Source organism: Rhincodon typus, chromosome 18 (assembly GCF_021869965.1).
Source record: "Rhincodon typus isolate 14 chromosome 18, sRhiTyp1.1, whole genome shotgun sequence".
NCBI lineage: Eukaryota > Metazoa > Chordata > Chondrichthyes > Orectolobiformes > Rhincodontidae > Rhincodon > Rhincodon typus.
This window is the reverse complement of record NC_063349.1, coordinates 32022094-32093084: the sequence shown is the minus strand read 5'-3', so window position 1 is coordinate 32093084 and position 70991 is coordinate 32022094. Positions and strand designations below refer to the sequence as shown.

Below are 70991 nucleotides of genomic sequence, written 5' to 3'. Positions count from 1 at the left end.
CTGCTTGATGTGGAAAGTCTTCTTGGGGCCTGGGATGGGGGTGAGGGAGGAGGTATGGGGGCAGGTGTAGCACTTCCTGTGGTTGCAGGGAAAAGTGCCAGGTGTGGAGGAGCTGGAGGGGAGTGTGCTTTGGTTGAGGAATAAACTCTGGACAAACAGTATCTTGTGTGATTGTGATGAGTGTATATGTCACTCCTTATCTTTATTGACCTGTCCGCACCCTTCGATAGTGCTGATCACACCATTCTCCTCCAATAGCTGTTTCTGGTCATCCAGATAGACAAGAAAGCATCTAACTGGTTTCATTACCTCTCCAATCTTAGCCAGCATATCACTTGAAGTGGCTTCTTTTAGAGTGTCAATACAGCACAGACTGGTGGGCTAAAGGGCTTGTTTCTACATTGACCAACAAACACCACGCTGCACAAATCCCATTTACCTGCACTTGGTTCATAGCCTACGTACTGGCATTTTAAGAACTCATCTAGATGCTTCTTACATGTGGAGTGTACTTGCCTCCTCCATCCTCAGGCAACACATTCCATATCTCTAATATTCTGTGAGCGGAAAAAAAAAATCGCCCCGCTCTCCTCACCTTAAAAACTTATTGTCCTCTGGTCTTTGACACGTTTGCCCTGGGGAAGAGATTCTTCAGCTACTCTATCTACACCTCAATTAGATAACCCCTCAGTCTCTAGCATTCCAAGGAAAACAAATCCAACCTATCCTGTCTCTCCTTCATATCAGACTTCTTATCCCAGGCAACATCCTGGTGAATCTGCTCTGCACCCTCTCCAGTGCAATCACATCCTTCTGATAGTGTGTTGACCAGAACTGCACACAATATGCCATTTGTAGCCTACCCAACATTTCATAAAGTTGTAACAAACAGTTCTTTGCTCTTTTATTCTATGCCCTGGCTAATGAAGGCAAAGATCCTGTAGGTCTTCTAAGGTTCTAGAGTCGACTTGTAGCTTGGGTTATGGATGTTGTGGTTGGTTGGCTCACCGAGCTGGTTTGTTCTGCAGACGTTTCATTAGCCTGGTGGGTAACATCATCAGTGCAGCCTCTAATGAAGTGCTGTGGTGTTTTCCCACCTGGTATTTAAACTCGAGTCCGTTGAGCTGGATTACCTCACTTCCGATTTTTCTTCGCAATGGAGTGTATATGGGGTCGAGCTCTATGTGTTTGTTGATGTATGTCTTCTTCACCAATCTACTTGTGCTGGTACCTTCGAGGGTCTATGGACTTGTACGCCAAGATCCATTTGTTCCTCAGTAATCCCTGAGGACCTACATATGTGTGTATATTCTTCCCCTATTAGGCCTCCTAAAATGCATCACTTCACACTTATCTGGTTTAAATTCCATCTGCCATTGTTCTGGCCAATTTACCACCTGATCAATATCAGACTGTAGCCTTAGACTATCTTCCTCACTATTAACACCAATGTGTGTCAATTTTCTTACCATTACCAATACCTTTTTGTTTTGTCTCCCAAAGATCAGTTCTTTCCTATCCACACCCAACTAATTTCTCTCTTACATGTTGCCCCTTAATGACAGGATTCACAAGAAGAATTAGTTTTCATAAGTACTTGGACAATACACAACCATTTCTCAACTTCTCTACTGCCATCAAATGGTTTGTCTAATATTGTGTACTGGATTAGCAGAAATTTCCTCCAACTGAATATTGGGTAAGGTCAAAGCCATAGTCTTTGGTCCCAGTTGCAAACAATGCACAACACACCCAAGGAAGTTGTTGCTCGTTAAAAGGTCTTCATTGCAAGGGGATGTGTATAGAGGAATAAAGAGGTCTTGGTGCAATTGTATAGAGCTTTGGTGAGATCTCACCTGACGTACACAATACTATTACTGTAATATTGTGTACAGCTCAGCCTTCTTGGAATGTGAGATATTTTATGGCCACAGTGTATATGGGATCTCAGTTTGACATCTAACCTAAAAGACAGTATTCCTGTAGTATTGCCATGAACTGTTAGCCTAGATTACAGTTCAAGTGTATGAAGTAGACTTGAATTCAAACTTCTGATTTAAGGCTGAGTACTACCATTGAGCCAAGTCACACCTTATGATATATATAAGTAATAAGTATTTTGTGCACATATACTGTCTTTAGAAAGTACTAAAGAAAAAGTGACTGTCAGCTATCAAAGCCCCATTAAAAAAAAAGGTTAATTTCATGATTTGAGACAAAAAGTTTTGATCCTTAAGTACCAATTGTTTCATGTTAAATTCTAGTTTAAGCATTGCAATGTTGACCAGAAAATGACTCATGATAATGGGTTCCTTATAGGTATCTATTCACATGTATAAATCAAACTGATACTTTTATTGTTCCATCACATGTTCTATTAGAGTTGTTCCAGAAAAGTAAAAATACATTATGAATAAAAAATATACTTCCCCTTCATCAATAACTTCAATTTTGAAGCCATCCAACATTGTTATTCTCTTTCTCCCCATTCCACCTTGAACTATTCCCTCCATAACATCTCACCATTGCTTGGTCTCTGGTTTTCCTAATTATTCAGCAAAGTACTGTGCATTCCCCCTTATGTTCTCAGTTCCTACATCTAATATTTTATTCCTCAGCTGTTCAGCTTTGTGTGCTTAACTTGTTGTTGGAAACTTTGTAAATTGGGTATAGAAGATAAGCCAATTTAAGTAGTGAATTTTTGGTCTACCAATTGGCTTGCATCCAAAATTTGGTCACAAATCTAGTAGCAGCAGTGACAACTTGGTGCAATAGAGGCACCATCAGGATGCAGTCGGTTTGCAGATGGCACTATGCTCCAAGAAACAATGTGCCAGTTCAGAAAGAGGGTTCAGGGTGATTAACAGTCTGTCTTTCTCAGGGTTTCACATGCCGGTTACTGGTGTGGAAACCTCTGCAGGCCCCACTAGTCTAGCTAACTTAAGCATAGCATATATTGACATCGATCATATTCTCAATGAGACCTGAATCAGGTCCTTAATTCATCCAGGGAGTAAATCGCTTTGGCACGCAGCACTCTAATCACTGCAGACAGCCTGTAAATCTCAGACCACCCTTCAGTACTTCTGACAGAAATAGGTATTACGTAATTGAATTTATTTGGCATTTCAACTTTGTAAAACCTGTAGCGCTCACAATTGTTCTATGCTGTCTTAATAGGAGAAAAAAATCAACTTGAATTGCTACATTTAAATTGGGCACAATCACATTTAACAGCCAGTTTTATTTAGAGAAATTATTTTTAATGTTACAGACATGTACAGCATGGAAACAGACCCTTTGGTCCAACTTGTCCATGCCGGCCAGATATCCTAAATAAATCTAGTCCTGTTTGCCAGCATTTGGCTATATCCCTCTAAAGCCTTCTTCTTCATATACTCATCCAGATACCTTTTAAATGCTGTAATTATACCACTTCCTCTGGCAGCACATTCTATCACATACCAGTGTGTGAAAAAGTTGCCTCTTAGGTCCCTTTTAAGATTTAAGCTGAGAGGGGAAATATATGTCCTCTAGTATTGGACTACCCCAACCTGGGGAACAGCCCTTGTCTACTTAATCTATCCATGCCCTTTATGATTTTATAAACCTCTAAGGTCACCCCTCACCCTCCGACACTCCAACAAAAATAGCTCAAGTTGATTCAGTCTCTTCCTATAGCTCAAACCCTCCAACCCTCGCAACATTCTTGTAAATCTTTTCTGAACCTTTTCTTCAAGTTTCACAACATCCTGACCTAATCAATGTCCTGTACAGCTGCAGTAGGACCTCCCAACTCCTATACTCACTCAATACACTGACCAATAAGGGCAAGTTCACTATCCTATCTACCAGTGACTCTACTTCCAAGGAATTATGAACCTGCACTGCAAGGTTTCTTTGTTCAGCAACACTCCCCAGGACCTTACCATTAAGTGTATAGTCCTGCCCGGATTTACTTTTCCAAAATGCAGCACCTCACATTTATCTGAATTAAACTCCATCTACCACTCCTCAGCCCATCTGATCAAGATCCTGTTGTACTCTGGAGGTAACCTTCTTCGCCGTCCACTACACCCCCAATTTTGGTGTCATCTGCAAACTTACTAACCATACCTCTTATGTTCACTTCCAAATCATTTCTATAAGTGACAAAAAGCAACGGACCCAGCACCGATCTTTGTGGCACACCAATGGTCACACCAGTCTGAAAAGCAACCCTCCTTCACCTTGTCTTCTACCTTGGAGCCAGTTCTGTATCCAAATAGCTAGCTCTCCCTCTATTTTGTGTGATCTGACCTTGCTATCCAAATCTACCATTAGGAACCTGGCCAAACACCTTACCAAAGTCCATACAGATCATGTCAACCACTCTGCCCTCATCAATCCTCAGTTACTTCTTCAAAAAAAAAAAAAAAAAAACTTGGACGTTTTCCCCACACAGAAAGCCATGTTGACTATCCAAATCAGTCCTTACCTTTCTAAATACATGCAAATCCTGTCCTTCAGGATTCCTCCAAACAACTTTCCCACCACTGATGTCAGGCACACCAATCTACAGTTCCCTGGCTTTTCCTTAGCATCTTTCTTAAGTGGCACCTTGTTATTTATGAACCTGCACTGCAAGGTTTCTTTGTTCAGCAACACTCCCCAGGACCTTACCATTAAGTGTATAGTCCTGCCCGGATTTACTTTTCCAAAATGCAGATCATACATAAAGGCTAATCCAATAACACAACCTGGACACTATGGGACAACTTAGCATGGCCAATCCACCTAACCTGCACATCTTTAGACTGTGGAAGGAAGGAGCACATAGTGGAGACCCACACAGACATAGCGAGACATGGTGTGCAAAGCTATACAGTCACCCAAGGGTGGAAACGAATCCAGGTCCCTCGTGCTCTGAGACAGCAGTGTTAACCACTGCACCATCATTTCCAGTATATTGATTGTCAAATAGGCTTAAGTCAGGCTCATTATTTCCCAGATCATTCGGTGCCGAAGTATCAGGCTTCCATCCAGACGAAGCTATGTTTTGTAAACCATATTGAGAGGCCTGATGGTCGCAATTCAATGGAGAAACTCACATTTGAGATTTCAATCCTTTAGACATTTTTCCATTAAAACAAGGAATGATTCAAACGTAACTGAATGAATTAAAGACTAAAAATGATTCCATGTCAATTTCTGTGGGGGATATTTGAAGTGTTACATTCCTAGAAAAACTATTTGGCCCTTGATTTAGTGAACACTTTTGATCAACGCCATGAATGCAAGGAGCATTTGTACATTATAGAAACAAAACCTTAGCAGATTAATTTCCTTACTTGGTTTCACTTATACAAGTTTAATGCAACCTGGACAGCAATAAGAAACCAGCAGTTGAACATCAGGAAAAAAAGTAAAACCTTCAATTTTTCCAAACACTAGATAGCTGCATTGAAAGATTTTGGCTTTTAAAACACATCTGTAACTCTGTAAATGAACTGCCAAGATCTAGTAAAAATGAAGATTGAATGCAATAATGTGGGAATAAATATTAGAAAATTGCTGTAATTAAAAGGGAAATAACTCTCCTTATAGAGAGTGTTAATTTATTTAGTCAGGTTTAATTAACTTATACATTTCCTTTTCAAACCATAGGGTGGAGCTGTGCCCTCAGGAGGAACATAATACTCCAAACCTGCTCTATTAGTCCTCATCTAATTTGTACCTCGACTCCATTTGCCACCATTACTCTATGTCCACCAATAATTCCATTACCAGAAGTATCTCAAATAATTGAATTTTGAAAATTTCAATTATCTCAGCCTTGTCTTTTGTGAAACGTAGTTTCAAATTTCTACATGTAGTATTTCTTTGCCTCAAAATAAAAAGTTACCATGATCCCAGGGGATCGTAGAGCTACAAGCACACAACTGCTGGTGAGATTGACCTGAGCGTCAACACACTTCAGGCAAAGGGGAAGGTTGAGAAGGTAGAACCTTCACAGTAACATCAGTCAGTGCAGAAACTGAACCTATGCTATTAACATCGTTCACCAGCCGCCCAGCCAATTGAGCTAACAGCCAACCTCTAATTATAAGATTAAGCTCTCTTGAACCAGATTCCCTAGACATGTCAATTCATTTTCATCATGATTAAATTTGAAATCCATATTGCTAGTAACAAAGAACTGAGGTATCGCAACTCCCGAGAATAGCCTGACCTCCCAATCTGAGTAGACTATTCTAGCGTAAAAAGGTGGTGCTGGCAACCCACATTCTTCCAGTGATACGAATGCCACAACATTTTCAAAGACAGAATAAATACATGGGGCAACCTAATTAACTGGTACACCTGCTTGACTCAGAAGTGGTTGCTATTTCCTAGTTAACTTTCTTAGTCATCTGACCTACAAAGTTAAGCAGACTACTTGAACATAGAGGTGTTGGTGGCAGCAGCAATGTATCTGAACTAGCAATCCAGAACCCCATGTTAATATTCTAGTGACACTGGTTTGCATCCCATCATGGCAGATAGTGACATTTGAAATGACTTAAAACAGAAATACAACCATAGTCAATTGTCATTAAAACAAAAATCTGGTTTGCTAATGCTCTTTAGGGTAAGAAATCTGCTGTCGTTCTCTGGCATACATCTGACTTCAGACCCACAGCATGTGGTTAACCCTAAACTACCTACTTGGCAATTAGGGATGGGCAATAAATGCTGGCTTAGCCAGCAAAGCCTGCATTCCATTAAAATATATATGGGAATTAGATTGTTTATGTTCTCCCTCATCTGCTTTGATACAAGTTTGCAATAAACTGTGCCTTGACTTATGGCATCCACATGCTACTAGGTCCAGTTATTACATTACCATCTAAGTTAAAGCAAACACAGCAAAATTTAGAATTTATAACTTCCATCTTAATTGCCCATTTATTTTAGTTAAACCAGATTTCAATATCAGTATCTTTCTGGGTTTTCTGGTTAGTAAAACATATAATCCATTTCTATGGATTTTATAACAATCAATCACAAATTTAATTGTAGCATTGATCTTTCACTTAAATTTAGAACATAATTCGGGAAATAAATGGAGAGATGTTACGCCTTATTTGGATAGCCAAGTAGTACAATCCAGAATACAATAGGACTCTGAATTACACTGAAGATTTACTTCAACTGTCAGAGAAGGCTCCATATCAACCACCAATAGCAATAGACAATATAGAGTAGAATAGAAAACTGCTGACGGGCAATTGTAAATAGGAACTTCGCAGGCTGGAAATGGAAAGGTGGTTATAAAATAAAATCCAAGTTTTAGACTCAAAACATTTCAGATTATATGCATATTAACATGCACACAAAATAAGCAAAATTCTATAAATACGCAAGAAATACAAAACTACGACAGTATAAATAAGCAGCAGGGCAAATAACAAGATACATTGTCATCATTAGGGAAGATGGTTCTGTTGAGAATGGCACTGGACTAGTAATCCAGAGGTCCAAGCTAATCTTCTGGGAGCAGGAGTTCAAATCATACCACAGCAGCTGGTGAAACTTAAGTACAACAGAATCTGAAAACTAGGCATAATGATCATGAACATATCATTGAATTTCATGAAAAGCCATCTGGTTTACTAATGTTCTTTAGGATAGGAACTCTGCCATACTTACCTGGTCTGGTCTACAAGTCTAGACAGTGTAGTGGACTCTAAATTGGTCTGGCCAATCAGGGACAGGCAACAAATGCTGGCCTTCCAGCAACATCCACTTCCCATAAAAGAACTTAATGAGGATTGAGACTTTAGATAACTACATTGGTAAGTACAGAATGCAATTCAGTACAGAATAAAAATGGATTTGCAGTTATGTACGGCTGTTTATGTTGAAATTTCCCAAAATCCTTAAAAATCAAAAGGATGACTTTCAATGTGTTATGACCAAATGCTTCTCTGCATTTACGCACTGCAAAATCCAGTGATGAGACAAAAGACCAGTCTATTTTGTGTTAGAGATAAATCTCGTCAAGGACTCTACTTATTTCTGAAGTGTGATGGTATCTTTCATATTCACGCACAAAAGACTGACCACATGACCGACGAGGCTCCCCAAGCAGGTGCTCTATTCCCAGTTTTGAAATGGCAGGCAAGCCCCAGGTGGGCAGAAGCGCATAAGTGATACACTTAAGGCTTCACTGGCAAAGTGTGGCATTCCCACAGACATTTGGGAAACACAGACCCAAGAGCAATGGAGGAGCATCAGGGAAGGAGTCGAGCACCTTGTGACTTGCTGTCAGGAAAACGCAGAAGGCAGATGAAAACAGCTGGAGGAGAGCACTGCCACACCAATGCCCTATCCCCCCCTTCTCATGACCACCCTCTGCCCCAAGTGTAACAGACCTGCAGCCCCACCAATCGTCTGTACAGCCACCTACAGATTGACCCTGTGTGAAACAGTGTAATCCTCGTTTGCGAGGGGCCACCAATGACGACTTGCTACAGAATTCCCAGTTTTTGGCCTGCTCTTGACAGCACAGAATTTACACGACTGGTTTAGTTCCATTTCAGGTCAATGGTAACCTCCATGATACTGATAATGATGAATTCAGCCATGGTAATACCATTGAATATCAAGGGGAAAAACATGTGAATTCTCTCTTGTTGGAGACAGCCACTGTGGTGTAAATGTTGCTTGCACTGATCAGACCAAGCTATGCTGCATACGGACATGGATCATATCATTATTGGAATTGCAAATGGAACGCTGTGCAATAATCTCCACTGAATTGAGTTTGGGTTAGAATGGTTCAAATAAAAGGGAACATTTCTGCATAAAATTGTAAGCCACAATCTATTTTTGGTTTAACACAGACTGGAACTTAGCCAGTCTCAGAGGGACAATGAAATATTCCAAATTACACTGGTGAGAAGTGGCTCATCCCTACCCTCTGGGACACAGTCCGATTCTCAGTTTCTCTTGACAAAAATTATTTCCACGGTCTCCTACTGAGATGAGAATGAGATCCAATCTCTGTGATATGGTACCTCTCTGTTCTGGTCACCCTGCATCCACTCCAGACCTTGGCTGGAGCTACCACTAGACATGTCAAGGTTAGTCTTCGTGAGGCCCAATCGCAGACAAAGTGCAAGGGACGTGGACAATCTGGGCTACAGTTAGAACAGTACAACACAGTACAGGCCCTTCGGCCCATGAGTTCACTCATCACATTCTCTGCATTCATGATGCCACCAGCCAGCAACCTATTACTATCTGGTCTGTCTTTCCATCAGCCCCAGCAATATCATTACTAGATGTAGAGTGGGAAATGGCAATCAGACAGCAAAATCCCCATGTCAGCCCACTCATACCTTAATCTAAAAGTTACAGGATAAGAATGTAACCCACTCTTAATACATGGTTTATGGGAAAAATGATTTTCATTTAGGACACCATTTTAAATGGAACACCAGCATGAACACAGGATAGTTGTACAGCAAAGAGATATCACTAACTTACAGATTTCAAAGCAGCTTGCAACGTGTGTTTTTATTTCCAAACTGTTCATTGCAACCAGATGAGGCAAATATCCCAGAGTTAGCTGTAGCTCTTGCCAGTTGTCCTTTCTCCACACTTTGCAGATCAAGATTTCTCTGGGACTATGGGTTCTGTATAAAGTGATCCCCATCTCACTAAAAGTTTAGCTGCTACTTTATACTTAAAATATGGGACATAATTAAATGGACTTAGTGCATTGAAAGCTGTTCAGATTATAATTTGCAAGAGTTCACGATTTAGATGTGCAGGCACCTCATTAACAGTGCAAGTTCTTCGAAACAGTCAATAAGTATGGGTTTGTTAGAAATTTGTACAGGTTTCATAATGATCAAATGCCAGTGCTCACAAGGTCAATACATAAGCCCATAGATAATAATACCCTTATGTCTGTATTGTTTGGCATGGTAAGGGTTTAATCAAAAAACTTGCATCTATGCAGTGCTTTTCACGATCACTAATGTTTTAACATTTTACAGCCAATTAAATCCTATACTTTGCAGTAGCCACTCTTTTAGGAAAAATAATTATCACATTACAACATTAATTGAATTCATTATGGTTGTATATATTAAAAGCACAAGTTGAAATCAGAACTTCTCAAATACACTGTGGGCTGTGCTAAGTGTCTGCCAGAAGAGCACACTGCATGTGGGTGTTCTATGTGCAAAGCTGTACTAGTGTACTTCAACATAATTGGCAGAGTGCATTAACATGACTCAACACCAAGATAAAAAGGTACCCATAGGATCCAACAGATCAATCAAGCTCTTGAGGTCTATCATTTTGTGCTATGCAATATTTCATCCAGTCCAAACACCAAGCTCAATGATAAAACCTCTCCAATAAGGGGTTTCTGTTTGCAATGATGTCAAGTTATTCAGTTCAGATTGTGATCAGATATATTTAGTTTCTCGTAAAACTTACGAAACCAAATCTTTTCACAACATGAGAATTTAAATAAAGCCTTACATCCTACATTGCTAAAATATTTACATCAAGTTACAAAGTTGGGGAGTACTTGTCACTGTAACAAATACCACGTCCAAGCATTTCCTTAATCTGACCTAGATTTATCAAAGGACAATTTCAGCTTTCGTTTACAAATCATTTACATAAAAAGGAATTAAATGCTGAAATATTCACCACTGAAGGGAAGAAATAAACAGGCTGGCACACAAATTAATGAATACAGGTTTATATTACAATGTGTCTTGTTCTGGTACAGTTGTGTCTGCTTCATAAAAAATAACTCATGGGTAACTTTTAATACACAGCTCATTGAAGGAGGAGTTTATGTGGGCACAAAGCAGTAACTGTATTTTATGTATATTTTTGCAGGAAATAACTACATCTGAGACAGTGCCATGTCAGTAAAGCATAAACATTACTAACCACATTGAATTATTTACTCATTAACTCAGTATCTGCTGTCCCATACCATTTACCCCTGAACAGAATACTTCTTTATAGAGAAGAAAGGCAAGTTCAAAAATTAATGTGGAAGTGACTGCTACTTATGAAGGGATATATTTCAGATATAAATGATTAGTAACTGTCAACCGTTCATCTAATTAAAGGTACTGGGAAGAAACAGGCCCATTCCGATATTTAAAATTTGCTTGGATCCTCAGCAACTTAATTGTACTAAGCAGGAACCAAAAAACCTAAAAAGGCATGGTCTCACCATGGTACTGTAAACACAAGTATGGCAACTAAACATGATGGCTACATTGGGCTGCTTCAGAAAGTGACAAGACAGTAAAATGAAAACAATCACATTAATGAGTAAACCAAGAAGGTAAACTGTTTTAACATTGTTAGAAAGGGAAATGCTGCATTGAAAGCCATGTGCTTTGTGCACAGTGAATCTATCATGAGCGCTAATGGTATCCAACTTAAAGTGTATTAAAAAAGATTATGAGGCAATTTCCCAAATTATTTATAAATGTAGTTCAACAATTTCACACTTGTGAGACCAGACCTTTTTAAAACAGACACGAAAATTATCCAGTCATGCAAAACTTCCTCTTAAAGATTTTGCATCTCTTTGCCAATCTTGTAGCTCAGGATTTTGTTCCAATCGATCTTGGTGCGAGTGACTGGCAGCTGCCGACGCAAGGCTTTAAACGTAGTGTCCGACATGGTCTGATAGTTTTCATTGATAGCAGTCTGGAAAATACATAAGATTTTTGAGAAAGCATAGTAATACAAACAAAAAATAAGTCTACAAATTTCAAAAGAAGGAAGACAAGTACAAAAAATAATTAGTTAGTGCTCACGTAAAAGCTCCTCAATTTGATAAATTAACCCAAGATTTTTGGTTACTTTATTTTTGCAGATGCAGTGGCTGGTAGAAAGGACTGAACCTAGAACAGTTTACTGGACCAAGACAAATTCATCTTCATTTGGAAGAAACTTCCACCAGCACCACTACCTTTAAGCTTAATTATTAAATTCTATCCAAAATAAAACTGAAGAAAATCAATATGCTTAGGTAACAAATGGTAATATTACCTCCACAGTTAACTTTATTTGCTGTTAAAACCAGATGGATGTAATTTCATACTTCAATGCTATTTTAACTGACTGCTGAGGTCAGTCAGAAGCTAATATAGTCTACCGCTGGATGTATTTTTTTTTCCTGTAAATAACCATCTATTTGCTTTCTAAGCATGTTTTGTGAAAGTGATGGCAATGTACTAATCTGGTTCATGTGGTCCTAGCTTGAAACCTAACAATTGGGACAGATACTTTATGCACTGTACAAAATAATTTGACAATCCTTTTTAAAAAGCAAAATACATAAAAAAGGATAAAAATACTACAAACAGAATGCTCAGCCAAACAAATCCCTGAATAGCTGTACAAAGTGAATTTCTCTGCTTCAACTGACAGAATACACTGTTAAAGGCGATCTCAGACAAGTGGTAATTGCACAAGATGACAAAAATCTTGGAATATCAGAAATCAGTTTAAGTGAGATAATGAATTTTTCATTTATTACCTGGTATTCATTTTCTACTGCTTCGACAAGTTTTGTGAATTCTTTTGCCATTTGGGCTTCATTCTGGAAAAGAAAGCAGAATAATCCAGATAATATAAAAGGAGTCCTTTTCAGATAACAGGCTCTCCCCAGACACGTTATGTGCATAGAGTAAAAATAATTTACTTGAGGTTCATTACAGTTTTAATTACAGTTATAAAGACTCTCCAAATAGCTAAGATAGGAGAGATACCATCCATAAGCACTATTAAGTAAAACAAACTTGGTGGTCTCTGCTCAGTTAGGATTTAAGTAATGTTCAGACTCTTAAAGGGCAGGGAGGGAAGAGAGGAGAGAGAAAAGTGAATAATTTGCTCCAATTTCTTTTTGCTATACAGAAAAATTAGGCATGGATAGGATCCATGGGTCTTAATGCCTTTTCAGTCGTTAAGCAATGATCCACAAGGGTTCACAAAAGAAAAAAAAAAATCAGCCACCCAGTGCTGCTGCTCTCAAGCTGGGCATCAGCAGTGCTTTCAACAGAGGTACTAGGTGGAAAAGAGAAGGCAGGAGGGGTTAGTTCAAAAAAGTACAAATTAATATATAAAAGTCATATAAGCAAGATTTGATACTTCAAAAGATTGTCATGGAGAAAATGTAATAGTTCTCAGAATGTGAACAGTTTTACTCACAGTGACAGACAAAGTTTCCTGTACATCTTTATGGCTGACCAGTTGAACATTGCCATCTTCATAATAATGAACCTAAGAAAATACACAAGAAGGTTTGGATTTGCAAATCTCACTACATGGATTCAAGTCTAGTTTAACCTGGTATGTTTTTATACTTAAAATTACTATACTCCAGCAATCCAGACTAACTTACAAACAGATTTGCAGCCAGCTGTTCATTTACAAAAAAGTATACAGTACTTTCAAACAAGTAATTGTAACTACAGTACATGTGGAAATAACCTTTTGGTAATGCAGAATTGAGTTTTGCTAAAAACAATATTTTGTCAAAGCTTTTCATCTTGCCCTCATCAGGACTGTTTACAACATCAATTCAAGGGGAAGATCAAACAGCATGAGAGGAGAGTGCTGATTGGTTGGCAAATACAGATTGGTACAGGTGCTGCCATGGAAAATACATTAGTTAATGATGTTTATCTGACAGACTGTATAATTTTAAACTAGGCAAGATGACTGATTTCTTAGGGCATGCTCTGACCACTGAACCAACAAATGGGTGTCACCCGTGTTATTGATTTGAAGTAGGTGAGGTGCATGTTGTCTGTCTAGAAAGGACAGGTCCCGTGTAATACATGTAGCTTCCAGCACACAATCCTGAACGGCTTGTCAACATTTTGCCAACATACACAGGATCATCCAGCAAATACAGCCCAATTCCAGAACTACACCTAAATGTTGGACACTGTTGGAAGTGAAAAATATCGATGGCTGATGAATCGGTAATTATATTAAAGCTCATTTCAATTTAGAACAGAATTTAAATCTCAACCTCTCATTCAATCTCTTGCTAAGTTTAGTGTTACAATTACTATGCAACACTTCTGCTCCTGACATGCAGAGCCCATCACAACTCTGGAAGGACCAAAGAAAGCAGTTTGGTGCCCTTGAAATGTGACGCAAAATGGCTAAACCAGTGGGTCTCAAAAATGGATCAGGAGGCCAGTCTCAAAAGTGTTTAATTAGTTTAATTGTTTTGTAGGGACTGGATAAGCACTATTGCTCCATCTAGCCCCATGGAAATCTACTAGCTCAATACCATGATTTTTGTGGCAACCTCCCAATACAGGCAACTCTTCTTTTTAAAAGATAATCACTCACGGGACGTGGGCTTCTCTGGTTAGACTAGCATTTATTGCCTTGTTAAGATTCAACCACCACGTAAGAATGACAGATTTCCTTCAGTAAAGAGTATTAGTGAACAACTGGCAATGGTTTCATGGTCATCAGTAGACCCTAAATACCAGATTAATTATTGAATTCAAATTCCAGCATCTGCCATGGCAGGATTTCAATCCAGGTGCCCAGAACACTTGCCAAGTTTCTGAATTAATAGTCTAGCGATAATACCACTAGCCCATTGCCTCCCCGGGTCTGTCCTTTAGGACAAAGCTGGCGTGGTTTCGTGAAGGAATTGTCAGATTTTCCAAGTGAGTAGGCAATAACCGTTCATCAGATGAGAAGTTGGCATATAACCCATATGAATAAACAGTTAAGAAAATCAACACATAGCTGAAAGTGTAGACGTATGAAAAACAGACTCAAAATTAGACAAGTCCTGTAGCAATGAACAATGTTGGATTACTATTTGAGAAAAGAAGGATATTAAATGAAGATTCAGATAATGTGACATTGTGAATAATGATCTGGACCTGAAAGACCATGGAAATGTCACTTAGGAAAGTTAGTCTAGAGTACTGATGCCAAATTAGATAATATTTTTGCTCTATATCTCTACATACAGTGTAGACAGGAAAAGTTCAGCAAAACCTTACTTTAGACGCTTACCCGATTTTATTTATTAAAACAACATGTGGCAGAGTTTTATGATGAAAGATTATATATGATGGGGAAGGGCAAGATTTACAGAATAAGTAATTTTCAATTATTGTTTTATTTTGTTATGTTGAGAGAATAAAGAAACCAGGCCTTTAAAAATTTGTCGGTTGAAACATGTCACAATTGTAAGAATCGCAATCATATTAGTGATTACAAACCTGAATCTTCAAAATGCCCTCCACCTGAGTTGATGAAGAGGTGATAGTAAACTTCCACTCCGATCTCCAACGCCCATTCCTACATTCAATTAACAAAAATGAAGATGGTCAAATAATGTTACATATATGCGATTTATTACAAGTGGTATTTTTCTCTAGCTAATAAGTAGGTACCATGGATTTTTTGACGTCCTATAAGTCACATTGATATACATTGACATTTCATTTAGCATTAACCACTTGAATCCTATTACAGCTTAGCTTAGTGAATAATGAATATTAAAATCCCAAGTAGCTGCAGAAGTCTTGTTCGTCAAGTTTTCATCAAAACGTAGCTAAGAAATAAAATACATAGAAATTATTGGGAATATATTGTTTGTATACCTGAGGGGAAACAAAGACAACAACAATTTGGTCTTTTGAGCTTCAACTATTAGGACAAATTCTAGGTTGAAAAGTTTTTTTTTTTAAAAACCCATACAATTTCTTGGAAAGGATGCCAACTATGCCACATGTTGTGGTTTACCTGCTGTTCACTGGAGATTAAACTGGACTTTGGAGAAAACAGCCAAGTAAAGCTTTCGAGGAGAAAGTTGGATTATTGCCTGAATTATTGAGAATCCTGGTTTTGAAAGAACTAAGGGTCTCTTTGCCAAATGCTTTCTAGCCACAGAATTCTGCTTTTACAGGTCCAGGAGTCAGTCTTACGAAAAACACCACAGAAGCTTAGTGGCTCCTGAAACCCTTAGTTTAAAAAAAAAATCTGTAGAAATTTAGCAGGAACCTGATTGAGAATTGGTCCAGTCCACTTTAAGATTCGAATCCAAGTTGGTCAGAAACAGAACTTGACATCTACCATTAATGACTGCAGCCTGAAGTTGACTGGGAACCTAATGGATACGAGAAATCAAAGATAATCTTTATAAAGGCTTTTCTTTTTGGGAGTGTGCGCACATTTGGGGATTAAGGCAATATAGTTTTAATTTTGTATTATTACTTAGCTGCTAACCAATGTTTGCTTTAAGAATACAATTTGTTCATAACTTTTTTTAGTTAAAACCTGATGAATACATACTTTAATTCTGATAGTAGCGCAAAGGAGAAACAATTGGTCATTTTATAACAGAATCACCATATTTGTACTAACTTTATAACAATTGAGACTGGGGGGATGATGGTAGCAGAGAGAGAGATCAGCTTCACTCTCTGCAACTTCCTTGATTAGCCTCAGATTTTTTTTTTCATTTTAACACAGCTCACTTGAATTAAAATAGTCAACTAGTTCATCGGAAACAATAAGGAGCCAATTTTAAGATTTTCTTGGATGAAAGGAGAGTAATTTTATTCCTTGCCAGTCTAGAGAAAACCTGTCCAACAACGAATACAAAAAACACAGGTATAAAGTTTAAAAAGTGGGTAGGACCCGGTACAAAGTTAAAAAAAGCATATTCAGTTTAAAGTCCTGGGGTGCTCAGGAGACGTTGACTACAGTCTGAGGCCAGAGGCCACTGTCAGTTAGGGGTATCTGGGGTCAACAGCAGCTGTGCATAGCGCTGATATCCTTGAGTTCAGGTATTTGGATGTTTCTTGGATTTGCTTTGTCATCAAGTTTCCAGTGAGTGTGACAGACTGCTCCAGTTCATCTCCACTCTTCCAAAAGCAACTCCCTGAAATACGCCTGGTTTGCGAATCCAAGTGGCTGACTTCCTGGTTTTCCAGCTGGATAATAGCAGGTAATGTCTTTCACAAACTTAGAAATGTAAATGAAAACAAATGATACAGGCTTCTTCATATACAGATGGCTGTCTCTTTTGATAAAGTTGGTAATTTCAGTTCATTCTGGTTATTGGTTGTTAGTTTCACAAAGCTTGTCTCAACTTGTAGTCAGATGATTGTGGCCATTTTCAAGATTTTTTTCTTAACCATTTTGGTACAACTGCCCAGTCGTAAAATCACAGTGAAAGTCAAAAATGACACCACCTACCACAAGAAAGCAATACAAAATATTTTCTTGCTTACAGTAAGCAATTACAAGGTTGTCATAAAACAATATAAAAATTGGGATGACAAACATTCTGCATTAATTCTATTAATCCAAACTTAGGTTCAAAACCTGTTTCCAGAAAGACTTGTATCTCCAAACCATGTTACCTTTCCAACTTTAATCCTTGCTCAGTTTTTACAGACCAAGTACTGGATTCAAGCACTTTTCCCAAATTTTATTTCAAGGGCATTAGTATTTGGTAAACTGATATTTGCCACCTGTTTTGGCTTGCAATCTGCAAGCCCATTCACTAAACTTTAAGTCAACTCAACTGGACTGGTTGAGGTTTGAAATTTAGCTCTGTTCCTTCGAGCGCCTAGTGAATGACTGCTTTTATCTGACTGACATGCCTTCTGGGGTTTCATGCAATAGGCTATCTTCCTATCCCTTCATATTGGGAATAGGTACTAATAACCTGATCCACTTTCTCTGGAACACTAGCTGAACTTTCACCTTCTACTACACTCCCCTATGGCTCTTCTGCCCAATGGATCATTTTAGCCTGGCCTGTCCTGTCCTGGAACCTCTATGCACCTCATCTTTAAATTTATCATGAAGGCATCCACTAACTAGGTCTCCAGCTCTGCAGTGTCATTTGTCATTCTTTTCCAGTTACCGACCTAACTCCGGCCCTTTTGACCTCTTTGGCTTTTATCTCCAAATGATTCCGTTCCTGGACACACTGCTGTTTTTTCCAGTCTCCGAGCTATATTTGAGGAGTAGGTTTTTGCTACTGGCCGAGAAGCTCCCCAATAAAATATCTAACCCTGGTAGTGGAAAACAGAAATATCTCACTGTTACCCAGCATACAAATTCATTCTAAGCAACATTTAACCAATGGCACCTCCACACTACATAATCATAAGCCTTTTTATCAAAACACTGAAATGTAACTTATTTAGGAGGTGGAAAAAAGTTTAAATTACCCCTCAAGAAAGATCCGAGAGCATTCCAATGTTTCAGACAATGCCAATTTCTCTGGCTGTTTAAACTGTTGTTACCATCCTGTTCTGGTCAACAGTAATGACAAAGCAGACAGTAGACACTTAATGCTGCAGATAATCCTGAGGCGAGTTTGTGGGACACGAGAACTAAATTATCTTTAATGGGGCACAGCTTCTTGCACTAGAGATGGATTCCCACTCGACTCTCATCCAGATCCAGCTTTAAATGGTTGAGGGCAGATCTGCTTTTTCTTTCAAGTTTTCGTTTTCAGTTCAGCTTGTCTCAGGGGCTCACCTTTGTCTCCATTTGTGTCTCCTTTGTTTCCCCTTCCTGGAATTCTCCTCTCCACACCTACCATTTTACCTCTTTCTGGTAAAGTTTCCATATTTTTTCAACTGGAATTCCAGTTCTAATCTGAGCTGCTTCAACTTAATTGATCTGTTTTGGTATCTCGTATTTTCACCTCCAGATGGTTCAATTTGAATTTATAATCTGTAGCAAGTTGGTTGATCTTAGTTTGGAAGAAGGTACTGTGCTATAATTAATCTCCGTGACTCCTGGATTATGATTACCAAATTTAATTGCTATCCAGCTGGAATTCAAGTATGGGTGAGAAATCGGAAATGGGTAGATTTGGGCTGGTGCAATGTTGCAAATATAATCCACGAACCTTTAATATCCACTAAACCTAATATAGGCGAGTAATGCCCATTTGGCAAGGTACTAAAGAGTGATTAGCACCTGCAAAATGATATTCCAGCGAGAAGTTTCCAGTTTGAAACTGGGGGGTAGGGACATCGCAGCTCAGTTGTGCTGATCTGATATGGCTTGAAATCCGATTTAATAACTTGTTTTCCCATGCAAGAATCTAAAAGAACTTTAATTAAATTACTGGCTTTCAGATAGTGTATAACAGTATTTTGCTCAAGGATCTCTCCCACTCCTATAAATAACTTGGACAATTTTTATTTACATAAAACATACAATTTTCTCAGTAATTCAAATCATTATTTAAAAGAACATTTATTTCTGAATCAACTTGTCAACATTAAGCACTCCAAGGCCACCAAAAAGTTAGAGTAAAGCTGCTGTACACAGCAAACAATGACTTAATGCATCGTGTGCCCAACTGCATGCTGCATCACTAACACAAGACATCTGTACTCAAATGTGCAACAGTATTAGCCTGACATGGGAGACTAGTAGCTGTGAATAGTGAAGCATGGGGATTGACTCAAGTCTGCAAAGGCTCAATTTGGTTCAGGATTATTACGACCATAAGCATATTTTATATTTGAAGTCATGAATCTGAGCTTCAGCACACTGTCAAGTGTTTCATCTTTCATTACATGACTTACTTTTGCTCACACATTTAAAAATTCAGTATAAACATTCCAGAATGCTCTAACTCAATGTCCTGCCACCTTTAACAATCTGTGGACATGCACCCCAAGATCGCTGTTTCTGAACTTCCTAGTGTCTTGCCATTCAAGGAGTAGTCCTTGGACTTGCTCCTTCTTCCATCGTGCATCACCTCATGTATCAGGGTTAAATTCCACCTGCCACTGATCCTCTCGCTTGACTAATGCGGTCATATCCTCTTGTAAACAAACACCTTCCTCCTAAATACAGGTTATCTGGTAAATCTTTGTATCACCACAAGTGTACTTATCACCCCCAAAACCCACACTCCCAACATTCTCATCCACTTCATTTGAGAATGTCACAATAATGAACCCAACACGAATCTGTGGGGAACACCACTGCACACCAGCTTCAAGTCTCACAAAGAGTCTTCTATTACCACCCTATGTCACCTGTAACCAAGCTGATTCTGAATTCAACTTGCCAAGTTACCCTGGATTTCATGAGCTTCTATCTTCCTTCAGCTTCCCATGTGGAACCCTTATCAAGGCCTTGCTGAAGTCTATACAAACTTCAAAGGCCCTACCTTCATCCAAGCATATGGTCACCTCAAAATTCCACTCAATTTAAGGCATGACCTCCCTCTGATAAAGCCTACTGACTATCCCTGATCAAACCTTCCCTCTCAAATGAGAATTATTTTTCTCCTTTACAATTTTCTGCCCCCCTCCAATGGCCCCTAGTCTATCTCTACCACTCTTATTTCCGCTAGAAGAACAAGATTAGCCATCCTCTAGTCCTCTGGCACCTCCTGTGGTCAGCGGGGATCTGAAAATTTGGGTCAGAGCCCCTGTAAATTTTCTTCGTCTCCCACAGCAGCCTTAGATACAACGCAGCTGGACCTAGGTTCTGTTGACCTTTAAATCTACCAAAACCTTCAATATCTCCTTGCTTCCTATGTCAATGTGCTCAAGAATCTGAGTCTGAGTCTATCTTCACAAATTCTGTACTTGCATCCCCCTTCTCCTGGAGAAAGTCAGATGTAAAGTACTCATTCAGCACTCCAATGTCCTCTTGGCTCAGGGACAGATTGCCCCCTCTGTCCCTAATAGGCCCTGCTCATTCCCTAGTTATTCTCACGATACACTTGTACAATATCTTGGGATTTTCTTCAAATCATGCCTACCAGCATTTTCTCACACCCCCTCCCTTTGCTCTCCTAATTACTTTTGACTTACCCCTGCATCTCCTTTACTCCTCTAGGTATTTTGTTTTGCTCCCTTTATATCTCTTTTCCTTCCTAGTCCTGAATATTCGTCAACACCCACGGTTCTCTGGGCTTGTTGCACCTAAAGGGTACATGTTGGGTCTGTCCTCCTCCATACCTTTTTGAACACTTCCCACTGATCTAGAGATTTACCCACAAGTAGCTGGTTCCCCATTTACTTTGGGCAGATCCAGCCTTATTAAAGTCTGCCTTATCCAAATCTGAAACCCATTTTTGCACATTCTTTCTTCTTTCCATAAGATTAACACATTCAGTGCTGTGGTCACTAATCACTAAAATGCTCTTCCACTGTCACCTCAAAATGCCTGTCTAACTTCATCCCTCAGAATTAGGTCCAGCACAGCACAGCACCCCTTGTAGGACCATCTACATACTGACGTCAAAACCTCTCCTGTATACACTAAGAAATTCGCCCCCCGCCAAAACCCTTTATAGCACAATTACCCCTAATAATAGTTGGGTAATTGAAATCCCCTAATATAATCCACTTATTTCTACACAGCTCAGGGAATTGACTACGTCTGTCTCTTATTTGCCCGATTGTTTGGAGGCCTATAATATTTTCCGTGTGGCTACCTCCTTTCTATTGCAATGTTCTACACACAAGCCTCATTTGACCATCATTTCCAAGATATCATCCCTCATTACTGCAGTAACTGACTCCCTGACTAATAATGCAACACCACCTCCAATTTTGCATCCTGTCCGTCCTCCCTGAAGATTCTACACCCCGGAACGCAAAGTTGCTAGTCTTATTCCTTCCTCAACCAAGTCTGTGATGGAAACAACATTGCAGTTCCATGTGTCAATCTGTTCTCTTAACTCATCTGTCTTGCCTCCAAGACTCCCAGCATTGAAGTAGAGGCAATTCAGCCTCAATTTACTCCCTTGAGACACATGGCTGAACTCACCTTGGCTTTGTTTCTTTCCTAAATCACATTGCAATGCTACTGAACTAACCCACTGTGTGCCCAACCTTGGAAGTAGTTTAAATTCCTCCTAACACCAACAAACCCTCCCAAAGATGTTAATCTCATTCTGGTTCAGGTGCAGACCATTATACCTGTAGAGGACCCATCTTCCCCAGAAACGGTCACAGGTATCCCTGCTGTACGGAATCTTGAGCTACTCACTTATTTGCTCTATGCTCTTATTTCTGTATTCGGTAGAACATTGCACCAGGAATAATCCTGAAAACAGAACTTTTAAGGTTCTGCTTCTTAATCTACTACCTAGTTCCCTAAACTCTATACAAGAACACCCATCTGTTCCCCTAACAAATCCCCTAACACTGCCGCTCCTGCTTTCATCTTCCTTCCCTCCTGTACAGCCAGGCTGCTTAAGCGCACTTGAGGTACTGGCGCCTTCCATATCTTCTAAATGAAAAAAATGATTTGAGGGGGGAGGGAACAACAGGAGACTCCTGCACTACTTGTTTCTCCTTTTCGGTCTGGTGGTCACCAATTCCTTTCTTTCCTCCAGTTCCTTCACCTTCAGGGCGACCACACCTCTAAACATGTTATCCATAAACCTATCAGCCTTGTAGATGTGTCAAAGTATCTCTAGGTGGTGGGCAGAAATTGGCAATGGTACAAGAACTGTATATTCTAACAGCTTAAATTCAAATTTCATAATCTCTTTCCAGGTAAATACCAAAAAGGTGAAATGGTTAAGCAGATGTATTAGAGTTGGTCATTGTATAACCCCTTAAAAAAGTAAAGAAAGTTCAACATACCAGAAATTTTTGGGTTGAAACTGATGGCTCTCAATGCATACTATGATGGTTTGATGCCCATCAATGGTCTTCCCATATACCTGCAGGAAGATCATAAAACATAACTTCAGATGTTCTAAATAGAATGCAAATGCTGAATGAAGCATTTTACTAAAACCAGTTACTTTGAGATTCAGGATCAAGTGTTGCATTCAAATATTCTGGAATACGCAGAATAAATTTCCAAGTTCCAGTGGTAAAAATATAATTGGATGTGTGCCAAGAAAGCTCTTAAGGACTGGATAAAATCAACCGCTGGAACACATTCCCTGAAATAACAAGATTCATACTCAAATTCAATAGTGGCAATTCAGACTGAAAGGACTTCAATATGCCAGACTTGTAGATCATTTAACAAGATGATATTTTCCAAAAAATTCCATAGAGAATGCCGCAACTCATGGCAAAAGTACTTACAAATACATACTTTGTCTGTTTCTAGAACCAATGCAAAGACACCATGAAGACTTTGCTATTACCCTTCACAGACATACTTTTCGTAACTATACTACCAGAAACACACTTGGTAGCAAAGTTATGTATAAATGTGGCAAAGCAATTGGTTAAAGGCTACAGTAATACCATCAGTAGAAAAAGGAAACAACCTGAAACATGATCTTCCCAGTATATTTGCTCCACAATGTCAGCCAGTATCAAAAAAAAGGACTGGCATTAGTTGTCTAATGAGGGACAAAACAAGCAGAATTTGAGCAGCGATAGCTTTTACCCTACTAAATGCTGAGGGAAAGAGAAGATCAGACTCAATCATGCCTCCTGGTAAAAGCTCCTGCATTTACAACAGAAAATCAAAGGCAGGCCTAGGACCATTATTTTAGCAGGTACACTATTTTCTTTCTTGGAAGATAGCCTTCTGTATAAGCATTCATTTCTAGTACAGTGCAAAAACCCCAAACATGCATAATGTATTTGAACTGTAATAACTTGTTATAATAATTGGCCATCTTTCACTCAAGGACCAAATGAATTAAAATGAAAGTTTGAATCAAGACACCCTTGTTTACAAAACAAGTGAGCAACCGACTACATTTGAACAAGAAAATTGGATAGCATATTTACAAAACTGCAGTACGGACAACTAATTTGGTAATGAGATTACAAAAATATAAGGCATGCGGCAGGGTAGTAACATGGACATTACCTGAGAATATGAAGTGCTGCAGTAGATGAAACTAAATATGAAATAAGCCATCAAGAATAAGTGTTTTTGTCATTGCATGTGAATAAAAAGGTTGAGATGAACACTAGCAAATTGATAACACTGCAGAGAACCATCTCAACTTGATGTTTCAGATGGAGACGGTATTTCAAGAGGGATCACATGAATAGATATATTGGTCACTATTAATGCAGAAAATACTTACAGTGCAGACACCATTTGCATAATGTTCTTTTACATATGCTCTCATTGCATTATCCACAGCACTTCTCCAAGATTCCAATGCATTGTCAACATCATGGGGCTTAGGATCACTTGCTTCTTTTCGTAAATGGTCAAATTTGAATGAGATCTTATTCCTGGGATCCAAAAATCTACCATTTCCAAGGTCACCATGCTCTGTTATTAAGACCTGTAATACAGTATTACCAAACAGCGCAACTGGTTAAGAGGACAAAAAAGCAACTTATTTTTCAAACATGTCAAATGGGCTTTCATTGTGAAAATAGATCCATCAGCAAGATCTTTTGTTTTAAACTCAATATTATAATCTACTTCAACACTACTCATGCTGCTGTCACTTTGAAAATTCTTGAAAAATTCTTATGAATTGCATAACCAACACCTGGTAATATAGTCAATAAAATTTTACTGAAAATAATGTAAACTGGCCATTTTATCTAGTAAAGACTGAGTTGCAACCAAACAATAAATCACCTCTGACTCAAAATAATTCAATTATTAATTTGACATGGGATTTAACTATCCCACTTCTCCATTTTATTGTAAAATAGGCAATGGAACAAATACTATGTTTTAAACAGTAATGTCACCCATTCAAGTTAAGGAATGGCAGATGGCAGCTAAATTATTTTCTGAATACAGAATCAGCAAGCCACAATTTTTTTTAAATCACCACAAAATATGTTCAATAGCTTGGTACTTAGCTTATAAACAGCATAGTTTTTTTTTGTTTTAAAAGAATTGAAACAACTATCCTATTGAAATATTTAGCTGGCTAACCAAATATTAGATAAAGAGCTCACCATCTGAGAACTGGAGGCTCAAATGTAACAAAAAGGCCATCAGTAACCGTAGCTCTAATTCAGTTGTCGACATACTGCTGAGCTTGCTCACCCACAGATCTCCTCTTCTACCCTCTTCACAAGACAGGAATTGGAAAACTTGCTTTGGAAAGTACAGCACGCAGATATGCAACATTAACCATTATATTAAGTCTGATATTACAACTACTCACGTCTACTGAGCTTCAGAAATTATTCCATACCTGATCATCATACCCATCAATTTTTGCTGGAGTAAACTGGTCCACATTATACTGTGCAAAGGCACTAAAATTAGATTAATAAAAATCAAGATATTAGATTACAAGGAACAGAACAGGAAGATTTTTCAAATGTAAAACAGTTAAAATAGTCCTCCAAATAATTTTTAAAGCACTTTGTGGAAAACCTAAGCTGAAAGCAATTTGGAGTACTTTAAAGTTTTTTTCGTTTTTGAACACTCAATTGTCATTTGTTTTGCACAATTAAACACTTTTGTAGTTAAAATAAATGCATGTAGAAATACCGCTAGAATTGTATATGTGCAAAGATTAGGTGAAAGCAGGATCAGACAGGGCTGTGAAATCCCTTGTACTGAATTGTTGATATGCAGATTCAATACCCCATATGGCACGGGATAATGTCTTAAGCACAGCAAAAGGCTAAGAAAACTACACTATTCATATTATTGCTGGCTTTCATGTACTCATGTAACATCCAAAAACAAAATGAATTGTAACTTCAGTATTCCGGGTAAGGCAATGACTTATGAGGATCTTGTTTTACGTAGAGAATTTACTGCATTGTGAAGGGTTTCCTAAAATATTTGTGGATTGTGAACAGCTTCTGGAAATTGGCCAAAAGCCTGCAAAAAAAAAAAAAAAAATGCTGTCTAAGCCACATGTCCCTTTGCAGTCAGAACTAAAAAGTGTAAAATAAAAAACTGGTGTAAAACAGTGAAAAAACTAATATTTGAAAAGTTATTTTTTGTGCAGTACATTTGTATTTTGTTTTCCATAGCAAACTTTAGTAGGTGGGGGAGGTAGTGGCATGATGGCAATAACACTATCAACCCAGGGTCGGAGACTGTTCTGAGAAAGGGTCACCGGACCTGAATCGTTAACTGATTTTTTTCTTCACAGATGTGCCAGACCTGCTGAGCTTTTTCCACCAATTTTGCTTCTGTTCTAGAATTAAAGCTAGTCTACTAGCAACTATGATGCAACCATTGTCAACTGGCATTTAAAAGAACATCTAGTTTGCTAATGTCCTTTAGGGAAGGAAGTCCACCATCCTTGTTTGGTCTGGTCTGGTCTGAATGCAACTCCAGTGTCACAGCAATATGGCTGACTTTTAACTACCTTTACAATGGCCTAGAGTGTCAACCTGTTCAAGGGTAACTAGTGATGAGCAACATGTTTTAGCCTTGCCAGCAATGCCCACATCTCAGATGAATAAAAACAAATATATTTTGAACAGTTAAGCTACAATTCTACTTACTGTGCTGTACCCTCCCTGAGAAGATTGTCCTCATTGAGCAGCAACCGCACATCTAGCAGAAAATTAAACAGAAGTGCTGAGTTAGTCATGGAAGCAGAAACCACAATTCAGGTATGATCACAAAATTCAGTTATACCAATAGTATATATACACACCAAACCTTAAAAAGGCAGCCCTGCGCGACTTTGCCCATGTGGTGGTGACTCAGTGCAGTCTATGTGCCTTAGGCTCATTCTCTGTGCTGTCAGGTAGGAACTGCCAAGATTTTTACTCGGCAACATTACAAGAACAGCCATAGAGTTTCAAGTAGAGGTAGTGAGAATGGAGCAGAGTTATTCACCACAAATTCCTTAGCTCTGACGCATTCTTGTATTTACGGTATTTGTATCCTTGATCAGCTTAAATTTGTGGTCAATGCTACCACTTAGGACGTTGATACAAAAAGCAGCAAATGGCAATACAGTTGAACATGGCAAGACAAAACAGGACAGGGATGCAGTGACCAAGCAGACAGAACTAAGTGAATGATCTTCAAGCAACCAAGTGAACATCCTGAGATACAGTTTATTCTAGTCAGAGTTGGATATCTGTTCCTGTGTGCAAAGTCTCCCAGCCTATCAAAGTTGCTGTTGTATTCCATAATCTAAAAACAGTATATTCACTAATTTACCTTTATCTACTGCAGGAAGTTATTTCTTCAAAACAACTCACAGTAAGTTAAGATAGGATTTCTTTCAGAGAAAGATGTTGAGTCTGCCTGATTAACTTCAGCTTACTTGCCCTGCCATAAAACATTGCATAACAACTGCTTCTAACAATAGGCTGGGGCGTTTCCCCCCCCTTGAATGTCGGAGGCTGAAGTGTGACCTTATAGAAGTTTAAGGTCATGAGGGGCACAGATAGAGCGAATAGCCGACGTCTTTTTCCTCGGGTTGGGGGTGGGGAGTGGTTCAAAGCTAGAGAAGGCGTGGATTTAGGCGAGAGCAGAAAGATTTGAAAATGACCCGAGTGGTAACTTTCATGCAGAGAGAGTGGTGCATGTCTGAAATGAGCGCCAGAGGAAGTGGTAGAGGAGAGTAAATTACAACATTTAAAAAGGCGTGTGCGCGCGCGCGGGATATAGGCTAAATGTGACTAGATCGGATTGGGATGTCTGGTTGGCACAAACAAGTTGGACCGAACGGTCTGTGCTGTATGACTATAATATGCAGTATCAATCACTCATCGGCAAACATTCCTATTTCTGATCTTCATGTGGTTGAAAAGTTATTAATGAAGCAACTGATGGTTGGGTCTAAGATGCTAACCCAAGGAACTCCTACAGTTTATTCCTGGGCTGAGATAACTGATGATAACCTAAGCATTGGGGTTACAACACAAAAAGCAAACAATAGATAGCGTTTCCCCCCCACCCCACTCAAAAATTCCCATTTACTCCAGTTTTTCTGGTGTGACATCAAGGGATCCTGATCAAATGTTACCTTGATATCAGGGTCAGTTACACACCTCACACTATTCAACTCTTGTGCACATTTGGACCAGGGTTGTAATGAGGTTTGAAGAGTGGTGAGTAAGTGTTGTTTGATAACACTAAGGGTACCTTACATCACTTTATTGATAATTGAAAGTAAAATTGAAAAGTCAACAACTAACCAGATTATTCTTTTACTGGACAGGACATAGTTGGGCAATTTTCCACACACACACAAACTGTCAGTACAAATTGCTCTTTGGTCAAGCTCATGGCCTTAGTCAAATTCAGCCCCTCTTTAAATCATATGAAGTATCAAGTTGGCTGAAATGTGGTACAATTGGGAGAAGGAGACATCATTCACTGGAATCTTCTGGTCAAAAGAAGTTACAAACACTTCAGCATTGTCTTCTCCACAAATCATTGAAGATGTTTGTGGATTGAAATATCCTCAGAGCGAAGGGGGAAATTAGCATAATGCTGTGAAGGCTGCAAACAATAGGGACAGATAGATGCATCAGCAACAAGTACATTGGTGAGGGAGGCACTGTCAGGTAGACATTTCCCTCATTGGTTCTCTTACCGTTTGCTGCAGATTCAGTCAAGCATATGCCCTTCAGAGTTCAGCCTATAAAGGTTTACTGAGTCATTCCGGCAGGCACTGCGTGCAGGCTAGGGATTTCAATCTGTGCCCTTGCTATTCTCAGTGGTGTTCAAAGAGAAGGAATGACTATCAGCTGAGGGGCAGAGGAAGGCTGTAAATCAGGTTTCCTTGACCATATTTGACATGCTGCCATGACCTTTCAGGAGATCCGATGTCATATGTTCGCCATCTCCCAGCTGCATTCACTGTACCAGCACCATCGATGGGTCTCACTTGCCAGTGGGAACACAGAAATCAAGGACATCGGTGTAATATATTATTTACTGAATATAACCGTCAGGTTCTCACTTGATGGGTCAGGGAATAACAATCTCTCAAGCGTTGGTGTGCTTGCAAGGAAGAATAGTCTCTCGCCTTCCAAATTTGCATGTTGCACCTGCAGCTTTCAGTGACTTATGAACAAGGACACAGAGGTCCCACTGGACATCACTACTTTCCAGTCTCTCTGTTCAAGAAACATTCTGCAAGAAATATTCCTCCTACCAAAGCAGATAAGCTCAATTACCCACATTACATTCCATCGGCCACCCTGTTGTCCACACACAGCCTCCCTAAAAACCCACCCCATTCTCTGCATTCTCAAATCTCATTCCCAGCAAATTTTGTATATGTGGACATTTGGAAATATTACAACTGATCATATCCAAATCATTGATATACATCGTAAACAGATGGGGCCCAAGCACTGATCCTTGTGACATTCCAGTCAGCGCTTGCTAACGCAAGAATCAGAATCCCTACAGTCTGGATGCAGTCCATTCGGCCCATCAAGTCCATGCTGACCCTCCAAAGAGCAGCCCACCCAGACCCACCCACCTATTCTGTCTCTGTAACCCTGCATTACCCATGGCTAATCCACCTGCGCATCCCTGAACTGTGGGAGGACACGCAGACACGCGAGAACTTGCAAACACCAGAGGGTGGAATCAAACCCGGGCTTCTGATGCTGAGAAAGCAATGTTAACCAGAGCCACCGTGCCACCCAAAGTGGACTCATTTATTACAAACCTGCTGTCAGTTAATCAATCCTCAATTCATGCGAGTATATTATTCTCAATTCCATGCAAATCCAAATTCACCACATTCATTAGATTTCCCCCATTGTGTCTGTTGGCATCACAAAAATCTTGCTTGTCATACATATTTGCCCTTCATAAATTCATGTTGAGTATATCCAAATAAGTTTTCCATTATACTTGATCCCAGTAGGTTTCCTGCTGAAAAGACGAAGTATTCTGTAGCTCCCCGTTCTTGCACACTCTTTCCTCCCCACCCCACTACAATTGTGTTACATTTGTAATCTTCCAACTTTCACAAAGGATGACCACCAATGCATCCACTATGGTTTCTTGCTACTTTACTTTTGTATTCTATTGTTCCTCCAACTTTTCTGCTCTCCTTTGCCAAATTCAAAAAATTTTCCCAATTCTCACACTTCGAACTTTTCTTTTGTAACTTCAGAAATCTCCTTTGATCAATTACCTTTCATGTGCCTTGTTAGCCATAACTCTTGATTTTCCTGTGTTTTTGCCTTGTAGGAATTTGAGAAAACCAAGCATTCATTCTTTAAATAATCAGCTCTACCAACATTTGCTGCCTCTTGGCTCCTAAACATATTCTATATCCTGTCCTTCCAATCCGCTCTTTCTAACATCCTGGTCCTATCACTTATCATCAAGAGGCTCTCACCATTTCATTGTTTGACTATCCTTCCTAAAATGTTGAATATCCTTTAATTTCAGTTCCTAGCACCATAGCGACACATCAGACCCAAAATACTTAGACATTGATATTTTAAATTGCAACCTTTTAAAGAAATGACAAACCAAACTAAATGCAGACATAAATTAAGTGACTACCTTGGGAGGAACAGCGGAATGCCATACCTGAGGATACCAATGCAACTTCAAAGAGCAACCATCCAAATCAAAGTAGCAAAGTCAAAACAAACTGGGCTGTAATCTCCTGTGGCTAGAGATAAAAGGAAGCTGACTACACTTTCTCTCAGCAGAACGCCATCTTGCGTGATTATGTCCTAAATTTCAGCCATGTTATATTGTATTCTTCCAAGATATAAAACAGGGGTTATATAAAAAGAAACACTTGCAAACCCTGACTTAAAAGGACTAGTAAGCTTTGACGGTCACAGCTTGAGGACAGCCATTGAAAACCATTGCAGATGTTAAAAAAAAAAGACAGACACTCTCAAGCAGTGCTATAGGTCAGCCAGCATCGAAAGGAATTAGGTCGGAAGAATCAGCTTAACTGCAAAGCCGAGAATCTTGAAACTGCTCAACTACAAACATCAATGCTACCAATTTTATCTAATAAAATAGCTGCAATGTTCCAGTAAACAGTCTTCACAAATTGCCCAGAAACTGATCTGCATATCTAGCTTTCTTGCTACTTTTCCTTTCTAATCGGTGCATGCATGTAGCATTACTACTCACTTTTTAAATTTAAGCCTTATTGTCATGTGTACAAGTACAGAAGTACAGTGAAACGTGTACAATGTTGCCACACAGTGCCATCTTAGGTACAAGGTACTTAAGTACAAAAAACTTAGGCACAAGTAGTAACATAGAATCAAAAGTAAAGCATTATCATTGTTCTTAATACAAGTGAAAAATAAAGTTAATATTACAGTCCTTGATAGTAATTAAGTGGAAAGATTAAAGATTAAAGTTCAACAGCCTTTCTTAATGCATTCCCTGCAGGAGTCAATCTCCTCCACTTTAGTCTGATCTCCCCAGTTCACTAACCACGTTGGGCTTAGACCCACAGCCGCTCCATATACCAGATCTCCAGCCGACACTGCCACTACCATGCTCCCCGCAATGCCATCACTGCTGCTGCCTGTCTCTTCAGAACTTCAGAAGGAAAGCAGAAAGAGATGAGGAGAAAGGAGGAAGAAATGCAGCTGGCCTAGAGCAGATGGGCTTACCATGCCAGTGCCACCATTACAAATTAACTCTTGCCTTCACTCAAGAAAGTCTGGCTTAATTGGTTCCTTTTAGACCAAACTGACTTGGCCTGAAAGAAAGACAATAGAAGGTGTCCTTTATAATTAAAATACTTGTTGCAACCATCCAAAGGGAACTGGCAAATAAAGAAGTGGAGCCAGTTTATTCCTCTTCACCTAGGAGCTCAATAATTTCAGGTCTCCAGGCTGGAGCAGTACTGATTAAGAAAAGCTGGAATAACTAATTTATTCACCCTGCAGCCACATTTTTGTAGTGACAATTAAATCATAGTTTTACTTCCACCAATTTGTGTATATTGCATGCACATAATAGAGTACTTTAAATTCTAACAACACTATTGAGATTTCACTCTTGGCCGATTCTAGAATTTGCTTCTGCAGCTTCCTACTTTCCTTTACATGACATGACTGATACAAGTTTTAAATTTCATTTATTTTAAATTTCCACACTTCTGCTTTGGGCATCTTGAAGTTTCTCATTCCTGGAACTCAATTATGACAAATTAAAGGAATTAGATCTGTTCTTCTTGGAGAGAAGATAGCTGAAGATTTGATAGAGGTTTTCAAAATCATAGCAAAACCACAGCAGATGTGGAAATAGTTTTTCCCTTATACTAGATATTCATTAAAAAGTAAAAATTGTTTCAGTATGGTTTACAAAAGTATTTAAAAATTCCCAAACCGATTGAAAAATAAAAATAAAAACAAAAGCAGTATCTGAATAAAAACGGCAGATATTTTACATCGTTAGCATTTCCATCTGATACTCATCTCGTGATTAAAACAACATAGGGTTAGGAATACAATCACGTGTCACTTCCTGCACATCCCTCCTCACTGCCATGGGCTTAAACAGAAGAAGAAAAATGCAATACGAATAAGATTTTTATTCAAGGAACATAGAGGCAAAAATGGTCCATGAATTTTTTCTTTTTTTAATAAAAAATGTACAACTTTTTCCCTTGTGACCTACGTGAAGGCCAATGCAGTAAATGGCACAAACTCACTTCAAATGGAACTCTGTCAGGGACATGTTTATCCAAATTTGACACGTGGCTCAGGTTGCATGCAAAGGTAGTCACCAAGTTTCATGCTCAAGCTTTCTATCTTCACATTTCATCTACATTTGTTCCTGATTTTTACAGGAATACAATAATAACTGCTGTACAATCAAGCAAAAGATTGAGAACGTTAGCTATTTTAAAAATTCATTCATGGGATGTGGGCACCACACTGACCAGCATATATTACCTGTCCCTAGCTACCCTTGAGAAAGTGGTGGTGAGCTGCTGCAGTCCACGTGCAGGGAGGGAATTCCAGCATTTTAACCCAGCAGTGAAAGAACTGCAATATATTTCAAAGTCAGGATGGTGAGTGGCTTGGAGGTGAACTTGCAGGTCATTGTGTTCCCACATATCTGCAACCCTTGTCCTTCAAGATGGAAGCAGTCATGCATTTAGAAGGTGCTCTGAGAAATTTGTGAATTTCTGCAGTGCATCTTGTAGGCTATATACACTGCTGCTGAGAGTTGGTAATAGAGGGAGTGGATGTGTTGCCAATCAAGCGGGCTGCTTTGTCCTGGATGTTGTGAAGCTCGAGTGTTGAATCTGCACCCACATTCAGTTGAATACAGCCTGGATGTCAAAAGGCTGCCAAGCTCATCTCACCTCTGGAATTCAGCTCTTTTGTTTATGTTTGAACCAAAGCTGTAATGACGTCAACAGCCGAGCAGCTCTGACAGAATCTAAACTGGAAGTCATTCAACAGGTGGTCGTTGAGCAGGTACTGCTTGATAACACTGCTGATGACACCTTTCATCACTTTATTGATTGGGCAGTAAATGGTCTGATTGGATTTGTCCTTTTTTGGTACAAGACATACGTGGGCAATTTCGACATTGTTGTTAGCCATGTGTTAGTATTATAACTGTACTGGAAGAAATTGGTTAGGGGACTGGTAAGTTCTGGAGCACAAGTCTGAAGTACAATTACTGGAATACCAGCAGGGCCCATGGCCTTTGCTCTATTCAATGCTTCTAACCATTTCTTTATATCACATAGGCTGAATCAAGTTGACTGAAGACCAATCCATGATGCTGGGGACCATTGGAGGATGCTGAAATGGGTCATCCACTCAGTTGAAGGTTGAAGCTTTTGCAGCAATCTTATCTTGTGCACTGTTGTGGGCTCTTTCATCATTGTGGATGGGGATATTTGGAAAGCCACCTACTCCATTGAGTTGGTTAATTGTCCATCACCCTTCCCAACTGGATGTGGCATAACTGCAGAGCTTAGATCTGATCTGTTGGTGGAGATCACTTAGTTCTGTCAATCTGCTTATGTTTTTGGCATGCAAGTCGTCCTGTTTGGTAGCTTCACTAGATTGACACCTCATTTTCAGGTATGCCTCGTGCTGCTCCTGGCATGCCCTCCTGCACTCTCCATTGAATCAATATTTACCCCTGGCTTGACGGCAATGGTTGAATGGGGATATGCCATGTCACGAGGTTGCAGATTGTGTTGGGAGTACAATTCTGCTGATGGCCAACAGCACCTCATGGATGCCCAGCCTTGGAGTCGCTAGACCTGTTCGAAGTCAGTTCCACTTAGCATGGTGATAGTGCCACACAACATGGGTGTTACTCTCAATGTGAAAGTGGGATTTAGTCTCCACAGTGACTGCAAGGTGGTCACTCTTACCGAAACTGTCAATGACAGATGCACTGCAGCCAGCAGAATGCTAAGGATGAGGTCAAATATGTTTTTCCTCCTCGTTTCCCTATCTACCACAGACCTATTCTAACAGCTATGTCTTTAGGACCCCACTAGCTGGATCAATAGTGCTACCTCCAAGCTACTTGGTGGAGGACACTGAAATCCTCTACGCAGTACATTTTGTGTCCTTGCCACCCTCACTGCGTCCTCCAAACATTGTTCAACATGGAGAGCTACCGATTCATCAGCCAAGGGACAGCGTTACGTGGTAACCAGAAGACTTCTTTGCCCGTGTTTAACCTGAAACCATGAAACTTCATGGGTCCCGAGTCAATGTTGAGGACTCCCAGGGCATTTTCCTTTCAACTGTATACCACTGTGCAGCCACATGCCAGTGGCACAGGACATATCCAGGGATGGTGGCAGCAGTGTCTGGGAACTGTAAGATTATGATTCCATGAATACACTTGTCAGGCTGTTGCATTACCAGTCCGTGAAACCACTCTCCCCATTCTGGCATTAGCCCCCAGATGCTATTAGGGAGCACCGTGCAGAGTCCATCTGGTTTCATTTCTTTGAGACTTTGTAGCGATAGGTATAGCTGGGCCAGTTCAGAGGACAGTGGAGATTCAACCTCTCTGCTGTAGGTCTAGAGTCACATGTAGGCCAGAGGCCAGGAATGGCCTGAAGGACATGAATGAGCCAGATGGGTTTTTCCAACAATTGACAATGGTTTCATTGTCATTAGTAGTTTCTTAATTCCAGAATTTTTTTTATTGAATTCAAAAATCCCACTACCTGCCCATGGCAGGGTTTGAACCCCGGTCCACAGAACTAAAAAACTGTTAGGTCATTGCCTCTCCCACGTATTTCAGATATGCACATGTGGCTAATTGGGGATTGAGATGTTAATAATTGATTCCTGATTAGCAATTCAAAAGTAGTTTGTGGACAACATTGCTGAGTTAACGATCTCAAATGGTTATTCAAGTTGGACTGGTGCGGACTTGTTGGGCCAAAGGGCCTGTTTCCACACTGTAGGGATTCTATGTTAACCATCTTACATATTTATTGGTTAAGACCAACAGAATACACAAGTGTTCTTTACTTTTAAATCCAGACGCCTGGACTAATATGCCAATGAAGAAAAGTGCAAGTTTTCAAACACCATGTTGAGATTTGAAGTCTCTTTTTTTATAGAAAGAAACTGAAATATAAAGGAACAGCAAGAATGATTAGGCCTGACAACTTCATCTGTTCACTAATGTCAGTGTTGAGATGAAACAAGTCAGCTATCACTGGACTGGCTCTTGTGTGAGCTAGTCCATGCTAATACAGTTGACCCTTAACTGCCCTAACAAAGCACTTTTGTTGTATCAAACTGCTCCAAAGACTGAACATCTTGGCAAGCCCTTCAAGAAAGAAACTACAGCAGTTCTAGAAGCAGATTCAGCCCTGAGACCCACTCCATCTTTGCCAGGTAATTAATGATCAACAATAAATGTAAATCTTAGCAGGATCCCTGGAATTAACTTTTAAAATAGTTAAGTAAACATTTGCAAAGCACACACAACTACATTATCACCAAGGTGTTTGATTAAAATTAGTTCACATGACCAACATTACGGCTTGACAGGAATTTCATTTAACACTACACTCCAATTCCAGACAGACCTTTCTAGTAGCTATCTACTTTTCTTCCCATCTGTCAGCAAGACAGTCTTTATCAAAATGGGTCAGTGGCAAAGATAATGCCCCAAATCTTGCATACATCATAAAAGTAGCTGTTATCAGTCACCATGATGATGAAGTAAATCAGACAGTAACTTTTGGAGTATGCACATGCGCCGTTAAAATGTGGAAATCTGTCATTGCAATCAGACCAACTCTACTTCACCGGGTATGTTAGAACAGAATCTACCAGATATACTTGGCACTGAAATATGCACAATGTGAAGAAGTTGGACTTATTGATGAGAGAGATCACGTCTGGTGCATTAATTGCACTTATGACTACCAGAACACTCTTCGGTCCTGAAAATTTAATTTCTCAAACTGCAGACGCTCATTCTTGCAAAAGTTGATTAGTCTTGAAGATTTAACAATATTAAAAAAAATCCTTTCCATGTCTCATTATTTTGCTTAATTCCATCCATCTTTATTTCACTTTCTCTACACGAGAATAATTGGACCTTTCTGCTTTACATCTCAGTTTAGATTCTGCAAAGCTTAGAATGGACATTGACTAGGTTTTGAAGAGTCTTGCTATTTCTTTTCTGGCTCACACAGGCAAAAGATGTCCCCAGAGGGTTTGGTTGGTTTTAAAACTTCCAACTAGCTCAAATGTGCACTCAAAAGTAAACAAAAACTTTGCTTGACAGCTATCATATGCCTGCAACCTTAATTCCTTCTATTTTGACTGCAAAACTCATACCAAATGATCAATGAGGGGAACAATCTTCCATCATTAGGAACTTGTGTTGAAGCAGTCCCTTTAGAATGTGCAAACCAGTTTTCTTCAGATATTCCTATATCAACATAGTTTCTCAGGTTACACAGATTACCAGGTATGTGAACAAAAATCAGACCAGGTGAAACATCGCCTGACCAGGAGAGGGGAAAAACACACCCCTGAACTCGTAATATTGATGAACTATGAACTAGATAAGAGTAGCACAGTTCACATTTTCTCTCTCTTGGAAAGCCTATACTTTTTCCATTTTACTCAAGATGCTTGACACAAACTTTAAAATTGCAAATACACAAGGTTTCATGCTGTATTCCTACATGCTTACATGCTAACTGTAAATACAGAAGTCATCCCATATTTTCTGCAAGCTTGTAACAATTAAATTTCAAGCAGATAAGAGTCAACAATCAAACTTTTGAATTGTAGTCTGACAAATAAAATGAAAAGGCACAGCCACCATAAGCAATTTAACAAGGCTTACCATTGAAAACTTCATTGAATTCTCCTGGTGGAGCATGAATAATGAAGTTTGCTGCTATGCGCACCTGTAATTAAAAGATTTTCTAATTAATTTTCACCCATAACTTGCATTCAAGTTTAAAATAGCTCAGGTTTTACATTCCTACAAATTTTAATCAAGGACAATTATGGTAGGAAAAAGGATAAGCAATTTGATCAAAACAAATCTTATTGGATTAAATACTTCATTTTTTAAACCTTATGTATTTCAGATCATTTGTAAAAAAGGAAATTAGACTCTATTAACTATACTCTTATGCCTTATAATAATATTCAAAATGCCTATTCGTCTACATTTGTAACATGCCGTGCACGCCTATCAGAGTCAAATGAGAGATTTTCTTTAGTCTATACCTTTAAAGTGTTTTGTTAGTTTCGGTGAGATCACCTCTCATCCTTCAAAACTCAGGAGTATGTACAATACTACCAGCATATTGCAAAGCTATCCTAATAGACTAGTTTCCTTCATTCATTTCACTTGAAAATTGCAGTGAACTGTATTAGAGTCAGCTTGAACTTCACCATTCAGGCTTAATAATCTTACAACTGCATGTAAAAAACTTCAGTGCATTGTAAACATTGCTAATTTATCCATAATTATCACTTTGGTGTTGGTTGGCATTCAAGGCAATTGTCCCAAAGCATCAGTGTATTTCTTAATATTGTCCTTCACCATGGAGTACTATCAGTGTACAGTACTGGTGACCATAGGGATAGAAGGATTTTAATGTGTTTAGTAAACACAGTCTCTGAACTGCTTCAAACTAATATTTGGAATTAGCCAATTGCCCTATTAGGAAAGGCTAGTCAGGAGAGACCCGAGTTTAGAAGAGTCTGAGGGGACTTACGCAGTGAATGTAGAAAGGATGCTTACTCTGTGGGAGAAATCCGGAACTAACATAGAAAACTGCATAGGTATATCTTTTCTACAAAAAGCAGGACAAATTCAACATGGCCAAAGACTCAACCAATCTACTTTTGGTCATTAATAAAGCGATGGAAGGAGTTGTTGACAGTGCTATCAAGTGGCAATTGCAAATAATTACCTGCTCATGAATGGCAAGCTTGAGTTCTACGAGGACCCCCTCCATTCTTGGCTTCATTACATCCTTGCTGCAAACATGAAGCACAACTCAGGAAGGCAAGGGGGTTTTCCCTTACCATCAAAGCATCATTTGACTAAGCATAGAATCAAGAAGTCCGAGCAAAATCAGAGTCAATGGGAATTTGGGGAAATTCCGACAGGAAGCATACTTGGCAAGAAGCAGCTGACCACTGCTGTTGAAGCTCAATTCTCTCAGCCACAGGACATCACTGCAAGGGTTCCACAGTACACTGGCCCAAACTCAAGCTTCAGCGACTTTTCCTCCATAATAAAGTCAGAAATGGGCATGCTCAGCACCAGTCACAATTCCTCATATACCAATACTGCTCGTACAATAAGTAAAATCTGGACAACGTTCAGGCTCAGGTTCGTAAGTGACCAGAAACTTACATGACACACAAGTATTGGGCAATAACCATCACCAAGAGGAGAATCTAACCATTGCCCTTTGATGCTCAATGCATTACCATTGCTGAATTTCCCACCAGAGGGCTACACTGGCTTAACCGAAATTGACCAGCCATATCAGTACTGTGGCTACTAGATCAATCCAGCGGGTAGGAATTTTGTGCCAAGTAATTTGCTCCCATCTCTCCAATGCTAGTCCACCATTTGCGAGGTACAAGTCTGGAACATGACAGAATAATCTTCATTTGCCTGGATAAGTACAGCTCCAAAAGCTGTCAGTTCAACACCTTCCAGGACAAAGCAGCCCACTTGATTGACACCTCACTTGCCACCTTCAACATTTGCTCCCTTTACGACCAGTGATTGCATCATGTATGATCTACAAAATGCAATACTGTAACTTACCAAGACTCCTTCAACAGAACCTTCCAAATCTGTGACATCTACCACTTAAAAGGACAGATGCAGAAGAACACATCCACCTGCATGTTCCCCTCTAAATCACACATCATCCTGACTTCGAACTGTCTCGTCATTCCTTCACCATTACTGGGTCAAAACTCCCTTAACGGCAATGCGGATATTAATATACCAGAATAAGGACTGCTGCAGGTCATGGTGGTACCAACTATCATCTTCTCAAGGGTGAAGAGGAATGTTCACTAAATGCCTGATAATGACACCCACATCCTATTAATAAAAAAAAAACTACTTTTGTAGACATGATTGCACTGTAGGAAGTGCAGCAGCTAATTTGCACACAGTCTCTCAAAAAACAGGTTTAGTTATTGGTGTAAGTAATTCTGATATCGACCAGGACACTATCTTTTTAAGAAAACTTCCTGCTCTTTAAATTATAGAATCTTATACCCAAGTGGACAGACTCAGTTGAGACGCTAAACCAAAACTCAAGGATAACACTGCACTGAAGCGTCAGTCTAAATATGCTCAAGTCTCTGGAGTGGCACTTGAACCCTTAATTTTTTGACTCCTGAACCATAACTGAAACCCCACCACTAAAAAATGTAAAACATGAATGGAAGAAAATGGAATAGTTGTCAAAAAAATTGTTCCAAAATTGAAAAAGAATCACGAATTCAGATTTTTAAAAACACATCCAACTGCAGTATACTCGTCATGAATGATGTTGCAGTTATCACAAAAACTACAATATATCCCATCAGAATTTACCTCAAGTTAAAACTATTGAGTTGGTTTAAAAATGCACGTGTAGTGTACTTCATTACTTCAAATGTTCTAAAGCACTTTCCAGATAATTTAAATACTTTGAAATGCAGTCACTGCTGTAATCAGAACAGTCAATTTGCATGTAGCAGTATTCCATAAACACCAATGAGATAATGACCAAATAATTTGCATTTGTGGTGTTTATTGAGGGATAAGTATTAACCAAGACTCCAGGAGAACACCTCTATTCCTTAAACAGTGCTATGGGATCTTTTATGTCAATGTGTTGCAAACACAATCTGTTTAACATTTATAGGGAAAGTCCAAACACAAACTTTCTATAAACAACTTACAATATTTAGACTAGACACTGATTCTGGATCTTTTAAGCATAACCAAACTATTAAAAAATTTCCAGCATAGACTTCATATTCTGGACAGAGTACCAGCCAGATAATGTCATGGATAAGCCCACAAATATTAAATGGCATTAAATGAGCCATAGTTAGTGGACCAAGTGGTAATTCCTTCCCCCTCACTGATACCTCCCTATTCCAAATTTCCATTCTCTGCCCCATGCAAATGACTTGAGCTTCAGCATCACATCACCAAAACACTTTAGATTCTTCCCCAATTTCTCTGATATGACCCATGTCCCATCTCTCCCAGTTTAAAAAAAATCCATAGACCATTGTTCCAGGGCTGATACCAACATTTTTGAAATAGTGTCTGCATGGATTTAATTCCTGATCCTTGATGACAGAAGTAGGCCATAATACATGTAAACAGGTCAATTTTTCAAAAAAGCAAACAAACAAACCTTAGCTTAGATTCGTGACGCCTGACACATGGGACACAAGTCCATCATTTGGACCAAAAGATCTTCAAGTCCAGTTTGATCCAGCACTTGTGTTAGACTTTATAATCTAAAAAATACATTTTCTTACTTGATGTCTACATAAATGATAGCTAAATCAGGGATCAAATAATCCTCACACTCTACCTCAGCTCTTAGAATGTACAACAGTGGCATTTTTCCAAACTTTCAAGGGATAGGCTATAATAGTTAAACATTCATTTCTCACCTTCCACCCTTCACAATATGAAGAGTCCACACTTAACGTGCACTTTGCACAGTTCAGAGGTCTAGCTTCTTGCCAAATGCCAAACGCCAAACATCATACCAATGACATTCTGGTGCTTCCAAACAATCTGACCCAAATAACCTTTCTAGTCAAACATCTTTTCATTTTATACATTAAAAATCTCAAAACATATCTGCATCAAAATTACAAATGCAATGAATGACATCCATCTCAGGTTGGCAGCCAAGAACCCTAATATTTTCAGTCAGGGGCATCCTTTGGGTCTTCTCTAGAAGGCTCTTTACCCAGGATACCCTACCTCCAGAATTTCTGGTTGAAATTTCAACTTTTCTACCTTTCATTTGTAACTCTTATCAAAATAACTTCACTGTTACATCTTCCTTTACAGGTAGTTCTGCTATAACGCATGTTTCATTAGCACAAATTAGCTGTAACGTGATTAAGGAATAGCGGATGCTGTTTGGATAATGCAAACTTCCTGCTGTACAGGTATAGTGATTTCTCTGTAACACGATTTTCTACAGTAGGAGGTTGCACAAGAACACAACTATCACGTTACTGGAGAACTACTTGTACTATAAATTATTGTCAGGGTTCTATTCTCCTTACTCCACTGTAAAATGTCGTGGAATAATTTGGATGTCAAAAAACTGTATATGCATACACACTATTCCACCACCACAAATAAACAAATACAAATAAAAGTACTCAAGGTGAATCTAGATACGTGAGGGAGAAAAAAGGTTGAGGAAGTTCAGTGCATAAATATTAACATGGGCCTTGAAAACAGAATGTAATATATTTCAACTAGGTAAACTGACCAATGTGTTCACAGCACAGGAAAGATCAGATACATGCTGGTGTTTTAGGTATCACACAAGCTTCCTCCCATACAATTTCAGCTAATTTTAACATATCCTTTCATTTTTTTCTCTGTGATTTATTTTTGCCACCTCTTGAATGCATCTATGCTATTTACCTCAATTACTCATTACCATAGTGAGTTCTACATTTTAACTTGCATCTCTCTGGACAGAGATCTCTCCTGAACACACCATAGGTTTCATTAGCAGCTCTCTCTGGTTCCTAGCTTTGGTCTCACCTGTAAGTGAAGATATCTTTAATATCTTTATGATCTCAGCACCATTTATGCCATTCTTTTAATTTGAGCAAGTAGTTTCAACCCCTACTCAGCTCCCTGTTTTGTAGCCAGATTACTAACCATTTCGCTACTGCCCAATCGCAACCCCCCACACCCACAAGTTTGACCTTAATTGTGAGCATACCTCAAAAACCTTTTAGAATTTCAAATATGTCACATCTACGTACAGGAATACATCAGTTCGAGGGGAGGTTTGATAATGGTTTTGAATCATGAGTAGGCTGGATAGAGTAAATAGAAAGACTACGCCCAGTCAAAAGAAAGCTCGAATGGGCATAAGAATGAAAGTGATGTACAAATGTAGGATGATGTTAAAAACACTGCAGGTAATTAGGACATGGAATGCACTACCTGGAAACATGGAGGAGGCATATTCAACTTAAGCATTCAAGAGGTTATTGGATGATTATGTGTTAGAAATGGCTTGCAGGGATGGTGGGGTGGAGGAAGGAGAGGCAGGATGTTGGCACTAAAGAATAGAACTGGTGCAGGCACAAGGGGCAAAATGTGCCATAATAATTCCAAGATTTTATATTATCCTGATGTAATCGCCTGGTCAATTCTTCAAGAATTCCATGAGGCTGGTTGAATACCACTTCCCCCTTTTGCAATCTGTGCTATAATGCTACTGCACTTTGGGTAAGGATGGCTACCGTGAGCTTGAGCTAATTTGTCTAAAATTTGCTTCAAGAGACAACAGTGTGGAGCTGGAGGAACACAGCAGGTCAGGCAGCATTAGAATAGAAAAGTTGACGTTTCGGGTCAGGACCCTTCTTCAGAATTTTTGATTTGTTCACGTTCCTCTTTCTGCATAGGATTCACGATAGATAACCTCCCCATCTTCTAGCATTACTCCCTTTGAATTGCTTTTTGATCACCCACTGCCTCTATCTGTTCCCTACTTTCCAATAGGTGCAGAGATACAATCCATCTTGATCAGGGATTTTATAAACATCCCCTTTTATAAATAAATCAGCTTGATTCATTTTAGTTACCTTATGAAGGGTGTGGTCAGCATACTACAATATCTAGAGTTTTGAGGAAATTGGGGAAGAAAAGATTGCAGTCATTATTTTTTAATGATCAGTCAAGTGTTCATCTATCAACATTAGAGTGTGCAACAAAAACTGAACACATTATTACATAATGACTCAACTGGTTTTCTCAAAATCTTGATAGTCTGTATATGTTGTGAAACGATCACTCCAGCCTTAAATACAGACATCTTAAGTTTGGAAAGATTACATACATATCATTTGCCTTAAATGTTCAGTGTTTTTACCAACTACACACTTAATAGCAGTAAAATTTAGACTACTGTACCAGTTTTCCACCTTCCATTATCTGACTTTCATACCAGAGACCTTCATGGACTGGTAAAAAAAAGAAGAGACGTTGATCTAAAATGGTTCCGTGATCACCTGGCCACAGTTTGAGGCATATTCAGGCAAACAAATGTGGAATAAACAAAGTTTTCTAAAGGCATTAAAAGTAGCAACTGAGCCAAATGTCAAGAAACCCATTTTGTATTTTAGCTTAGACTTATATGAGAAGTTACACATATTGTTATGAAAGGGCTGTCTGTAACTATTTAGTTTGGAAAGACAATGGAGCCAGACTGGAGCCAAAAATATCCTTTTATCAAGAACTGAAGGGTGCTGCAAATTTCACTATTGCTGAGGATACAAGACATCAACTGAATAGTGGTAATCTCAGTTTCAACTGAAACAACTTAAATATTCTTTAACTTTTTAAACTGCTGATTCTTCATGTACTTGATACTTTCACTTTTCAAAACTTTATCCTTGTGTGAATGTGTGTGCTTGATATCAATTGATTTTTCTCTTCACGAAATTCCCCTATTTCACTCAAGAAAATTTGGTTAATTGTTAATTTTGAACAGTAACATGTTTTAATTGACATGATAGTGCTCCTAGCTAAAAAGAATTAAAACTGTTTGCAACCAAGAGGAGAGCCGATTCACCCCCCTCACCTAGCTGTAACTCAAACATTGACAGCCTAAATCCTTAAGTTCAACACTTCCCAACCTCTTGCCACTTAAGCAGCACATTAAAAGGGCTTGACACCAAATGCTGAGAGGATGTTTCCCTCATGGGAGTGTTTAGGATGAGAGGGCATTGTCTCAGAACAAAGGGACATGAATTTAACTCAGATGAGTAGAAATTTGAGGGTTGCAAGCATTTGAATTCATTGCTATTGAGACCTGTGAGGGCAGAGTCCTTGTACATATTTAAGGCTGAAATATACAGATTCTTAATCAGTAGGAGCATCAAATGTTACAGGGAAAAGGGCTGGAAAATGGATGAGGAATATCAGCCACAATCCTACCAAACAGCACAGCAGGCTCGAGGGTCCGAATGCCCCATCCTATTCCTTTCAGAATTTGTTTTTTCTGCCAAAATGAACAATCTCATTTCTTCCTTGTCAGAAGATTTTCTGAAGTTCATGCATAGTTAAACCCACTGCAATCCTTCCCCCATGGCATGATAGATAAAAATGTCTCGAGAAGTATCATTATCGCTTTATGTTGACTTTACTTCCTCCACCTAAATGATTTCTTTTACTTTTAAATTTAAAGACTAATTTACCAAAAATCTCAGGCTAACCAGTCCACAAATAACCATGTTACATCTACTTTCCTTCAAAATACTGACGACATTGTCTGTCAGAGAATGAGCAGGCAGCCAATCACTTAGTCCTGAAACAGTTTCTACAGTATTACAATTTTCAATCTCCAGATCCTCAGATGTATCCCATGGAAACTTGGTGTTTTGTCTTCCTTTAGCTTAAGTATTGTCATTTTCTCTCAATATTATTCATCTCACTCAACTACCTTAGAATTCACTTCACCAATATCCTTTTAGACCCAAGACACACTTAAATACATTTGCAAATTTCTCACTGACGTGTCAATCTTCTCGACAAATCACACCTGACATTCATAAAATACTTCATTGTTCTACTAAAATGTTTTCAAAAATTCTTCCTACTCCCTCAACTTTCCTTATCTTCTCAACAAATTCTTTTCCTCTCTCCCCTTTCATTATTTTCATTCTTAAGAACATTGGTCGTGTCTCTTCAACTTTAGTATGTTCAACTTATTTTTTTCACTATAAAATTAACACTATTCTATTCACAATTGACATGTTTAACATGCAACTTGGCAATTCCCTTTTTAAAACATCCAGTGTTACACTAGAATCTGGCATGCCATGGCTCCTTCAATCTCATCTCAGCTAGAGTACTCAACTTGGCAAACTCTCTAATGCTGTCCAATTGCTTAAGCAATTGCTTATCTGTCACAATCTTTCCTCATTTATAACTAGTTCATTTCATTTCATTATTCTAATCCACATTCTTCTGGTAAATTGCTTTCTGCTTTATTTTGCCCCAACACTCCTCTACTACATAATGAGGATTGGACTTATTTTCCGAGCCTACATTAAATACTTAGTCACCTCCCAATTCATGCACAGTGCCAGCACATTAGCACCATGCCTGCTCCAAATGTCAGTCTGAATATGTCATACAAGTATCAAAACCCAAAAGTGAAATCCTCTCCCTGACCATAATAGCCATGGACACATTTTCTTGTTCTATTCAAGCACATGGTTGGGCAGTAAATACATGACCACTACCAATAAGACCCAGCTCCAAAATTTATTTCCTAATCTAAAATTTACCTTCAGACCTTTCTGGGCCATGATAAGTTAATAGTCCATTATCTCAAATCTTAGAATATTTTCTAATCGATTTAGTGTGTGCCCTACCTTCACATGAAAGTGACTATGAAATATCTGGGACAGTTGGTCTGGACTGCAACAGACCGTTAACCACTCCTAAATACTGAATCATGACTACTGTACTTCTAGCTATGCTAACTTCTGCTCTTAAGCTTGTTTCTTGGTGTCATTTACATTATTTGGAAGTTTGTGATGAATTCAAACATCAATTTCTCAAGTGTATTTATCATTAAAAATGAACTTCTAAAAGAAACAAATACCAAATATTATAACACTGAAACATGTTTCAGAAATTGGGTCAACAATGCTCAGAAGGGCCATAAATGTCACATGATACATACCAGACACCAAATATTGCTCCATCATTACAAACCCAATAAATGTAATTATTTCTGAGAATTGCTCAGTAGAAAAAGACTCCTAATTAATCTTTATAAGAGAACACAGTTGTTCTGACTTGTAATAAACAGTTTTAGTTAAAAAGACTGAATGAAGCGTGTCAATACTGCAACTTCAATGGACTTCTTGCAGCCTCCCTTAACTCAGAGTAGAACTCTGTATAGATTAGACTGTGGCAGCTGATTCCTCCCTAGTCATCATGCTACACTGGAACATGCCCACCTATTTCAGGAAACTGGAGTCAAAATTTGATCCTGAAATTAATCTTTGTTTCAATTTGTTTTACTTTGCCTCCCCAAAGATTGCAGGTGTGTCGGGTGAAAAGAGTCAGGGAGAGTATACAAATACTGTCTCAAAGTCTGAGAATGGCATTGAGTCAATGGACCAACAGGTCTTTCTTGACTAGTCCTTTTAGCAAATATTCGGTAAAATCTGCTTACTGTTACATTTTCAAACAGGAACTATTTTACCTTAACTTCGCATGATACGCAAAGACCTAAAGGATATTTCCCTCCATTACTGGCACTAAATCAATTAGAAATGGGCAAAGGTGTATTTTTGGCATACTTAAAACAGATTTTGTAGAATACTTGATGTAATTTCAGTTATACTTTCTCTTAAAAAAGTAACTGAGATCACAAATTAAGTTGACTAATCAATACTTCTATTTCAATGTACAGTTCCAGGATTTATGCCAAAGGTAGCAGTCAGACAATGGCATTTTTACCCTTGGAGGAAATAGTTTCATATACACACAATTTCACTCATGAGATAAGCACATTTCAAGGAGCATCAATTAAGTGTTTTTAAAATTATGGAAAATGGTGTTCCAACTCAAAAGATTTGACAAGAATCCATTTATCATTATATTAGATTCAGCAGACTGCAAGTGGCCTGACATGCTTTAGAAGTGGAATGACCAATCATGTTTTTCCAACTGGATAGATTGTTGAATAACAGGGCCAGCAATAATCCACAACAAAATTAAACTGCTCCATAACTTAAAAAAGCTGATGTGAGCTGTTTAATACTTGCTAAGGAATGCAAGTGAACAGTCATAAGCATAAGCTATATAGTTAAAAAGTGCAAAGAAAATAGAAAAAGGAAGAAGTGTGAGACTTTATTTTGTGTACCTGGTTACATAGCCACAATGTCAGATTACCAAATTATTAGTGCAACTTTGGACAGTCTTCCATCACTACATAAACGTAATTTACTGCTCCAGAATGATCTTACAAAAACAAATGTTACACCCAAAAGCATATAATGATTGACCTTTCATTCTTTAAAATCACAAGCGAAACAAACTGTTGAATGTTCACTTAAGAAACCAAACTTCCTTTCTGGTAAATTGGTACGTGACCAATTTAGAGGTGCAGTGAACAAAAGTTTCAGTAAAAACATAAATCAGTGTTGCTTCCGATTGAAACAAGTAGCGCACCAAGATGTTTAATTATTAAACAATTTAGTTTTGATGTGGAAAGCAGCCATAATGTCAATCTTGGTTAATCAGAATCACAAAAGTTCCTTTTACCATTTCAGACATCGCAATACTCTTGTTCCCTCCCAACTATCAAGAAAACAATTAGATTTGATATAGTTCTGCTTTGCACACTAGCATCATAAAACTAGTTTTTATAAACTAAATAACCCAGTTTGACAGTTTTATCTTTGCATGAAATCTAGGGACGAGATTCAGTGACATGAGCATGTTATCACTTGGAAAACAAAGTAACTGCATCCTATATTCACTCTTGCTAGTCTTAGATATAAGTTGCGATTGCCCTCAAGTTAGAATATTAGTCAAGGGCTCAATGATGTGCTGAACAGACTGAATGTGCACAATGAATTTCCAATAAAGTAAAATTTAAGACATGGACAGAGTTGAAGGCCTATAGTACTATTTTTGCAGATTGATTAGCCAGCACTCCTTCAGACGTTAACATGACTCCAAATAAGTGCTGGGGTGGGGTACAAAGAGGAGCCTTTGGCAAAGCTGCTACTTCTGGTAACAAGAAAAAAGGCAAAGACAGTTAAATAGATCACAAGTTTGTAATCTGAGCCAATAAGAAATCTAATAAAATCTAATGACAGAATGGGAAAGCGCAGAAAGAAACTGAAATTTAGCCTAGGTATTCCCTTCAGTATTTACTTACTGTTCTATCCTAAGTAGCTCCTTCAGTTTCCCCATTGACTGATTCGAGTGCGTTTGAGATTGACAATTCGTACAGAGATTACAACATGCGGACACCGGCTATTCCCCGGTGCCACGCCCTGGCGTCCGGACACTGGCCCCAAACGGAGCAGTACCTGGACCCAACCTCCAGGCCGGGTGCAACAGTCGAGGTGCGGCCGCTCCACAGGCCAGAGTGAAGAGGAAGAGGTTGAGGTTAGAGACCCCACCCTGACCGCTAACCCCGAACCCCACTTCCCGAGGCCACACGGGCCCTGTCCCCTACTCCGGGTTTTGTTTTAAATTGGGAGCAGTGGGGTCGGTGCCTAGGCGTCCACCGTGCGACGACCGTACAAGGAGTGCGGCCGGCAGTAGCCGAGCTAAAAATAAAAGTGGCTCTGGCCCAAAAAGTAACCGCCCCGGGCAGAGCAGGGTAGGGCAAGGCAGGGCACGGCCCCCATACCCCATCAACTACTAGCCGCCCGTCCCATATTCAACCCTTTTACTGGGTGCAGAGAGAGTGTGAGTCGGACAAAACAAGCAGGGCCATTCGTGCAGTTACAACAAGCACGGCTATCGCCGCCACTCTCACCTTCTCCTCCTCCGATACCTGCTCCTCATGATCCGCCATCTTGGCCCGGGCTGTAAATAACTGACGCGCGGCCCCGCGCTCACCCGGCGCATCCTGGGTACAACGCCAGCGTGCGCGCCCCTCCAGCCTCCTCCCCCGCGATGGAGCAAGCGACCATGCGTGCGCGTCCCTACCTCCTCCATAACCACACAGGGGCGATGCCGAGCGTGCGCGCCTCCTCCACACCTATACTCGCGCCCACTAACGGAGGGGCCAGTGGGGGCGCGGCGTTTAAAGTGTGTTTTAAACTTGTTTAGTGCAGTTTATTTAATGGTGACTTTTTTTGGACTGTCATTCACGTCAGTATTAATGCATTGTTCACAAATTTAATTTACAAAGTAAATACAATGAGTTACAAAAGATGGCAAAGGATACAACAATTTGGTTCAAAGCCAGCTGAATCGCATGTAGACATCTTTTGCTGACTCAATTTTAAAAAAAACAACCTTTTGTTTTACGCCCTGACCGTGTATCTTACTTACTCTTGGCTTTCCCTTTCTTCTTTTTCCCATTTTCTACCATCAGCTTGTTTACTGATTTGATTATTCCATGAACCATTCCATTGCCGTTCACAGCTACTTTTCCATTCTTTATGAGCTCTTGCTTGGCTCCCTTAAGGTTTGTTAATAAAAGCTGGCAAAGAGGATTATGAAGGAAATGGCATAAGCTATCAGTATCCAATGCATCCACCTTCAGAGAAGGCAATGAACGTCCAGGAATAAGCAGTGGGGCCTATCGTAACATGAAACTGCACCAGTTGCAAAATGATCAAGTATCGTTTCCAGCAGAAATATTTTTGAAACTGTGAAGCACAAACTGCTAATCTGCAGTATAGATACATAACAATATGGATAATAGCATTCATCTGAACTCCAAAAAATTGGCCTCCTGTTACCCATTTGAGTCTGATCCATCAGAGGGAAACATTGTGAAGTGATGATATACGTGCAGAAAGCTGACCTGGTTAAAATTCTTGCTCAATATAAAAAATACCGTGTCCAAGTATTCAATCCCTTTTGACACTAAATACCACCACAAGGCTATCTGAACTTCATTGACATTGTCTGTTTAGCTGACAGTGGCTGATATAACTGTATCCTGCTGGTCTTGCCACAAGGAAGAGCTCTTTAAAGATGCATAATTTTAGTATAACCATTCCAAAGTTACAGAGATTGTGGCTGAAAAGACTCCCTGTTCTTCATCCATTTTGGACTCACCCACAAAAAGAGGAGGTAAAGATTGCTGACTGCCAATGTGGACAAGGGTGACTGCATCAATGTCCAGTTTTCCACATGCTTGTCTGCAGTGATAAGGCACAATTGATTATCTGTAAAAACGCTAAAATATAGAGGCAGAGGTAGGCCATTCAGCCCATTAGATCACTCTGCCACTCAGTGAGATCATGACTCATCTGATAATCCTGAATTCTACTTTCCTGCCTTTTCTCCATAACCCTTGATTACCTTACTAATTAAATATCTATCCCTCAGCCTTGAATATACAGATTTACAAACCTCTGAAAGAAGAAATTCTTTCTCATCTTGTCCTAAATGTGTGACCCCTTATTCTGAGATACTGACCTCTGGTCCGAGAGTCTCCCACAAGGAGAAACAACCTTTCCATATCTACCCTATCAAGTCCTCTAGGAATCTTAAATGTTTCAATAAGATTGCTTCTCATCTTCTAAATTCCAAGGAGTACAAGGTCAATCTACTCAACCTCTTAATCTAGTGAACCTTCTCTGGGCTGCCTCCAATGCTAGTATATCTTTCCATAGATAAGAGGCCCAAACTGTTCCCAGTATTTCAGCTGTGGTCTGACTAGTACCTTGTATATAAGGGAGAAACTGTGCTAAAATAACAGTGTATTTCTTCATAGACTATCAATCTAAAACAGAAGCAGAAAGTGCTGGAGCTACTCAACACCATCTGGCAGCATCGAGGCAGAGACAGAAACAGAATCATTGCCCCAGATATTCCAATGGAGAGACAGTCATTGTGCCAGAGAAGACTGGAGTTGTGCATCGGGATCTTGCAGAAATATCAATGTTGCTGATTCTGCAGGCATTGCTCAGGATGTTGAAATTTCCAAGGGCAATAACTGGGATTCTGGGTGTTATGTATTATAGCTGGTGTTATGTTGGGAGAGTGACCCTTTAAAATGTGAGTCATGTGACACTGGTCAGTGCTCAGTCAGTGCCCTCGGGCTTACTCAGACTGGGTTGAGCTTTGACAGTGTACACAGCTTGAGAATAAGAACTTTCCTGTTGGTTTGCAGCAAACATTGAGTTCATATGTTCTTTGTTCTGACCACAACCTTATAAGCACCCAGTACAGAATACTGGGACCCTTGGAAAAGGTTCTTTATTTAGAGTTAGAGTCAGAGACTTTGGAGGGTTCTGACTGACTTAAGCTGAATAGTTAGAGGATTAGAAACCCCATTCAGCTCCACTGTAACAATCCCCCTCCCACTTCCCTAATTCCCCCAGAACTGACATATTCTATACCTAACCACCCTGACTCTCCACTGTTCTGCCATGACCTGAACTCATCCCCTCAAACCAATAACATCACCAAACTCTGCGCCGGCTCCGCTGGATCAGAGATTTCAATTCACCACCTAAGCACTCATCCACTTACCTGCCACTGCACCCCTCTCAAACCTACCACCTGTGCACTCCCCCCTCACCCACAAGGCGCACAAATCCCTCATCCACTTAGCACCCTATCCTTCTCACCCACCTACCACTCATGCCCTCTTCCTCCTGCCATTCTCCTCTCTCACCTACTTGCACCCTACACCCTCTCACCTTCCCCCCGACTCCCTTCTCCGCATCCCATCCAACCCCCTCACTCACATGCCATCTTAACATTCCAAGAACTGGCAACCCCTACCATCCAGTCATGTCACCACCACCACCTCTTTTTCCACCTTCACCCACTAGGCACCCTAACCGTTTGCTACTTAGCACCCTATCTTCATCCTTATCTTAGATACACTTAGATACATCCTCCCTTGAGAGCTTTAAAGTGGCTTCAAGATCTTTAAATCACAGAATATGAGCACTGGCTGCTGAAAAAGTTGCAGGGGCATAGTTCCACGCTAATCCAAGTTGTTCTTGTCTTCATCATTCCTGGATTATCTACCCTACAACTGCTGAGAAGGATCCTGGCAAGGAAATTCATGGGGAGAACTAATCAGAATATCTGGGATGATTTTCTTAGTGGAATATGACTTCTTCAAAACTGTAATTGTATTGATTGGCATTACAGTTCAATATTCTACCAGAATGGATTTCCACAATCACAAAGATAAACTCTTCCATAAACCACAGCACTCAGAAAATGGATAACAGTTTTTCTCTGCTTTACATTTATTATAAATTGTTGATGTATTTGAGACAGTAAACTGGTGCAGTTTTATTGATATGGCTGAAAATGTATTTAAGTTTACTAAATGTGTCTAGTCCTAATTTTAAATAATTTAAAATTATTTAAAAAATAACTATGCTAAACTATTTTACAAGTTTTATTGGTGCACACCAGTCAGTTTCTTAGTAAATTAAGTAGCCCACTTCATCCAGCCTCTGGATCATTGAAATCTAGATGTGCTTTGAACAATGTGTGTTGTGACCTCTCAGAAGACCCAGTGTACTGACCAAGAAATAATTGTCCAGAAGTTCAAACTTCTGATCAGCAAACAAGGAGTAAGGGTAAAGGTGAACCCACGCTACTGACACCATTCTGCATTGTAAGCCAACTGATCAGCCAATTGAGCTAACCAACAAACAATGGAGCATAAAAATAGGTAAGTCTTGCTAAAACTAGACAAAGCACCAATTAGGCCACATCTGGAATGATGTGAACAGTTTTGGTCCCCTCATCTAAGAAAAAATACACTGGCATTGGAGGCAGTCAAATGAGGGTCCATGAGTTTGATCTCAGGCATGGAGAGATTTTCTTATAAATAGGGATTGAGTAGATTGGGCCTGTACACATTGGAACTTAGAAGAATGAGAGAAGACTTTATTGAAATATATAAGATTCTCATGGCACTTGACAGGGTTGATGCTGAGAGGTTGCTTCCCCATGAGAGAGTCCTGGACTGGAGAGCATAATTTCGGAGCAAGGGGTCACCCATTTCAGACAGAAATGAGGAAGAATTTCTTCTCTTAGTGGGTAATGAATCTATGGAATGCTTTATCATAGAGGGCTGTAGAGACTGGGGCATTAAATATATTTAAGTTTGAAATAGACAGATTTTTAATCCGTAAGGGAATCAAGTGTTATAGTGAAAAGCCGAGTTGAGGATTATTATATCAGCCATGATCTCATTGAATGGTGAAGCAGACTTGATGGGTAGAATGGCCTTTTTGTGCGCTGGTATCTTGTGGTCTTATCATTTGGAATGCTCTGTAGTACTCTCAAATGCTAAGTTAGAGTCAGAGATGAAGGAATGTTCAGGCCTAGTTATCTTAATATTTGGCTAGGAAAAGTTAGAGGAATTAATACCAGCTGTAACTCCTGGCTAATGAGAAACTGATTCCCCAAGCACCCACACAGACCAACCCCTCCATCTCCCTCTCCATCTCCCACAAGGACACCTTCGCCACAAATATCTGATTAAACCCACTGCCCATGGACACCTGACTTCCCTCACAGGCATGTGAGACTCCATCCTTCTGACACTCACCAGAATCCAATCATTCCCCCCTCTCCTCATTGTCACTTATCTGACCCCCCCAACACTGACAACTGATCATCTCACCTTGCAACCCCTGTTCTCCCCCTCCCATGGACACCTGATGCACCTTCTTCCACCTGCCTCCCCCTCTACTACCAACTGACCTTCTCCGGGCACACACCTGATCTGCACACCCCATGACTCCTGTCAACACTATCTTCCATGGATAGCTGCTTGATTCTACCCCTGGCAATTACCCAACAGATACGTACACCATCCTACCACTGACACCTGGTCTTTCCCTGCCCTATACTCCTGAATGTCCACCCTAAAACCTGACCCATCTCCAACCTCTCATCCTAGTCCCTCTCCCACTTACTTTAAGCACTTAACTCTTTCAGTAGCTGTCAATGCCTTTTTGTGCCCCTTAAATATTTTACTTACTGTAATAGGGCAGCTGTGCCTTGCTCACCAACGCTCTCCAATGCTAATTCTACACTGAGTAGATTTAAAGATTTGAGCCAAGCCAGACACAGAATACCTTTATGCCTTTGGGGCACTTGTGCTACAGTGGTAATACCCCTACCTCTGGGAAAGAAAACCCAGGTCCAAGTGCCACCTGTTTCAGACATGTGTAAAATCATCTCTGAACAGGTTGACTAGAATATATATACCTTTAAATATTTATTTGAAAAATAAGTGGTGTGGAGTGGTGAAAAACACATTGCTTGCTAGCTCACTCTGTCTAAGGCAAAACAGAAGTGCTGTGAGCATTTAAGTTCTGAATAAGACAAAGTGTTTAAAGGCAAGTAAGATGAAGCAGAGATTCTGCAAGCACCCAAATAGGTGCAAAGTGAGTGAGTGCTAAGAGAGCAAGCAAATAGCCTGATATAAAACCTGTTCTGATGCACGAGTTAGATTTCTGACACTGTATGGAATGTAGCCTGACAGGAGCACTACAATGAAAGGTGCTGGTGTGCTTCAAACTGCAGCATGAAGTGGGCCAGAGATGTGCCATGATAATGTGGTGAGGCTGGATGTCTGATGCCAACCTCAATGCATGAAGGGTGCAGGTACCCTGTGGAGAGTACCCTGAGATGTTGGGGACTGCTGTCCAAGATGGAGAGCTGGGGGCTGGAACCACCAGGTACCTGCTCGGACTTTCCTGTCAGGGATTGTTGCTATAGAATTTCTCTCCACTATGTGGTAAAATAGGAAATTGCACAGGGTGAGATTAGGTACTAATGAGATGTAAATACACACAAATAGGCCTCTCGCTGCACACTAAGAAGGTTCTCATCTTACCATTCAAACATTGGGTAGAAAATTGGAGTCTTTTCATGATGTCAAGAGTCTCATTTTTCTGATCTCGCTGCACTTTTCCAATTGATTCACCACTGTCCACGTTATTAAGAAACTCGGAAAATACAACTCGAAGTTCCACCTTCACATTGAGGATACCCTTCATTTCATTCTGCTAAGTGGGATAGATGGCAAACAGATGTAGCAACTCAAGACTAGGCATCCATGAGACACTATGGGCCATCTGCAGTAACAGAATTCTACTCCAATGCAATCTGCAACCTCATGGCCCGGCATATCCCATCAAGGCAGGGGATCATCCTGATTCAATGAAAGTACAGGAGGGTATGCCAGGAGCAGCACCAAACATAAGTAAAATTATTGAGGTTGGTTGGCTCGCCAAGCTGGTTTGTTGTTCCGCAGATGTTTCGTTACCGTGCTTGGTAACATCCTCAGTGCAGCCTCTGATGAAGCGTCGGTGTGTTTTCCCGCCTGGTTTTTAAACTCTGGGGTCCGTTGCGATGGATTGCCTCACTTCCGGGTTTCCTCCGTAGTGGAATGTATATGGGGTCGAGTTCAATGTGTCTATTAATAGCATGCTTTGTGGAGTGCCATGCTTCCAGGAGTTCTGGTGCTTGTCTCTGCCTAGCCTGTCCCAGGATCTTGGTGTTGTCCCAGTCGAATTCATGGTTCTCCTTGTCCATGTGGATGGAGATGTGTGAGTATTCGTCGTGTCTTTTTGTAGCCAGTTGGTGTTCATGTACTCTTGTTGTTAGTTTCCTTCCTGTATGTCCGATGTGGTGTTTCTCGCAGTCTCTGCGGAACAACAAACCAGCTCGGCGAGCCAACCAACCTCAACACCCACAACCCGAGCTACAGATCTACTCCAAAACCTTAGATAACTAAAATTGAGGTGCTATCCTATTTAAGACACAGGACTATTTGTGTGCCAACCTGCATAAGTAGTAAATGATAGACAGCATTTACACAGATAATGGATCACATCAAAGCTCTGCAGTCTTGCCATATTCAGTATGTGATGGTAGTGGGCAATTAAACAACATACTGAAGAAGGAGCTTCACAAATAACCCCATCTTGAATGACAGGAAAACTCAGCACGTTAGTGTACAAGATAAGGCTGAACCATTTGCAAGAACCTTCAGCTAAAAACTGAAACAGATGATCCATCTTGGCGTCCTCCAGTGGTCCCCAGCATGACATATACCAATTGTCAGGCAATTTGATTCTCTCCAATGATAAGACCACAAAATACAGGGCAGAAGTTGGCATTCAGCCCATCGAGTCTGCTTTGCCATTGAATGAGATTGCAGCTGATCTGATTCTCCTCAACTCCACTTTTTGCCTTTTCTCTATAATCATTGATTGCCTTACTGATTGAAAATCTGTCTATCTCAGACTTGAATATACCTAACAACCCAATCTCAGCAGCCTCCGCAGTAAAGGACTCCACAGATTCACTATCCTCTTAAAGAAGAAATTCCTCCTCACTTCTGTTTTAATTGTGTGACCTCTTATTCAGAGATAATACCCTTTTGTCCTAGACTCTCCTGTCAGAGGTAACAACATCTCTGCATCTATCTTTTTAAGTTTCTTTGAAATCATATATGTTTCAATAAGGTTGCCGCTCATTCTTCTAAATTATAATGAGTACAGGCCCAACCTATTCAGACTCTCCTCTTAACACAATCCCTCCATACTTGGTATCAGCCAGGTAAACCTTCTCTGGACTGCCTCCAATGCCAAAATTTCCTTCCTTAACAAAAGGCCCAAACTGTTCACAGTATTCCAGCTGTAGTCTGACTAGTGCCTGTATAGTTTTAGCAAAACCTCCTTATTTTCATACTCTCACATTCCTTATGAAATAAAGTTCAACAATCAATTTGCCTTTCCTATTGTCTGATGCTTTTAAATAAAAAGGTGACTTTTGAGGTAGTATTCACTCAATGTGTTAAAACAACCGTTGGGGCTAATTATGTGATAATTAATATAGACTTCCTGAACCCCAGTACACTTCATATCAGTGTACGTGTGTTCATCCTCCCAAGTGGTTGAACAAATTATGGCTATGAAAAACAGAGCCATAGAGATTCTGGTAGTCCCATGTTTCATCAATTCATTAACCTTAGCCATGGCAAAGGTGGGAACACAAACATATAGCCACAGAATTTTTGGACTAAGGAGGGAGGCAACTGACCAGGTTACTCGCCTTGTTGCCATCCATTGATGTCTGCTGGAAGCATGTGTATGTATGTATGGACGTTAGGTGACACCACAGCTAGACCAAGATTTTACATGCTTGTGTCTGAACGACTGTCTGGCACTGTCACTATTGACAAATGCAAAAAATCTCTTGAAAGAAGGGAGAGTGGGTTCTTTATTTCTACAAGGTACAAATTAATGATTTCAGGACAGGAAGTTGAAAATCTATGTTCAAATGTTAAAAATAAACTAACTTACCTTTGTGAGTGTGGCAATGATGATGGGAAATTTATTGCAATATTCAGAAAATAACATTGTTCAAGGCTGACGAGAGAGTATTGGCAATGGAAAAGCCCTCCCGTTTCCATATTCATCAAAGTATTGATGTAGCAGCCAACAACAATTTCTTTAAGAACTGCTGGTTTGACCTGTCAACCTGGTTTTTCTGAAGTGAGCCTGGTCCCTGTTACATTCAGGGAAATTTGATTTGTATTGGAAATCTAAACAGATGCTAAGCCTCTTATGTGCAGAAGCCATCGACATTTACTGTATGACAGGTGGCATACTTCTGGTTTCCAATAAGTTTGTGCTTTCACCTCATTGTCACATAAATTTTGGTGGCCTTTTAGTGCCTGATAAATAGATACAATGCTATTGAATTTCTGGGTTTTAACTGCAGTAGCTTCAGATCTGATAAAATTTATTTTACATCTAATAAGTTCATTTATCATCCTTTTTACTCAGTAGCTTTTAGATTGTACAATATTCTGCACATTTACTGATTTTTCTCAATTAAACATAATGAAAGAAATAAGAATAGTAAACGTCATTGTCTGCATTGTCCAGCTCAATGGATAACAACTACAACATAGGACTTTCATTTGACCATTTATAACACAATGTTGTCACTCTTTAAATCCTAAAAAAACTTTACTTGCACATTAGAAGTAATAGTTTGTGAAGTGGCCTCATAATTATCCAGTTAGGGAGTTAATGACAGGGAAATCGCAAATAGAAGATTAGCACATTTAAGGGAGATCAAATTGACAATGCCAGTCTTGCCTACCTTCTATCATCTTCTGATGGCACTGTAAAGACCTGAAGATGTATCACATTCTTTGTCTGGAGTCAATATTTATAATGTATTGTAGTGTTCAAATATTACAGTTTTTATTTAAATGATACAGATATCACTGTTTTATGTGTATTAAGCAAATTGTTGGGTTACTATAACATGTGACTATTTCAAATTTTCCTTAACACCATTTATTTGGATGTCAACATTTTTTTTTCTTTGATGTAGTATGTTATCATACACATGCAAGTATAATTTCTGTCTTGAAAACAACATTACAAGATGATCAGAGGATTAGATAGGGTGGACAGTGGGAGCCTTTTTCCTCGGATGGTGATGGCTAGTATGAGGGGACGTAGCTTTAAATTGAGGGGTGATAGATATAGGACAGATGTCAGAGGTAGGTTCTTTACTCAGAGAGTGGTAAGGGCGTGGAATGCCCTGCCTGCAAAAGTAGTAGACTCGCCAACTTTAAGGGCATTTAAATGGTCATTGGATAAACATGTGGATGATAATGGAATAGTTTAGGTTAGATGGGCTTCAGATTGGTTTCACAGGTCAGTGCAACATCGAGGGCCGAAGGGCCTGTACTGCACTGTAATGTTCTATGTTCCAAGTTCTATGTAACGGAAAATCCTAATAATGTGTACAGTACAATGTGTATCTCCATGCATCCTGATACATAACCAATAAATTAAACACTGGTGATTCTTTCTGTAGATTACCAACATCTACATCAAAATGGTAAACTGACTTTAAAGTTTTATAACATAATATCGAACAATTAATTTGGGAATCTGCAATAAAATTGTCAAAGCACACATGGTAGCTTTCAGTTCTTTCAGAAAGTGTTGAATTTTAGCATCATTTTTGTAGAATAAACAAATGTCAATGTAACAACCTGACAGCAAATATCTGAGCTAAGCATTTCCTATTACTCAGTGAGGAGTTTCTAATCACAGCATTTTCTCTGGAATGTCTACTCAAAAGAACTTGTATTGGCATGTTAGCAACTGCAGTATATTTTCATTTCACCCAGCTAGTTTTTGCAGTATAAACTTTTGCATTATCTTTCTTCAACTAAAACAAGGCACATGGCACAGATTTATTGTAATGCATGCATTTTATTAGTGTTCTAATCCCTTTTAACATTATTCTATGCCCCTGTTTCTTCTTTGTTCTCTCATAAGTACTAACTCATGGTATGCTATGGGTACCAACAAATCCTTAACACTTGATCTAGGTATATCATTCTTCATGTGAACCCAGAGCAGACTACTCAGTTCTGAAGGACAGCAGAACCATTTACAATTACTGCCTCATTGATTTTTGCATTGTCCGGTCCAAATAAAAGTGAAGGTCAAGTCTCAGTAGTCCCAGAGAACTATAGAGCTGTTATCTTGTTAGAGAGGGTTAAATGGCAGTGAGTTCTTAGTACAGCCAATCTCTCTGGTGAGGAATTCTCATCTTAATGTTCAGTGTGGTCCATATGCTGAGCTTTAAGTGTTTATCTGTGCCATCACCTAATGTTATGACACGTTTTTGCCTAACTCTCAAAATCTGGAATTCATGGGTTTAATTACATTAAAAGGAGCTAAAAGGATTGATTCTATATTCTCTGATCTCCAAATATTTTACAGCAGGGGTCACTGAACAGTGACCAGGAATGGTTGAAAATTTTTCCCCATTAAAGCTTAAATCCAAGGGGTGATGCAACCAATTCTGACAGGCAGCTGTCTTAATGCAGACCAAAACCCAAAACAGACTCTTGTGACATAAATCGATCATGACTACATCATACAGTTCATTAACTCAGTGAGGCTTTGTCACAGGAACAGAATATTGCCAATGTCATTGGTTGCTTTGTCATCTGGAAAGTAATTCAGATTATATCATTTGCTATGTGATGTCATAATTTTGGTGATATGTTTGGGAACACATCTCCACTCTTTTAAAGTTCTCAAACCAACTTGCTCAGGAATCCACATTTATCTAAGTTGTTGGGAATATCTAATTCATGGCATATGCATTTAAGAATATATTTTTAGTTGTAAAGTGTAACTTGGTGTCTTAAGAATTACAGTTTTATAAAGAATAGAAAATGGACTGAATGGTATCCAGATGATCAGGGTAAATGAGTTAGAGATATTAAACAGCAGGTGGAGAAACTTAATGCATGATTGGATGCTCCTCTGCTTTTCATGCTTTATTCTTTCATGGCGTGTGTACATCATTGTGAATTCAGCATATCTTACCTGTCTCTATTTCTCCTGAGAAGGTGGTGTCTTGATACACTTTGCACCAACTGCCGTTCACCTGGAGCAGGCACACATTGATGCTGTTAGGGAGTTCCGGGATCTTGAGTCTGCGATAGTGAAGCATTGATGATCCAGTTCCTAGTCAGGATAATGTGTGACTTTGAAGGGACCGAGCAGATAGTGGCGTGGCTTACAACACCTGAAACCGTCCCTTCAAAGTGGTAAACTTCATGGGAGAGTAGGGACTCTGGAGGGAGATTGGTCAAGTTGGTTGCACAACTACAGAAATAATATGCATGAGGCAGTTACCATCAGGACTTGCAGGGGTTTCAGGCAGGCTGAAAATGATTCTGAATGAGGGCATCATGGGTTTCCCTCACACATCTCTTCATCACCCTGGCATCTCCTCATGGAACCATAATGTACCTGTCCTCATAGCCTTCTCAATCATCCCCTTCCTATTTATCTGAGGAGGAGTGTGTCTTCTCCATTTCCCAGGCTGGCAAATCCTGGGACACCTTCTGAGGCACATACTGCAGCACTCTGCATGGCACACTCCAGGCAGGCAGAACTTCATCATTAACAATACTATGGTCTGGTTATTACCCCACAGAACAAAGGAGAGCATAATCTTGCTCAGAAGGGAGAAGATCAGCACATGGTGAGAGGGGAGTCAGAGAGTGGGAGAGGGTGGGGGGATGCGATTGTGAAAATTCTGCAGGTGTCAATCTCACCAAAGCTCACTTGACATTGATGGACTAGGCTACAGCAAAAAAATTAAATGGGTGTGCACAACCAAATACTTGGTTCATTAAGAAGCTTGCCAAGAAACATCAAATCAATGTCAAGAAGCAAGTTATGTCCAGGAGGAGCATCAATTAGTCAACTTGGATGTGGACATTGGAAAAGATGAGCTCCAAGGTATGCACAATGTCGAACAGGTACTCACTTCCATCTAGACAGCTATGAAATCCACTTTGATGCATTATCTGACAATCCCAGCTTTAATTACAACTATCAATGATAAAGGCTGCTTTCACCAAAACGGTGAGCACAGATTGCTGCCATCATGGCATGGATTACAGAGATCAAAGGGGACATTGAAGGCATCACAACAGTCCAGAAATCTTTCCTTCAACAGATTACCATGATTGTCAAGGTACTGCCTCAATGGCAGTGACTGGATGCAGTATGGAAACATAGAAGATAGGTGCAGGAGGAGGCCATTCGGCCCTTCGATCATGCTCCGCCATTCATCACCATCATGATTGATCGTCCAACTCAATAGCCTAAGCCTGCTTTCTCCCCCTAACCTTTGATCCCATTCGCCCCAAGTGCTATATCTGGGCACCTCTTGAATACATTCAATGTTTTAGTATCAACTACTTCCTGTGGTAATGAATTCCACAGGCTCACCATTTTTTGGGTGAAGAAATGTCTCCTCATCTCCATCCTAAATGGTCTACCCCAAATTCTCAGACTGTGATACACCTGCTGTCCTCTCTCAGATGATAACATTCATCCTCCCAACCCTACAACTATACCAAAGCTCTTTCTGCCAGCCCAAATTACCAATACATGGGAATTTCTTGCCAAACCTTCACTATAGTTCTACATGGAACAGCACATTAGAATTCCACAGTACTGCTATCGCCTTGCCTCCTTGTTCCCAACATTGTGCATTTGAACTAACTGTGCAACTACCAGGCTATATGTCAAGGGATGCACCTTGCTGCACGAAAACCCTCAAATGATAGGTGACCTTTAGAGACATTACTAAATTCACAATTGTTTAGAATAGGAGAAAGGGTCAACCAAGCATCCATATTGAAGCCTTAGGAAAAATATATTGTGTTACCTGTTCTTACTTGGGAAAATACATGATCTGTCGTTGTAATAAATAAATGATGTAGTCCTGTCCCTTTAATAAATAGCAGCCATTTCACTTGCCATCCATTTTCATTATTCTTTATGTCTGAAAATGTTACATGCCTCAAAACGCAGAGTGCTAAGCCACAGAATTTCAGTGCTGTTTCTAACAAACTGTATAATTGGATATTCACAGGTGAGCAATAGTTGATGGACATTTACTCTCATCATGCATAATCATAGTTTCATCAAGAGGATCACATTCTTGTAAACATTAATAGTTTAGGTTAGGCTTTTTATTTTCCATAGAGAAAATCAAAAATAGTTTGAAAAGTATTCAGGCACAATGGCATGGACTCCATCTAGTGGCTTTTGTGTGCAGAGAAGTTTCTACTTCCAGCTCCGCAACTTTACAACAAAGTCTAATGATGATTCAACATTGATGTACGTAATGTTTAACAGCAAAAGGATCATTAGTGATAAACCAAAGTAAGAAATATTTCCAAAGTCCCAAGTTCAATTTACAATATGTGCCATATATGTGGACAGTGCAATGTGGTCACCAAGACAGCACACTGAAAAGGAAAATGTAAAAGAATTGTTCACTTGTGCTGTGGTAAGAAGAAGCCCTGACTGGAAATTGGGGCAATCTACCTTGCTCTTTTATACAGGACATACTCAATATTCACAAAAATATCTGAGGTCACGTGAGATCTATTCAGTAAAGTTCACTGATGTAAAATAAATTGATTAATATCCAATATTTGGATTGGAAAATCAGAAATTCTTATACGCAAAAAGACGAATAAATTGAGAATGTGAATAGGTACTATAATGTTGTATTTTTGCTCACTGTTTCACTTGTAAAACTCCTGCAATACTCTGTATGCAAAATGTGCAAGGGTACTACAACTAAATTATTTTCTCGGTAACATGCCATTTCTCTGACAATTTGCATTTCCGGTAAGACGGTGGTGGAGTAGTATGCTCCCACCGGAGATCGTCCGCTCTGTCCTGTTCTGTTTATTCTCTCCCTCTTATCCTCCCTTCAGTGGTTTTTCTTCTCCTTTTCTGTCATCTCACACTCTCAGCCTCCAAATTCTGGCCTTAGAAGTGGGTCAGCGACCCGGATTAGAGAAGCCAGTGACCCGGTGTGGAGGCAGGGGCAGCGGCCCTGCGCAGGAGAGTGACAGCAGCCAGCAATCAGACTACGTGGAGTCCATCTGTGCTGATCCACTGTGGACAGCCCTTGGACACAGACTGTGATGTTTGTCTTTTTAACTTTGCTTCTTGTTTTTCTGACCTATGCTTATACCGTGCATAGCTGTAATGTAACTTTTTTTCTTTATTTCTGTAATTAAGGATTGTATCTAGGTACTATGTACCTAAGGTGGCGCTGTGTGTTGGTGACATTGTTACTCTGTAACTAATCTGTAACTGAAGAAGCTGTACCGAGGTACCTTTGCCTAAAATGGTGCTGTAAGTGGTGCCTTATAAACTTTTCACTGTACTCGTTTGAGTACATGTGACAATAAAGCTAATTCAATTCATTCTCTGCATTGAATCACTATTAAATTGTTTGCTATCCAAGGATATTAATTTGAAATTGAAAAAACAAAAGTGTAGTATCTTCAGGGGTTTACAGCTCGCATGTACTTAGGTAATTTGGTTTGCAGGAAATAGTACATCTGGGCCTGTAATTCATTAACTTGTGTAACAATATGACTGTATTTACATTGCTTCATATGTTATACTTTGACATAGTCAATATTTAGGTACATTTAACAAGCAAATGTTTCAAATAAGTGTTACTCATAAAGGGAGCTGGTTGTTCCATGTGACCTATCCCTATTTTTGTTCAGTACCTTGTGGAAAGGAACTGAAGGGTAGAGAGTGAAAAAGCAATCAGTTCATTCATGTCACTTTTCATGCTGACTTCATTCTTGGTTGTCTGTATGATCTTCCAAATTTCCAGTTTAAACTAAGAATTGTGTTCACGTCTTCATTAGCAACGAGATTCTGTCTCTTTATAAAGGCATCAAAGCTGGGAGTGGGGGAAGGTTGCGAAGACTATGGAACATTGCCAGCAACATTATCTATCGATATTAAACACTGTATGGACTACAAACATTACTTGGATGTGGATTATAGAACCAACTCCTCAAAGATACAATAAAGAGGCGTGGGCTTGCAAGTGCTCGGGTCATATGTAACTGGAACCCGACATTGGTAAATTTGGCAACAGCTTTGAGTCCAGGTTCACTGACGATTGCACAATGTTCAGCACCATTCACAACTCCTCAAATAATGATGCAATTCATTCAGGCTTGGGATGATAAAATGGCCAATAACATTTGCATGACACAAGTAAGTGCCAGTCAATATGCATCTTCAACAAGAGAGAATCCAACCATCTCTCCACGATAATTGATGACATTACATCTGCTGAATCACCCACCATGAACCTTCTGGGGATTAACATCATATCAATTCGATGGCTACAAGAGCAAGGAAGAGGCTAGGAATTCTGTGGAAAGTAACGCACCTCTTGACTCTTCAAAACCTGTCAACCATCACGAGGAACATGTCATGAGTGTGGTACAATCCCTTACACTTGCCTGGATGAGTACAGCAGAAACAACACTAAAGAAACATGATGCCATCCCAAAATAGCCGACTTGATTGGCATACCATCCATCACTTTCAATATTTTCACTCCCTCCAACATCAACGCAAATAGTATAATATACACCATCTAAAAGATCTACAAGATGCACTCTTACAACAGAACCTTCTAAGCCCATGATCTCTACCTCCTAGAAGGATAAGGACAGGAGATGCAGCGGAATGCCACCACCTGCAGGTTCCCCTTCAAGCCAAAAGGTTTGCTGGATTAGAGTTGCCATTCCTTCACTTATTGCTGGGTCAAAATCCTGAAAATCCCTTCCTACCAGCACTGTGAGTGTATCTACACCACACTGACTGCAGTAGGTCAAAAACAGACCTTCTCCATGGCAATTAAGGATGGAGAATGCACACATTCTTCGAACAAATAAAAAAATGTGAACCAATGTCCAATCTGTGCTCTGATAGCATAGCTAACTACTCTGCTAACAATGAATTTGTTAGCTTCAACCCATCCTCACTCTAACCTTGTACGTACCCATCTGATTTATTCCATGAACTAGTTCCTCATTAGGAACTATTGGTCACTCAACTTCTGTTCTTAGTTCTCCAATGATAATTGACATTGTAAATGATTCTTCCTTCTGACTCAGGCACAATTCACTTTCCCTTTCAAAACTGCTATTCTCAAAATAAAACCTATGCTTAAATTTTTTGACTTTACAGACTACAGCCTATTTTCTAACCTCGCTTCCTTTCTGAAGCTCTTGAAATGTTGCTATCTCTGAAACTGTGCCCAGCTTTCCCATAAACGCACAAATCCATTCATTTTAATATTGCATTGAAATGACCCTAATTAAAGTTACAAATTACATTTTCTTTGACTATACTCTTTCAGTAACTTTAAATGGAAATCCCATTGTCTTGCTACTTATCTGATTGTAGCTACAGAACCTGTAGAAATGGATTAGTTTTCACATCTGCATCAGTGCTTTTAACTTAACCTTAATTCCCTCCCTTAACTACCTCCTGCCCTTTTACAATATCGTCTGCTGACAGCTTCCACAATACTGCCAAAAATATCCAGCTCAACCTTTCCACCATCTATTGTTTTTGGCCTTTGTGGAATCAGACTGCTTGTTTAATTATCTAGTCTTAGATGAGTTGCAATTTCCTTCAGCCAAATATTGAGTCATAACTATAGCCATTATATTTGTCTTCTGCCACAAACACTAAATATTTATTACCAAATCCATTTTCCTGTTCGGCAGTGGTCAGGCTTAACCAGACTAAATCTCTTCATCACAAAAAACACCTTTTTCCATTAATATTACATTGCCAATCTCTCCCTCTACTCTAACCATTGAAATTGTCATTCCTTCTTCTGTGACCCTAAGCTCTTCTATTACAATGAGCACGAGCCTGAATTCCCATCTCTCACCCTCTGTAAATATGAACTGCAGCTCATCCAAAGCTTTGCTGTCCGTATCTTATTACACCACAAGTCCGATTCATCCGTCATTTCTGCTCTCACTGAGCTACATTGACTTCTGCTTCTTCTCCATCTTCTTCGCCTTCATGGGCCACCTCTGATCAAAATCCTGGTGCTTGTGGTTGCTCTCAGAGTCTTTTCCTTTTCTTTATGTCCCTACACAATAGCCATATCAATACAAATTGATGTTCACTAAAATGTTTAAAATTATACAAAGGACAAATATGCTTGCTATTAGCTTTTTGTTTTACTATACTTACTGATATAGTAAATGTAATGTAAGTACTCTTGTAGATTTGTGAAATATTTATGTAAATGTTTATATTCAAAACAAACATAAAGCTGACCACAAGTTTGGACAACCTTTATTGTCTATTATTTACTTAAAAATAAAGACATACTCTTAAGAATGAAATGTACCGCAAATTTTCTCAGTTATATGCACACTTTCAGTAATAAAGTCTCATTTTAATGCAAATCTTTAGGGCTAGTTTTAACTTTTATCACTGGATGATGAAAGTTAAAAGTGGCCATTGAATATTTACTATTCCACAATTTTGATTTTAATAATTTAATACCTACATCATTCTTTTCTGATACAGTCAGTTACATCTACCACTGCAATCATTTCTACATCTCACTATTACTAGATACTATTCAAGACATTGCAATGCTTGTAATACTAAAAAAAAGTTACCTACAAGTATAGCTATGTTGCAGATGATATGGGAAAATAAGAAAAAAATGCTTGATCATAAAAGATTTTTGATGTGCAATAATAAAATGGTTAAATTTTAATGTTGCTGTTGACAGTTCCTAATTAATTAAAAATAAACTTATTCTTAATAAAAAAATAGACGTTTTATTAATTTTACAAGACGGAAGTAATTCTGCTTTTAAATTTGTCAGTCATTTTACTCACAGTCAACATCACAACATTTTACAATGGGGACTACAAATGGGTTTCCCAATGACGATGAACAGCTATAGCCTTCAAATATGATTAATTTCTCTTTGAAGTAGTTTAAGATTCACATATTTGATACTGTTGAATGTTTCGTACAGGGCTTGTTTCCTGTAGCTGCCAGGACAGATTTTCTGCATCACCTGCTGATAAAATATCCTTTGAAAAAATTGTCTTCAATCACACATGAGCATCACTATCCAAATTATCTTCTGATGAATAAACAGGCGGATAGGGTACTCCACAGTTTATGTTCATGTAGGTTGTATTTAACTGTATGTAGTGATCCCCAGTAAAATTGGAAAGAATGGATGATATTTTTGAAACCACTTCAGAAAATGTTGGTCGTGTTTCAAGTTTAGGGTGCCAACATTTTAGCATTACTTCATATCTGCAATGGAAGAATATTGAATAAAGTTATGGTCATGTGAATCGTTAATAGATATCAAAATACACATCTATTTGCTTCTGAAATGTAGACTTTGAAATGTCTTAAGCCATTATTAATAATTTACTTACAATGAATCAGGACAATATTCAGGCTGCAGTAACCTCCTCCCTTGTAGCAGATAAACCGTAACATCGAATGTATCAACATCAGGATAAGGCGGTGCCCCTCGTGTCATCAGCTCCCACAAAAGTACTCCAAAAGACCACTGGCAAAAACAAGAATTGCTTTTATTCACAAAACTGAACAAAATAGATTTCATGTTGCTGTCCTCCAAGAGGTCTAACTGTGATAGAGTGACTTCGGTAGGGGAATTGAAGCAGATTTGGATGCATTTGTAGTAAGTCTATATATCACATAAACCTCTATTTAACATAGTAAAACATTCCATGGTGCTTCACGAGTGCTTTAGTAAGCAGAGTTTAGCACTGTATCAAATAAGGGGATATGGGGACGGAAAAGAAGAGAGGTGGAGAGACTTTGGAGAGATAGAATTCTACAGTTAGACCTATGGCCACCAACGGTGAGCAAACAAACTAGGGATACAGAAGAGGTCAGAATTGGGGCAGTGCACAGATCTTGGAAGGTTGTAGGCACAAAGAAGTTAGGAACACTCAAGCCTATCTACTATTCAACTAGATCATTGGTTTTCTTCAACCTCAGTGCATTTTATTACACTATCCCCATATCCTTTGATATTTCTAATATTTAGAAATCTATTGATATTGGCCTTGAACATTTTGAATGACTGGCTGAGTGAAGAAGCTCTTTCTAAATAGCCTACCTCTTAATCTGAGACTTGTTCATCTGGTTCTAAACCCCCACAACAAGGGAAATATCTTTTTTGCACCTACCCTACTGAGCCCTGTACAAATGTTGATTGCTTCAGTGAGATCACCTCTCATTTCTCTGAAATTTAGAGAATACAGGCCCAATCTCTTCAATCTCCTCTTCAGTCTGGGAAACCATTGTTGCACACCCTTTATGAAAAGTATGTCCTTCCCTTAGGTATGGACATCAATACTACAAAATGCTCTGGACACGTCTCACCAAGGAGGTATGAAATTGCAGCAAAACTTCTTCACTCTTGTAGTCTCTTGCAATAAAGAGACAGGGATGGGAAAAGCCATGGAAGGATTGGAAAAGGAATGTGAATTTTTAAAGTTGAAGTTTTGCTGGATCAGAAGCTAACAGATCAGCAAACACAGGTGTGATTGGTCAATATAATGATATCTGTACTCAACAGTCTAGTTGTCAGTTTGAATTGTTGCCATGATGTCTACTTCCTTAAACTGAAGAGAACATAATATTACAATGTAAAGTACAGGAGATCATTTTGACACCAATCCTAAAGAAGAATTTTGTGACTGATGGGATTCTTAACTGCCCAAAAGGTGGACCCTCATAAAGTGAGCTTGAGTGGGAGTAGCAGCCATTTTGTTTTTGACCAGCGAATACAAACAAGGTGATAACACGACAAAAAAGAATCAGTTTCATGTCGAGAATCTATCTGGGAAAACTAGCTTTCTTTTATTAAATTTGGAGGAGAACAGTAAAGTCTGTAGTTATTGTGCCTATATTTAATATTTTTGGTATTAGATGCCTTTGAAGTCAAAATCACAACAGTTTGGTTATAGATTAAGGAAACTGTTACAACATGGAAGGTGGCTATTTGACTCATCGTGCATGTGCTGGCCCTCCAAAGGAGCAATCTACTCATTGCCACACCCCAATTTTTCGGCACATTATTTCACTTCAGATGCTTAAAATATTTCAAAAAGGTAGAACAAATTACAACACAGAAGGCCACTTTACTATTGTGGTTATCCCTACCAAAAAATGAACCATCCAGCTAATGCCATTCGTGGAGGTTCCAAGACTTCAGTTACCTTCTAAATGAGTTGAGTTTTTCTGCCTCTATTACCAGATCACTCTCTGGGTTTAAAAATATTTCCTCATCTCCCCTCCAATTCTTAGATCATAGAATACCTACAGTGCACAAGCAGGCCATTTGGCCTATTGAGTCTACACCAATCCTCCAAACAGCATCCCACCCAGACCCAACCCCTACCCTAACCCAGTAATCCTGCAATCCCCTTAGGTGGATTGGCCATGTTAAATTGCCCAAAAAGGTGCCTGCACATTATTGGGCAATTTAGCACGACCAATCCACCTAACCGGCACATCTTTAGACTGTGGCAGGAAACAGAGCACCCAGAGGAAACCCAAGCAGACACAGGAACATTTTGCAAACTCCACAAAGAGATTCACCCAAAGCTGGAATTGAACCTGGGTCCCTGGTGTTGAGAGGCAGCAGTGTTAACCATTGAGCTACTATGCCACCTTCTATGTCCATTTTCTATGAATCACTTTAAATCCTTGACCCTTAATCACTGACCCTTCCACTGAGGAAACTAAACCCTTTTTATTAATTCTACCCAGGACACTCACAATCTTCTACATCTCAATCAAATCTCCTCTTAGCCTCCTCTATTCAACTCCAGTCAGTCCAATCTTTCTTCCTAGCCACAATTTTCCACTTCTGGAAACACAGGTAAGTGATGGCTGAGAGATATTATCACTGAACTTTTAATCCCAAGACCCAGGTCCTGTTACCAGGAACAGGGCTCGAATCCTGTCACGGTAAGAAAATGGTGGAAGTTGAATCCAATAATTAAAACAAAAATTCTGGACTTAGGATTTTAATGATGACCATGAAAATCTTGTTGATTATTGGGAAAAAACCCATCTTGTTCATTAATATTCTTTAGAGAAGGAAACTGCTGTCCTTACATGGTCTGGTTTACATGGATCCAGTCCCACAGCAATGGATCTCTTAATTCCCCGTGAGCAGTCAGG

At 39.4% G+C, this 70991-nt stretch overlaps 2 protein-coding genes and 1 pseudogene across 4 annotated transcripts in view; all 3 read right to left on the bottom strand.

The window, feature by feature from the left end:
• Positions 1-10731: 10731 nt before the first annotated feature.
• On the bottom strand, positions 10732-49353 carry LOC109911785 (F-actin-capping protein subunit alpha-2). Of its 3 annotated transcripts, none has more exons than XM_048607500.1 (10): positions 49330-49353; positions 37222-37285; positions 26439-26490; positions 25163-25226; positions 24080-24286; positions 22659-22738; positions 15282-15360; positions 13228-13299; positions 12557-12619; positions 10732-11721 (listed from the first exon to the last, which is right to left on the bottom strand). In XM_048607500.1, the coding sequence occupies exons 1-10, from the start codon at positions 49336-49338 to the stop codon at positions 11581-11583; spliced, it is 831 nt and encodes a 276-aa protein (XP_048463457.1). In that variant the 5' UTR covers positions 49339-49353; the 3' UTR covers positions 10732-11580. The 3 variants fall into 3 exon arrangements, with proteins under 3 accessions (XP_048463457.1, XP_020366756.1, XP_048463456.1); XM_020511167.2 differs by lacking the exon at positions 49330-49353 and adding an exon at positions 49157-49251; XM_048607499.1 differs by lacking the exon at positions 49330-49353 and adding an exon at positions 43552-43597.
• A 316-nt stretch (positions 49354-49669) lies between these two features.
• LOC109911786 lies at positions 49670-55346 on the bottom strand (annotated as a pseudogene).
• Positions 55347-67069: 11723 nt separating this feature from the next.
• Positions 67070-70991, bottom strand: part of met (MET proto-oncogene, receptor tyrosine kinase) — a 126303-nt gene continuing 122381 nt past the window's right edge. Inside the window, exons 20-21 of the mRNA XM_020511166.2 lie at positions 68204-68340; positions 67070-68075 (exon numbers count right to left, since the gene is read on the bottom strand). Coding sequence (XP_020366755.2) covers positions 67865-68075; positions 68204-68340 — 348 coding nt within the window. The 3' untranslated portion in view covers positions 67070-67864. The remainder of the gene's footprint in view (positions 68076-68203; positions 68341-70991) is intronic.

Excerpts from the sequence above, each read along its gene's own strand:
- LOC109911785 (XM_020511167.2), bottom strand. The coding sequence starts at position 49,195 with ATGGCGGATCATGAGGAGCAGGTATCGGAGGAGGAGAAG. Across the intron at positions 37,286-49,156 it reads AGGTATCGGAGGAGGAGAAG|GTGCGCATAGCAGCAAACTT; the intron begins GTGAGAGTGGCG and ends TTTTAATTACAG. Across the intron at positions 24,287-25,162 it reads TTGATGGGTATGATGATCAG|GTCTTAATAACAGAGCATGG; the intron begins GTATGGAATAAT and ends ACTGTATTACAG.